Source organism: Pseudomyrmex gracilis, unplaced genomic scaffold (genome assembly GCF_002006095.1).
Source record: "Pseudomyrmex gracilis isolate BER0280 unplaced genomic scaffold, ASM200609v1 scaffold_109, whole genome shotgun sequence".
NCBI classification, from domain to species: Eukaryota; Metazoa; Arthropoda; class Insecta; order Hymenoptera; family Formicidae; genus Pseudomyrmex; species Pseudomyrmex gracilis.
In genome coordinates, this window is record NW_018020693.1 from 365,877 (window position 1) to 431,604 (window position 65,728).

The following is a 65,728-nucleotide window of genomic DNA, read 5'->3' on the forward strand; positions in this document are numbered from 1 at the left end:
GCCCAGCAGGCAGTCTCAGCTACCAAGGCATCCAAGGATCTATGGTCGTGACGAGAATCCACGGACCATTACAAGCCCGGACGATGGACGTGTGTATACGTATTACATGTATACGCTTCGGGATTCATTTTTGCCGACTCTCCTTCAGCGGGAATATAAAATATTTTTGGCTGAATTCGAAAATACCGCGCGTCTCTCGGTTCTCCCTCGTTCGGCACACGCCGGTGTTCTCGAAAACGCGCGCGCGCGCATGTATCGGGTGTACTTTATGTTTAATGTAAGAGATTCAGTTCCTCCTCGCGCGCGGTGTGAAACAAAACGATTATATACGGAGCGCAGTGTCCGTCGTCAGGCGCGCACCGTGAGAACGGATCACCCCGTTGCTTTACGAGCGCGCATAAATTTGACGGGATTAAAGCGGGGGCGATATTTAGTCGGCACATAACGTCGAGAAGTCTCGACAGCCACCCTCGGTCATTCTTATCTGCGCGGCCGCATCTGGCCACGAGAAGCGACGAGAGAAAAATGGTCCCCGGCTCGATAATCAAAAAGACGGTAGCCGCACGGTGTGTACATATTATAGCGCGCGCAAGGAAAGAGGGATGATCGGTGACCGAGTTTTGCGGAGGAAGAAGAAACGACGCCATCGCGTCACTTCCACGTGCGTATCAAAATATTATGTCCGCCGTGGCGCTATCCTAATCCGATTCTTCGGGAAAACGGATAACCGAAAAAACGTAGTCGGATATAACTCGTTGTTGAGAGAAGGAAAAGACGAGATGGAAGAAGAGTCCGCGCGGCCGGTCGGTGTGACGAGACCGCGCGAGATATTCAGCCCACGTATCTGAGAATGGATACGCCCCATAAAGCAGCGTGTGTTATCGCATCGTCATTGTATGTCCCGCGGGCTGCTTCCTCGTTTCGTTCCAGATGCTTTTGCGCGCGCGCCAATGCGAGAGAGAAAAAAACCGAAGCATACAGCCCGCGCGCCGTTTAAGGAAACGCGAAATTTGTATGCCGTTGGGCCGTGCGTTTCCACGAGACGGTCCGCTAATTTCGCAACGCGAGAGCCGCGTACGTGTGCGCATGCGGATTATTATCAGGGATATAATATTGTTACAGAAAGCGTTTGTTAAATTTTATAACGCGCGTCATAAATTCTCTCTCGCACAGCGCAGCGCGCGTATAACAACGTTGTGCGGCGATCGCGACGTTGTTACGTAACACATACACACTCACACATACACATACACACCACCGTGTAATTTATTAACATCGCGCAAAATTAAAATGTACCCCGTGGAAGCCATTAGCACTATCTAGTTTTAATGACACTCGTCGGCACTTGTTGATGCTTAAATTACTTATGATATATCGGTCAAGATATAAACCAAAAACAAACACAGATATACGCGCAAGTGTAACATACACCGCTAATAAGATAAGCGCGGCTCGAGCGTCGAAATGATTGGCGCGACGCGTCGCGGGACCTCGAAAAATTATCGGTATCGCGAGAGGGTAATAGTATCCGCGGGGCCCCGATCGTCGGGGTTGGACACGATAAATCTAGAGGGGAATTAATTGCCGTTCGGTCCTGTCCGGTCTGGGTCCGGAGGCCCGAGTCCCATGCGCCTCTCTCCTGTCTCTTATTCTCCCTTCTTCCCGACTCTCTGTCTCTCTTTTTCGCCGAGTCCCGGTCTCACATTCTGCGGCCCCCCTTCCCGCGAGTCCGCCTCGCCCTGCGCGACTGGTTGACATCCTACAAATAAAATCAGCTCCAGGAATGCCCGCGACGACACGGGCCTGTGGGACCCTCTCGGAGGCTTACTCTCCCTCCACCGTCAACCTTCCCTGTTTATCTCGGGAGAGAGCGGGAGGATCCGATCGGGAGGCGCGCGAGTGGGACGAGGATCGGCGTCTGAGCCCCACGGCATGAGACGTAATATATGGTAGCCTTAAGACAACAGTTTGGTATATCTTCGGGTATACCTGGATGTCCCGTGCCCCGTACCCGCCTTCGCTGGCACCCACTCCACCCTCCAAGAGAGACACACTGCGCGATCGGCGTGTGTGCGCGCGCGCTGTTCTCGTATGTGAGAATCGTTTCCCTCGTGAGCGAGATGAGACGACCGAACTCGCTGCAATGTTGACTGCACCTGGGTCCGACCGTCGTTTGTGGTTTATTTAATTGTCGAATATATAAAAAAAAAAATATATATATATATATAAGAAAAGACGTCTCTCGACGAACGTAAGGTTCGAGCCGCTTGTAAGAATCTTCGAATGAGTTGCATAATCTCGCGTTGACTGTTCGTATCTCGTCCAATCGTATTCCGAGACTTGACGAGAGCGGGAGAACGCGAAAAAAATACATGAACGATTTTCGGCGGGAACATTTCGGAAAGAGAACAACCATGTCACCTCTTTTCCCGCCTTGATTTGGGATTCGAAAAGGAATATTCAGACACTGGAGGTGTAAATGTCGCGCGCTCATCGTACATATGTATATTTTATACCTGATATTCACTTAATTTCGTTCTCTCGTCGGAAAGAAAAAATTATCCCGACATAATTGAAGAAGGAGGCAAGGGAGTAGGAACAAGACACGGAGGAGGCGCGGGAAACAAAAGGAGGCGCCCTTCGTCGCGCCGGCGGACAACGCGAAAAAAAAGAAGAGGCAGGAATGTTGTTTCGCTCGCGGAGTTTGTCACCGTGGAACGCTACATTATACTATTAAGGACGCCTGAAATAGAAGCGGCGGCCAGCTCGATTTTACGTGTCACATTTGCCACAAGACCCGCGGGGTGATTTACTGCGTTGGCTTGAGATTGCCGCGAGCCGACCATGAACGAGCCATCGGCGTAACTTTGGGATAATTTAATCAATGAATTATTATATATATATATATATATATATGTTACATTAAAAGAGAGGGAGATACGTTTCTAAAATTAATAACAGCGACATCAAAGCTCTTCACAAAGAAAACTAAAAAAAAAAAAACGCGACTTTGTCAGGTCTCGCGAACAGAAACCTCGCGCAAAAGCGTTCGACATTTGCGCAGGTTTCTTCCACCGAAAGATTCCCTCTGTTTTCGCGGGACGCGGCAAAAAGTGCATCATATACGGACGGCGAGAGACCTTCCCCCCCCCTCCCGACATGCCACACATCCAATTATCATAAAACGCTCCAGATGCTGGATACTCGCGGATTATAAGCGACGCGCACGGCGGCGGCGATTCTTCGTCGACGAGGCCGGCGGGACTATAAATTCTGCGCGCGTCCGAACGATACGTCCCTGTCGGAGCCGCGGACCCGACTTTATTCCTGATTCCCTCGGTGGAAGAACACGGGTTTTAAGGTGATCGAGCCGGGGCAGATTCGATCGAGCTTTCTGATGGATTGACTCGGTGCGCCGTGTTAACGAACACGGTGGTCCCCGCGCGCGTCCGCGGGAAAAAATTATCGACGTCTTAGAAAAACTCTCGTCGAGGACATTAATGTAATTTGTAATTCCCTCTCTCTCTCTCTCTCTCTCTCTCTCTCTCTTTAACGAAATTTTATTTCAACTTGATCGATCCCCCGACACGTTACATACACACGGACATATCGATCGATCACCGGCACAATTACACAACCTATATCTCTCCTTTTTCCTATCTCTTTCTTCTGACACTTTTATATTTGAAAATATTTCAATACTTTAAATGAACCGTAAATTTTACTGCACCTCGCCGTTGAATCACGTCCAAAGATAAAAGCGCCCGCTATCAACTTTCCAATTAATCAAGTGCACCGATATCGTAGGCGAAATTGTTATAGATAACAATATTGCAGAGAATATAACGATTCAAAAAAATAAACATTGTCACCCACAGTGGAGCGGTCGATAATTTGCATAAAAGGGAAGGAGATTTTTCGAAGTCACTAAAGCGCGCTTTTATTTCAAAGGAGGAGAGACATCGGTGTCGATTCAACCGGGCCGTTGCTGCCTGCTGATCCTGCGCAAGCGGGCACGTACGGAGCGCCCGAGTCCTAAAGACCGCTGTGAAGCCGATACTTAAATCACTCCGGTCACTCAGCCTCGCGGCTCAGATTGATGTAAGGCCGTGTTTTACATTCAATTCAATTGGGCAAAAAACTGCTATCCGCTGGCGGGACGCGGCGTTGAGAATACCGTCCTTCTCCGATGCCGGCGCATTGTACCGACGACGATCCCAGAGCCCCGTCGTCTCTCCTCGATCCCTTTGGGAATCGGCGCGACCGCGGCGACTTGCCTTCTTTTCCATTCGTGCGGACCTCCGACTCGGTGCAAGAGGTAAAGGCCGCTTGTTAGAACTGTCCGCGAGTTCGCTGACACAAAATTGTCATTATCTATCACGCGCGCTGAACAGCGCGCCTTTCTCTCCTTCCTCTCCCGTTTTCTTTCTCACAAAAAGAAGCGATCTGCCTTCCCATTGTGCATTCTTGAAAATGCACGTACTCGCGTTATTTTAGACACGACAGACGCGCGCGATTTTACGCGCATCTCGCACAATTTCAAAATTAAAAAAGATATTTTCTGATTTTGACATTAGAAATTTTTCAAATCTCTCCGAATAGACGACAATCAGTGAAAATTATTAGATAGCTTTTTTTGTGCGATTTCGAGAAGATGGAATCGTCATCCCGGGCGTCAATCCGTCTCGGATAAAGTAGGGGCCCCGTGAAGGGGACTAATGTCGCGGCGACGACGTGAACACCGATTTTCAGGCAGGGGACGAGCGGCATGGGAATAAAACAAGGAGGACACTAATTAGCGATTCCAGGAACCGAGAACACGAACCGCAGAGGTACAGCACCGGATCTCTCTCTTCCCTCTCGTCGTCGGGGAAGCCATAACATCGCCGTGTTGGATCTAGCTGGAGGAATGGAAGAGGATCGGAATACATTGAGAACGCGGGAGGAGACGGGAGGTTCGAAGAAGAAGGGGGAGAGAAAACCATCCGAAACATTCGGGTTAGCCAGGAGTGTCAACTCACGGAATGCATTACCCTTGACCCTCATCCTCCTTGCACGTCCCTCCCACCTCTTTGATCCCATCGTTTCATCCGATCGTCTCTCACGAACTCACTCTGTCATCGCGGGAATTTTCATTGGAATTCTCAATGTGTACGTATGTCGAATTTAATTCCTTTGACGAGTGTCCGTAATATATTCGATTCTAAATTTACACACATACACACGGTGCAAAACAATATAAAAAATGTTTTCTAAACTCGCACAAGTTTGAAAAAAAGCGATAACGATAATTCAATAACGTGAGAGCACAACGTTCGTGCAATTAGATGCGAAGGGGGTAATCGAAAGAATTATCACAACTCTGACAGCAAGCGAATTGAAATCTTTTTGTACGCCCGTCAATTTAACGATCGTCCGCGTGATGTATCGTCGCGCGTTTCTACCGTATCGCGTTGCTACAAGACCTCAGAAATCTAAATGTTTTTGTTTTCCTAAGCAAAACTACGATATATACGTACGATATATACGGATATTGCGCCTTAATTCATTAATCAATTTTATTATTTAATTCAATTAGTCATATTGCTGCTTTTTAACGACGTGTAAATTGAACCTAGTACAGACAAACGCGGGTCTGTTAAACCTTCATCGTTCACGTTGAGAAGAAAAAGAGATCGTATTAGATATTTCTTCTTCCTTTTTTATTGGCGATAAAAATCTTTGTAAATCTTCTCGCGACATTGATGTTACACCGATAAGTGACGAAGTGCGCTATAAGATACGCGCGTATAGATACGCGACGAAAGAATTCGTCTCGATTCGCGTCGTGATGAAGCAATAAATTCCCGATCTCGTTATCTGTGCCGCGTTAAGAAATTCCTGATACAGGTCAGTTCGTGAAGCGACTCAAGAGAGGTTAGAGGAGAAGTCCGTGTGAATCGTTTCGGATAATAGTGTTATCAGACGCGGCTCGTGTAGGACACGATGTGTTTCTGATACCAGAACTTAAGCTACCTGAGTCCGGGACACGTCGAGAGAGACCGTCGTCTTCGAACGACGCACCCATTTCGAACGAACACACGAGATAAAGCGCATTTATACGTAATCTCTTCCTTTGCCGTTAACAGCGTGTCCGAATTACTTCTCGCGCTACATACGATACATTATCTGATATTATCCGAGGCAGAGGGACGAAACGACTCCGCGCATATTTAATAACATGCGATAGCACATCTTATTCATAATTCAGATTTGCACTTTCATTCACAGTTCGCGGATTTCTCTACTTACTACTTGTACGATTATAGACTCCAAGCTTTCTCTCTCTCTCTCTTTCTCTCTCTCTCTCTTTCTCTCCTCTCTTTTTCTCCTCCGTTTTTCTCGTCGTGTAGGCAAATCTACTAAATTCGAAATCCTGAACAGATGAGGTTGAAACTATCGGACCAAGAGCGGACCGGCGCGCGGCGACCATTTCGTTTAATTAAGACTTGTTTTTATTTCTATGGTAAACTCTCTCGCGTGGGTATTTTAGAAAGCTTATCTTCGCCACGGACTCGCGTTGAGAATTAAATTTATTAACTTGCCCCTAACGTCGGATAAAATGTCGCCTACAAAGCGGTCATCAATTCGACAGTGAAAATCGCGAAGAAGGAAACGGAAAAGTATCACCGCGTTATCGTAACGCGGGAAATTCACAACTTCGGCTATTTGCTACGCCCGTTTATTATTGAAAAATCACTCGGTAGTGTTTTTGTTATTTTTGCGCCAACTGTAGTCGTTAAAAAACAGACAGACGTAAAATCCTGTCAATTTTCGCGTTACGTGCGAATATCTCGAAGAAACATCACTGTGATAACGTCGCTTTTATTTGACGTTCATTGAACGCGCTGGATGAAACGCGGAACATTCCGTTATTTCTTCTCGATAATAATTCCCGAGTTATGCCGGCAAAACAGGTTACACGGCAATTACGGTAATACACAAAAGAGAACTACATTAATAATCATCGGTGTATGCCTGCTGCTAGGGAGCAGCTTTGCCGTTCTATATCTCACAACTAGATAATTGTCAAACGTAATTTGCATATGGATGTGTAAGAAATAGTCTGTCTCTTTCTCTCTCTCTCTCTCTCTCTCTTTCGTCGAGATTTAATTTTCTTTCGAAATAACGAAACAAAAATTGTCAGAAATAAATAAATAAACAAATAAATTTATGCAAAATTCTATTTTGATGCTAAAGCACGCGTGTATTTTCTAAAATTCTCATCTGAATCCGCCAACGCGACTTGCAGTCAACACGCTCATTGATTGACTGTCAGGTTGGTCAATGGTCGGTGCGAAAACCGGCGATAATGCAGCGCGAGAACTCTGTTCGAGAAAACTTTTCTGGCGGAGGTAAAACTCGCTGTTGACGACCGCGTTAAAAACCGCAGAATTCAACTCGGCGGTGAAACGGAAAGAAAAAAACACGGATCAACGTGCGCGTGCAAATCACAATATCCATTCGCGAAGACACGTAAGATATAATATCGCGATCGGATTATTATCGCGACAGAAAGAACACTGAAAATAACAGAAAAAGAAACACAACAAAAAAAAAGAAAGCGTCGAAAACAAAATATCAAGAACAGAGACAAAGAGAACGACGCGACGGTGAGAGGACGACGCGAGAAGGTGGAGGACGCGACGGCGGAGAAGGGACGGAAGACGGATTCACAGAGGGTTGCTCGTGGAGGTATCCGGAGCTCAGGTACCCCCGATTCTGGGAAACGTGTTCTGCCAGCTTGTTAGGTGTCCCTAACAGTTCTCTAATATATGACTGGCACTCTCTACCCTTTTTCGGGGGAGGAGGACGAAAGTGGGAGAGAGAGAGAGAGAGAGAAAGAGAAAGAGAAAGGGCGTCCAGTTAGAATGCCATCGAGCTTACCTGCGCTCACGACCGCGACGACGTTCCTCGCTCCGGTCCCCGTTGTTTTACGGCGACAAAAAAAGCGCACTCTCCTCCCATCCCCTTCTTCTCCTCCTCCTTCTCTTCCACCGAGCATTGCGCGATAATTAATGGACCCGCGCGCAGCGAGAGAATCCGTTCTCCGTCGATTTGATTGATGGTGGCTGCTGGCGATCCTTTAAAACGGTCACGTGGGTCGTGACCGTGATACCGCTCCGGCATTTGTACTTGCACGTCACTGGAAAATCACAAGCAATCGTTTGTTATTGTTACTATCCAAAGTAGACGTGCGCTGTTAGATTAATAATCCGTCGGTTGCACCCTCGTCACCCGGACACGCCCGGTACTTACACGATAAATTTAAATAATCTTGACTTGACGTAACAAGAGAGAGAAAGAGAGAGAGAGAGAGAGAGAGATACAACATAAAGAGAGAAAGAAAAAGAAAGAGAAAAGCTGCAAATTCTACCTTCTTAAAATGTGTGAGAGAAGAACCGTCGATATATCAATTCAATTTTTAAATAGTTACGTAATCGAATCTCAAGTGTGAGAACAGCTGATATAGGAAGCGTTTTCAGGATTCGCCCCGCGCGTACGGTCTATCGATCATCGCTCAAAATCAATCGGCTACTCAAAAAGCGCGCGCGCGCGCTTTTCGATGAGGTCGATGATTTCTAGTCATAACACCATTGTTTCAATGACCCGCTGCCCCGCCCAGTAGGTGGCACCACTCTTCACATACTAATGAGCTAACCAGTTCCGAATATCATCAACGCGCGAGCTGGCCAAATGAGGTGTTGAGAACGCCGGACTTTCTCTTGTAATTCCACACTTATTTCAACGCGTGACAAGCCACGTATATTTGTCCGACAGATAATTTTACATTCCAATCGTAATCTGCGAATTTTGATGTTGGCTCTTCAAAGAAATATAGAAATAACATTCGAAACGTTTTCTATGCCTAACAAGTAACCAAAAGTACCGCGACGATAAAGCGGGAAGAAAGGAGCTCTCTATTCGAAGCGGGGAGGAAGAGGGAGGACCCGACGTAAACCGATCGATCGTTCATATCGAGGTATCGATATCGGCTGGAAATGAGGCAGCTCCGTGACGTCCGTAACATCGAGCGTGAATGAGGCGCTAACGACCAGTGATTACCGCGCTCGCGCGAGTAATGCACGCACGCACTCACTCACGCATGCACGCACGCACGCACGTATGCACGCACGCGGTCCGACGAATAATCACGCGAGTAGGTGAGGATGTCCATCAATCCTGCCGTTAAGCGCGGGACCTCCCGCGATGTTTCTCATCTTCTCACCGTAGCCCGACACGGGGCGTCGTCTCTCTCGCTACCCCGTCCCCAGCCGACTCTTTCCTTACCTCGGCGTGAAGAAGAAGCGCGTCCGTCGGACTTCTGACAGGACGGACGTGCGAAATCAATGAGCCACCAGCGGCTACCAACATCGTGCGAAGGACGCGTGCGAAAAATATGAGGTGTGCGCGCGAGGTTGAGAAAGGGATTTACAACATCTTCTCGTAACGAATCGATTTGGGAGAGCGGAAGGAAGGAAGGGGGATCGGTAAAATAAATGGTAAATAACCGAAAAAATGAAAATAAGCGGAGGAACAAAGCTCGGTTCTCTTCGAACAATATCTATATAATTCGCGACAGAATCCGACGTGATGCTGTAAAAGTGAAATTACACCGAGGGATCGGTGAGTCGAAGGGAGGTATCGGTAAGCACGGGTATATGCGAGCCTGAAAGTAGACAATGGACACTTACGGGGCCGAGAATGCGATAACTCTATACGCGATCGAGCGGCGGTGAAGAGGTGGAGAAGGAGAAGGAAGAGGTAGGAAGAGAGAGAAAGAGAGGAGGCGTGGAGGATCACGATTTACCCATACAAAATCGCACCGAGCGCGCGCGCGCGCGCGCGTATCGTACACGACGGTAATCAAACCCATAAATCCGAGGCATAACCAACCTCTGACACAGATTCCCTCCGTCTTTTTATCTCCCGCGGTCTGGGCCTCCCGCTCTCGGTAGTGGCATCGCCGATTCCGTCCGATAACTCGCTCGCTTCGCACTCGTCGGACCGTTTCCTTTATAATTATCGCTTCTCTCAAATATCTTGTCCAGCTCTTCTGTCGATATACAAGCGGTAGCGAAATATGCCGGACGCGGATCTCAATTTATAATGTTGCGGATTGCAATCAGGGAGGGATGGCGCATTTAAATCTTCTCGTAGCACGATGTATACAGGTATGTATACAAGCACCTTTATATCAACTCCCTTCTTTATTCGATGCATACGTAATACTTTCAACACAGAGCCTTTTTAACTCGTTTAAAAATTCACAGAATTTTTCCTCGCTCTCGAGGGAGAAGCGTCGTCCGGCGGGTTCTCTCGGAGTGTACTTTGTGCCTGGCGAGAAATTGCAGAAGCTTCGAAGGCTTGCTCGCACATCGTCGCCCCGAGGCTGAGGAGAGGAATCTTCCCGACGTGGCGGGCGCGGTGCTCGATCGAGCGAGGCATAACATTATAAAGAGCGCGAGCAAGGGTCCCTCTCTCGATGGAGGGTTAAACCGTTGCGTTCGAGAGAGCCCGTTGTGGGGCCCCCGACACACACCGCGCATCGTTGGTGCATCGGCGGTTCATCGAGGAGAGAGAACACACTGCGTGCGCCTCGTCGCCGTGTGTACGGGATGGGCGTGGTGGTGCACGGAGCGCAGCTATCGAACTGCTCTATCGCTAATAAATCTGCTGCTCAACTAGAATCTGCCTCGAGTTATACGAAGCAGCGGATAACGACGGATCGACGCGGTCGATCCGTCAAAAAACTCCGCGCCGCCATTTTTACGATACTCCGAGACCGACGATGATGCTCGATGAGAGACTCCCTCCCAACCACCCTCTGGGAGTTTCCCTTCATTATTTCGCGGGCTCTTTCTGTGGCGAGCCTTCGACGCTGTTTGATCATCGAGACAGGATTTATATTGAAAGAGAGAGAGAGAGAGAGATGTGTATTTGTAGTTTTAACCATATACCTAGATAATATAAATACTAAACATCATAAGATATGTCATTTCTTGAACTCTATTAACGCATACGCTCTGATAATGCATAATAGTTTTATCAAATATTTAATCAACACTTAAAATTCTCAACTTCTTTTTCTACTCTTCTTCTAATAACACTTCTCACAATATACAAACAACAAAATTATCTTGACAATTACATTGACAGCTAGTATCTGTATAAAATAAATTACTATATACGATATATGTAGAGTAATATGAGTATATAAGAGAGTCACAAGATGACAACGCGTCAAAAAATATACATCTGGAGCCATCTGTTGAGGAAGTCTGGAAACTGCAGAAGCGCGACCAGACATTAACATATAAAATTCATCGTTGCCTCAACTCAAACACATATTTACATATATGTATATACAGTTTCCAGAGATAATTAAATACAGATGTTAATTAAATTTCCGTCATCTATGGTCATCGATATAGTAAACATGAAATAAAGCGATGAGCAAATACGTCTCGCCCGATAAACTTTAACAAACGCAAGGTAACCACCGTGACTATTAACTTTATTACGATGTACGTCGAGGAGTAGAATTTTCCTTTTTTTTTGTTTTGTTCAAACGGTCAATCTGCGCACTTATCGACTTGAATAAATTAAAAGCGGCGCGCACGGAGCTCGTTGGATTTGTCATTGATTCCTGGCAGGCTGCGGGTCAGGGTAGCACAACGCCTAGGAAGTGGCTGAAACGGTTTCGTGCCAGGACATCAATACTTCTCCACTCCAACAACCACGGCCGCGGGACCCGCACATTATATCCGATAATAACGGCTATACCCGCGACGCGAATTGCGCCCCACGATCGTTATTACCCCTCGCGGCTCCCCCAGGAAAACTGCATCTCTCTCGCCTTTGATCCTGGACGAAAGCGTCCAGGCTGTCAAGGAATTCAGAAACGTGTATCTGACATTATCTCTCATCATCAGACTTTCTACCGTCAAACGCTTCAAGTGACGCGCTATTGATTCTCGTGGCTGGTGTTGCAAAATTCTATACGCAATCCGTCTCGCTTCCTCGCAAAGAGAAATTTGTTCGCATCGGCAATAATATCGCATTTAAATGAAGATTATTCGGCTTTAAGACGAATCAATCCGATCCGATCTTAAATTTGATGAAAAATATTTTTGTTTTATGTTTAATATTTTGAGTGCGTTTCATTAAAATTTATACAATCTCAAACAGACACGGAAGAAAAGAAATTGCACAATTTTCATCGTTTTTCACCGAAGAGAAAGATAAAAACGAAATCTCGACGATGATGACGACATATTTTCAGGATGGAAACGTCTTCCGGTAGCGGCGAAGAGTTTCCGCTACGATATCGTCTCTGTTGAGTGCCAAGAGGCGTTTGTGTCGCGGCAATTTGCGGAACAGTTCGTAAGAAACTTGAGGACGATTGTCCCGCGGGCATTAATTGACTGTATTACGTCCGTGTTGTGTGCAACGCGAAGAAAATCGAGCGTGACGATCACCCGAGACGATCTGCATCATCGGATGATATTGCGCTGCGAAGCGGATATCTTTCGCAAAGAACTGACAGAGATCTCAAGGCACACACGTGCGCGTAAAAAATGTCTTCTCATTAATCGAAGTAATAAAGAATCAGAGTTTTGGATCACATTGCTGTCAATATACAACGTATTTTTGAAAAGATTCCCGAGAGCACAAAAGAAGATACATTTTTCTTTTTATATATTATTATGTTTCGCAGAGCGCGAGCGGAGAAACAAAGAAGGGATGAACGTGAAATAACAGAAAAAGAGGGCAGCAAGGGAGCGGGGGACGGGGAAAAATGAGGCAAAACTGTATCGGAAGATAATAACGGGGTAGGAGCCGTATGCGGTGATCGGGTCCGTTCACCGAAGAAATGGAAGAGCACGATGCAACCGAGACACACCAGGCTAGATGCAGTTTGATGATGCTCCGTAAAAAAATCTCTAGGCAATAAGTTATTTTGTACTTTTCTTTTTCACTACGCGCACCTGTGTATCCCATGTTAACCAGGAACCTCTTTCCCTAGAGACGATAATTACCCTGCGGCGGTCGCGATGTAATTAAGCAACATTTGATGAATAGAACAGCAGATTCAACCACTTAATATTTAGTCGAGACTTTATGAGCGTTAATCGAGATATTGAGCTTGTAGAAACGACGGTGAAAAGCGACGAAAGTGAGATTTCAGCGTTTTTGCAAATTCGATCGCGATGAGAAAATTGCGAGAGTAGCATTGTGACGCGTTTTGTTTTCTTTCAAGTTTTTCTCGGCAACAAAAATATTTCGGGGAAGGAATGTAAAAATCTTCGCAATATTAAAATTTGACGAAATCACTCGCATTCCGAAGGGGAAATACACGTTCGAGAGCTCTCGGAGAGCCAATAAATTTTTTACATAACCTGTACCAATAAAATGAGATAGCGGGAGTGGAGGAGGCATCGACGCGATCCTGAAACAACTATACTTATCGAGGATCGTGCCTCGCAGGGTCTGATGGAGCCCCGCGTTTTCTCAGTCCCGCTTCTGTAATTACTATCTTCCTCTCACGTATATAAGGATCGTTGCGCCTCTTTTACTTCGGTTCGTACCAAAAAACTGTAGAGCTTTCGGTTCGCATCGCATGAAAATATATATATATATATACACACACACATGCGCGCGCGCGGTTATTTCCTTTCTACATGCAGATTTATCGCTTCTCTTCTCTGCGTCGCAAGTCTATATGTCTTTGTCTATAACTGCAAATATATTTTTCACAATCGCGAGCAAAAAATAATAGGACGTATATTTTGTCACAAATCTGACACATTTGCCCGTCTCACATCACCCCGAAGTCGGTGAAGGAATCGTTATTCCAGTTTCCTCCTTCCGTCTCCCTGCCCTTCTCTCTCTCTCTCTCTCTCTTCCTCACTCTCTGCGTGCATATCCGGTTTCCCTATACCGACGATCGTGATAAAACCATCGGACAATAATAAACAATGCGTGAAACGACAAGTACAGTCCGGGGCCGACCGGGAGCATTTCGCGAGATGCTATCGTGTCCCGCGCGCGCGCGCGCGTGACTCCCAGCCCCCGCCGGTAGCGGAGCGCAATCAATCATTCGAACCGGATAAAATATAAAATACGGTACCGAGGCAGGCCGCGATGTGTGTTTGCCGTTTTATTTATTTGCACAGTCATGCAAGCTACGCGGAATTAACGTATTTTTTGCACGCGACTTCCTCGCCCGGATGACGGCGCGGGTCGATGCCGAGCGCCGACCTGAGCTTTCGTTATCGCCGGCGCGATTAAACCAGCCGTGATGAATTTAACAATCACTTTTTTTTTGCTCGCGCGTACATACACAGCGGACAATTTTAGCGTGACGCGGTGACATTCGAGAAGCAATTCGCTGTTGAGGAAAACAAACACGAGGAAGAAGAGTAATGTTGTCTTCTCGCGAATTAAGAGCATTTGGACGCGCGCTTTCGGAGCGAAACGGAAGCTCACATAAACGATCGAATGTCTCGACAGGCCGAAACTCCTCTTCGGAGAGGAGCGCGTAATGGCGATTCCGCGTCGCGTGATGGATGGTACTCGCGGTATCTTGTATCGCGGGTATATCGCTACTACCTCTTTCTCTCTCTCTCTCTTGCTTATTAAACTGTTCGGTATTTCTTGTGGACGGGTAACAAGGCAGTGTCGCGCTCCTACGAGAAGAAAGATGCGGACGAGGAAGATCGATGCCTTGTGCATACACATCTATGTAGCGTAGCCGAAACTTTTAATAAGCGTCGTCCGCGCTACCGAGGTAGTCGACGGTCATTTATAAATTGCTACCGTTCGTTCTTTTAGGCGCGTCTCTGAAAAAGTTATCTTGATTTATTTAAACGACCGACGCTACATCCGAGCTGAGGCTAGAAATGAGCGTTTTAATTTATATAAATTTTTCCCTCTGAAGCGACAAATGTCAACTGTACTATAACTCAGCTTTGCATTTCACACGCATCTCGCATTTTATTTATATTTATATATAGCAGTTATGTGTGTGTGTGTGTGTGTGTATGGATTATTACGCTGGTACAACAAAATGCTTATTCTCTCGTGAAAGAAGCACCTTCGGTCTTGTAATTCTCCGCGGACACCCGGTACGAAACGGATGATTGCGCGCCGCGAACGCAACAGATCGCTACGTTATTATTTTCGCCAGTTATCGAATTAGATGTTGGCTTAACAGGTACGTATAGCGCAGGTCCCCGCATACCCGTTTTCATAGGCGTACATACACCTCCGCGCGCTTATCGTCCGCGCCGCCCGATGAATTGTCTTGCGAAATGTCGCGTCTCTCTTTCTGTGCTTGTTTTGCGAGCAAACAAAGAGGAAGACGGAAACTACAACATTTAATGATAATCCGAGTATTTCAGTGAGCGAGTGGGCAATAGGAAGCGAGACGCTTCTTCCGCCGGAAGGAAAAGCGGCACGACTGAGGTGGCTCCGGTTTCTGCTCCGGGACCGTCGTCGGTCACGTCGATCGTGCTTTACGTCGTCCCTTTTGCATAAACGCGCTCAATTTGCTCGAACGGGGCTGTAAATTATGCCGATTCAGGAACGTATAGCGCGGATGACGCCCATGGGCTCTCCTCTCCCAACGCCCCTCTTTCCCTCTTCTCGACGTTACAGCTCCGCAACTCGATTCCTCTTTCTCTCTCTCTCTCTTTCTCTCTCACTCTTTCTCTCCTCTTTCGCTTTTGCCGCGAACGTAGGGGCATCCCCCGGAGATTACAGCTCCACACTCGTTACTACCTACAACGTACTTACGTTACTTTTAGAACTGCTTATTACTGTGATTACCGGCGCATAATGCGGCGACCGCGAGCCGTTCTACAATTTATTATTGAATTGCTATAATACGGACCAGCCGGCATCGCTTCGACACGCCGACGTCGTTATATACACGCTGTTGTGGAAAACGCATAACGGACGGCTTTTCCCTTCGTTGTTTACTGCGCGCGCGAAAAAAAGACGCGACATATGCACGAATTCTGCTCATGCTAGTACTACTAGCGTATAAATTTCCCTTTCTTCAACTAAACGCCATGTAATTTGTCGGATACACAACACACATACTTTTGTTCTCAAGAAAATTATAATAAATACATTACATGTATATTTTTCTGTCCTTGTGTGAATAATAACATTATACGTAATCTTGGATCTTTTCAACCCCATGTAGCTATAGTCCCATTATAGTAGATATTACAGTTTTGCGCAATTCCATGTATACTATAACTGTTAGATTGTTTGGCGGAATTTTTCCGACAACGTGAAATGCGGAAGAGAACGTTCAAGGCGTAGACGCGATGACGCGCGCGCGTGTGTGTGCGCGCACAGAGACACATACACACGCACATGTGTGTACGAGTGCACAGGTACTCGAACGCATTGAACAAAATCGCCGGTCTTTTCTTTTATTCTCTCTCACCCTTCATCTCTATATACAATATGTAATTGTTTACTTCAATACTATTTTTTTACTTTCATGCGTGATTGACTGCAATCAGAGCAATCGATCAGAGCAATCGATCAGAGCAAAATCGATCATAAGATTTTAAAGCTTAGAAAAGTATATTCATATTCTGACTGTTATTTTCAATTTTACGTGGATCGGCAGATCGACAGCCAATTTTTAATGTCATTTAGTGTATAAGAAATAACACAAATATCAACACAATATCATACCATTTGCTCGTACGCGTTTGTATATCGTATAAACGTGAATCGTATAAACTCGAACTCTTCTCTTTCAACCTCTCAAAACCTCGCTATTAGCTTTGCTAATATTATTTTAGACTCTTTATAGGTTTTACCGTTCAGTTATAACTTTGAAGGCAAAAGAGCAAATATTTGTAGCGTATGTTGCATCTGGATCTTAGATATAGCGGATCTAGAGGTCGCAAAACTTTGAGCTCGCAAAAAAGTTCTTCCTGTACGCGTGTACTCGCGCAAGCGCAAACTCGAGTATCGCACGTGCTAACGAGTTTCGTGTAAAAGGAGAGCTCTCGTGAAATCGCAACAAATAAGACACGCTTTGAAATTCGGCTCGGTGGAAATGTACAATTGTGAACGAGATACGCAAGAGAGCGTAGCACAAACGTTTGTGTTTTAATATATATATTTTCTGTATATACGTATATGAATATATTTGTGTCACATATATTTATTTGCACGTCGTATTTAATTAGCTCTGTGAAACGTGATACAAGTGTATCTCTTCATTGCTCGACAACGCCATATTGGTCGCAATAAATCTTACCTGACAGTAAACAAATCCGATCGTATATTTCCGCGTAGTTTTCACGATACAGCAGCCACGAGGCTGTGGCCAGTTACAAGAAACCTTTATTGAGTAACTTGTGTAACCGAAAAATTCTGAAACCGAGCACCAAACGCACACACTTTGTTGCACAAGTCCGTTCTATATACAACATATCCGAATAATAAAAGATACGATGACAAGAGACGATATAAGGATGGTGGAAAATACGATAGGTGTTTTCACAAATCAATTTACAAACAAAGTGATGCGGGAAATAAATAATAGTTTCAACAATGAAGCACCTAACTCTACAGACTCAGTAAAAATTTCTGGCACTTCGATTTCAATCGACAAGTCTCAATTTTATAATTATCTGTGCCTTCTAAATCAGGTGATTTTCATATATACATCAGAAAAACCGACACAGAACTACTTACACTACTTTTGCTGCACTACTTACACAGAGCAAAATCCTCATTAGATATTCATCAGACGTTCAGACAGCTCTATGCGATATCTAATGGACATCTGATGTGAGGGTTCTGTGCGTGGATTTTTGTTCTGTGTAAGTATAACATGTAAACAACTTTTTGTTGATATATTTACTTTTGACAAACGGAATCTCAAAAACTTATGTTGCAGATACAACTAAATACTATTATCATATACACAATTTTATTACATTCCATTGTTTTTATTATACTTGTGTTTAAGTCTAAAATAATCCTAGTCAGTTTGTTTTAATGTTGTTTGAAACAAAAAAGACATAATGTTTTCAGATTCATCAAAACCGCAAACTTAATCATAATGATATTAAGTCCATTCGTCGCTTCCATTGTTATGTTCAAGATTGCCAAGTCAAAAAGTTTTTCTGTGAACATAACTTCTTAAAAATAGCAAAGTTTCTGTTGAAAGATTGTTCATCGCTATTATGTAAAGTATGATGTATTTGTCTGTATTATTACTACTATATTACGCACACACACACACATTGTTTTAAAATCTAAATCTATATGAAAAAATTTTTAGAACATAACTATAAGTATCATTGTTGAACTTGCCAAGGAAGATGAATATACAGCTAAAACAGATATAATTAACAGTATAGGCGAAGACTTGGACATTGTGAATTTCATCATAAATTATTTTCGAAATAGATACATTGCAAGCGAGACTTTCTTAACGCACAATCTTCTCAGATTGTTTCATTTAATAATATTTACGATTGAAAACTGTCCCGCATCGCCTTGGGTTACTCATTTGAAGAATACAAGAGGATTTTTCGGGATATTTATAACCAACGTATTATGGTGTATATCTCTTCCTGGTATGTGTAAACGTACATGTGTGTACAGGTAATCCTCGTATAACGCGATACTTGAACAACGCGGTTTCGATATAACGCGATTTACAAATTGTAATAAAATGGAGTCTAATCTCGTTTTTTTTCAATATGCGCGCTTATGAGAATGTCGTATAACGCGATTTATATAACGCGGTATTTTTGGTGGAACGGAATATCCGCGTTATACAAGAATTATCTGTACTATGTGTATATTGTATCTGTATTACTGTTAATAATCTTTTAATTTTATTGTAGGTAATATATTAAAAGATATATTCTGTATGATTTGGAAGCTATCAGAAATAAGATTTCCAAATTCTTTGGAACCGCTTTTGAGTGATCTATTCAATATACAAGAACTGATTGACTGTGGATTAGTGGAACTCATATATTTTAGATTTCTGTGCACAGATGACGACATTTCCATAACAGACTGGACAAGCATAGAAATGTGGTTAGACTTAGTAACCAAGTTAAGACAACCTAATTTATTTCCATCTCAAAATCTTAATTTTGATTCTATATTTAAACCTTTATGGGTAATCATAAATAAATACTTCGCCGAATTGACAAGAGCTAACGCAGAGACAGAACTTGAGAACAAATGTAAAATCCTTTTAAGAGTCTTACGTCTTCGCGTGATAGAGAAATGCGTAATACTGCTAAACACTTATAAAGACGATACGATTAAGTCTGTAACGACTCAGAGGCAAATGAACCAAATGAACACCTTTTTATATAATTTTCATTCTTATATAAATCAATTATATTCGACATTCTATTATCGAAAAGATTCGTCAAAAAAACCCGACGGTAATATATTCAAATACATAGCTCTTATGTTGTGCAAATAATTAACGCAGATAATATTTCTTATCTAATCTTTGATCTTTTTTTTTGTGTACAAACTTTAGAATGTACAAAAGTACGTGTCAAATCGCTTATATCAAATCTACGGACGCCTATAGAAACCATGAAAACTATGTTGGATCGATATTTCAATTGTAGGTACAATCTCCGAATAAAGATATGATGACATCAATTAAAAAGTTTGGCTATATACATAAAGTTTGGCTGCTTTATATGCATACGTGCACATGAGGAAAACCTCTTATTCAAGAATATGTTCCTATTCAAGAATATATTCCTACAGATATAAACGTTTGTATCTCTATACATGAGAAGTGCATTTTTCTTAGTTAAATTATCTTTTCAAATTGCACTTTTTGTAGTTAGTATTCTTGAGACATCGTTACAAATTCATGTATATAGACATTAACATACTTGCTTGTACATAAGACACAACATTTTATATTAGAGAACAGTAATTAATAACAAATACAATTGTTACATAATTATGTATTTTCATAACGACAATTGTAATACATCTTTGCCTTGTATGTGATCTTTTTTTCTCACAATTAACAATTAAATGCAAAATATGCACTAAATGATTCTATTTCAATTATAATTGTCAATCGTTACCTAAGCATGCGACGCGGAATGATTATTCTTTGTGTTAAATTGCATGCGAGCACCAGAAGTCAAATTCAATTGATTTGGAAATCAAAGAATTGTTAAAAAATTCGTCGCACGCAATTCAGCGCGAAGAAAGGCATTGTGTGAGTGCCGGGGAGAGAGGGTCCGTAAAATTACATAAAGTTTTGCGTCGATCAAAGCGAGAGAATTACGCGAAATTTATTCACTGACTCCTGGTCTAGCAACACACAGTTAGGCAAAAACAAGTGATAATAAAAATTTTATCAGTCACCTATTACGTCAATCTGGTTATTTGGATGTGTGTGAAGTACATCGATCTAATGTTCTCGTCAGAAATTCGATTGCCGTCGTTCTCAACGAGTACAGAAAAATCGGATTATGCCGAAAATTATATCTCTCGGTTCTGAAAAAAATCACGTCAATGACGACATATCTCGCTCGCTCAAGTTATAAAAAGAGATTGTGAGAATTAATTTTTGTCTTATATCAATATCTCACGTACATAGTCGCGCGGCCGCTTTATTTTCACATGGCGCTCGAACATCTCAGCGCAGGCTTAGTTTTTTCGCATTATTTTTCACGATTTTTTATTACTTTTCGCAACGCGCGAGAGAATCTTTTGCGAGATATCGCGAACGTGCGAACCAAGACAGAGAGCGTCGAAGAAAGTTGAAGTTGGTCCCGCGTGAAGTTGACTACTTTTGAAGTATCGCGCGCACGGCAGCGTCGACGCATGCCTCCGAGCGCGCCTGAGCGGTTGTATACAGCAGTTGTTTTAAAAACATAAAAAGGTCATAAGGTCGTGAATTAATAAATGATTCGCGTAATTCTATCGTTTCGCGATAAAGTTGACGAAACGACGGTGGTGACGCAAGCGAGATTCTCCCGTTAGGACATATATATCGCATTATTCTTTCGCGTTTGTCAGCGCGATGGAGAGCGGTGATTCAACGTCGTCGCGCTGCATCAGGTACGAACGCTCGCTGCCCGCGAAATCCGAGAGTGTGCGGCGGCGGCGCAGCGCGCGCGTTCAGCAGGCGACCCAGCGGCGGAAGGACGCTATGGATATGTTCGGATCATCCAAGTCGCGTGCCCAAAAGAGTGACGGTGAGCATTGGTTTTTGTCGCGATCGCATCGATGATATCGTGTCCGGGTTTTGGTGATGTTGCTTGCGGTGAATCGCATGATTTTGCGCGCACTCGTAGAGAAATCCCGTAGTTTTTTTCTCCCTTGCGAGCGGTTACAGTTTTGGCGTTGTTATACACATGTGGGCGCTAGCGCCTCGGCGTGTTGCGACGGATAATCGCTGCACTAACCAGCGCCGTGCCCGGAATCCATTTTCGCGTGGTTAGAATTTGTCAAGTTTTTTTTTTCTCACGCAAAAAATTCCACCTCGGATCTCTCGATTCTGTGCCAAACCACATACACTATCGACGTAATCTCTCTCTTGAAGTAATTAACATGTAAATAGTTCTCCGTATGCCTCGCTTAAACTCCCCTCGCAGTTTGTTACATCTCACATGCGATGTTTTGACAAGATTGAGTAGATCAAAAACAAGTGTGGAAACACATTTGGAGCTTTATTGTTTTCCAATTTACTCCACACGGTTATTGTTCTTCACATGTACAGAATGCTTGATTACTTGACAATTTGTCTTTCATGAGAATATGATAGAAAGTATTTGTGTAAAACAAAAAATGAAATAGAATTTGAACATTGCACTGCTAAGCTGGCTGCACATCTTTGCTAACTGATGTAGTCTGTATATTTAGTAATATTTGCTGCGCTCCGTAGTGCATCTGTTCCTGATTCTAGTAGTTAGCTATTTGCAGAGTATATTAGACCCTTTCTTTTTTTTGGCAAGGTGCAGTCTGCTTTATCTTTCAGATCTAGAGGTCACTGGTATTTCCCGCAGTGGTCGTGTGAGGAAAAAATCTTCCAAGCTTGTTGACTTTGAGTCACCTGATAATATTACAGACAATAAACTTAAGAGGCAGAAGGCTCAAACTCAACATTTGCAAACTCAGCCATTCTTGGAAAGTCACTATGAAATACAGCAGCATCATCAACAGATACTGCCTATTCCATCCAGTCAAGCGAATAATGACGGGCGACAAAGGAAAAGTTTGAGCTCTCATCATGAACAATCTAGAATCAAAGTGGAACTTAAGGATGAACTCTTGTCTGATAATGAAGGACAGTTGTCAGGCTCAGAATCTGATGATCCTGGATTAAATGAGGAAGAGAACTATAGCCTAGAGTCTGGGAGCGAGAATGAGATAGATCCTCTTATGATCGATGAGAGAGAAACGGGATTCAGAAAACTAGAGCCTCCATCAGGTCAGGAAACGCCATCGCAAGCGAATAGTTTGTATATGCTTGAAAAATGTAAAAAAAAGCTAATTATTAAGGATGGAAAAATTATAGGCAAGTCGAAGACCCAGCGGAAGGACAAAGGGGTACGTACTAAAACGAAAAGCAATAGAGAGAAGAATGGCCTTAATCTTTTGATATTTTTAGAAAACGAGGTTTACTGCTTATATGCTATGGGCAAAGAAAGTTAGGCCAGAACTGTTAGAGCAAAATCGTTATATGGGTATCTAAAGCTGCATTTATATCGACTATCGGCTACGAAACGGCATGCAATGTTCATGTTTATATTGATCGTTGCTTTTATACAAACTTTTTGTAGATTTTGCGACAATTTCTAAGCGATTAGGAGAACTGTGGGCTACAGTGCCACAACTGGAAAAATATAATTGGCGCAGGCGTGCAAAGCGCCTAGCGGCAAAATCGCATTCTTTGCCGGCAAGTAAAAATGAACCAAATTGGAAAATGCCACAACCTGTCTCTCCAAAAAAGTTCATTAATAAAATTGGTGGGTTTGATCTTTGTATAGTACAAAATGTATGATTTGTATATGTTGCGTAGTATAATCTTTGCTTTTTTTCTCTTCATGTATGCATGTGCACTGGATAAAAATATTTATTGAAACGAATATTCTTTTGATCTTTTTGTTTGTAGTCTTTTTTATACTTGAGTCTCTTGTTACATGTGTGCGCATATGGAGATTATCATTTAACACGTCGATGATAAATTTATTCTCGTGTGCTCTATATTTCAGGTAATAACGCAAAGGAAGTAAAATCCGCTTCAATAAAAAAACCTGCCTCTATTCAACTTGGTATGCCGTCTGTAGTCGGGAACATCCCGGTCTCGCCGTCAAATCGCACCGGCAAGGATCTGGTCAATGAGCCGGTAATAGGCACGGGAATGTATAAAGTCGTGGGAATGCAGCCGATCGATGTCGCTGCTCATCTCAAACTTCTCGGCGAGAGTTTGACCATAATTGGAGAACGTTTGAAGGAACATGATGGTCAGATCGCCATTTCCGGCACTTTTTCGGTTCTGTTGGACTCGCTGCTCTGTGCCTTAGGTCCGTTGATGTGTTTAACGCAACAGTTGCCAGAAACGAATGGCGCTAGACCTGAGACTCTGTCACAAATGCTTGATAATATCGCATATCTTATGCCGGGTTTATAATATAAATAAATATAAATATATATATATATATGTACATATACATGCATATACAAAGTATGTATAAAGTATATCAAAAAAATTGTATGTAAATATATGAGATTAAATAAAAATATATGAAAGTTATAAGTAAATGACCAGGTCAATCTTTTTCAGTCGTAACCTTCTACATAATTTGTATGTTTTATTTCTTATATTTTACCTGCTCATTAGAGAACGAGCTTCAAAAACTTTGCATATAAATATATTTGTATAAAAAAGTTGCAATAAATATTTACATATATGTATATAATTCTATAGCTGTACATGATATGTGTAAGTCACATCGTAGTTATTGTTCTTATAAAACGGGCGGGCACGTGCAAAATAGATTTTTATCGCCGTATATGTCGTCTATTCTTCCGACACTTGGCCAAATCTTATTTCTTCCTCTCACGAATGGCTAGAGTGACAAATACAATTAATATATAAAATTAATTAATACGAATACCAATTAATTAATATCGATATATTAATATACTTACAGCTGGAAAAGCCGCTAATTCTCGCGAGTACGGCCGATTCCATTCGGTGGTTATCACTTGTTCTTGAGTATGAGGTGCCATTTTCAAAGGATTCTGCGCAATATCCATTTTCCCTTCCTCAATATCTGCAATCTCCTTTCTTATAGCTATAAAAGAAATTTATAATTTCGAATAAGCAATATTTTGCTAAAATATTGAGAGATTATTTGTATGTTAGTTTTTCTCAAGCTCACAGATTAGGGAATCGCAAAACCTATCCAACTCGATCTTGTCTTCTGATTCAGTCGGCTCGATCATTAAGGTTCCGGCCACGGGCCAACTCATGGTCGGCGCGTGAAAACCATAGTCCATTAATCTCTTCGCGATGTCGACGGCCTCAATATTAGCAGTCTTCTTAAAGTCCCTTATATCCAAAATGAACTCGTGCGCGATCAGTCCGCTTTCACCTTTGTACAGCGTTTTGTAATGTTTCTCTAATCTCTTGCTCATGTAATTGGCGTTGAGAATAGCCACTTGCGTGGCTTTGCGCAAACCCTTCGGGCCCATCATTTTGATGTAAGCCCACGAGATCGGTAAAATGGCGGACGAACCGAAAGGCGCGGCTGAGACAGCGCCGAGATTTTTTATGTCGTCGTTACCGTAACTCGAGCAATTTATCACCGGGTGATTTGGAAGGAAGGGTATAAGATGTCGCTTTCTGAAAATTTGAATTTTTATATTTGTATTTTACAAATTCAACAAAATATAGAGCTATGAAAAAAAACGATTACACTTACACTCCAATTGGACCCATGCCGGGCCCGCCGCCTCCGTGAGGAATGCAGAACGTTTTGTGCAAATTGAGATGCGACACGTCGCTGCCGTAATCGCCTGGTCGACATAGACCGACTTGAGCGTTCATATTGGCGCCGTCCAAGTACACTTGCCCACCGGCGTCGTGTACCATGTCGCATATATCGCCGATCGTCTCCTCGAACACTCCGTTTGTAGACGGATACGTGATCATCAAACAGGACAGCGTCTTTCGATGCTTGTCTATCATCTCCGTAAGATGTGTCGTGTCGACGGAGCCGTCTTTCCGCACAAGAATCGGCTCCACCCGCATGCCCGCCATTTGCGCGGACGCGGGATTCGTGCCGTGCGCGGATATCGGAATCAGACAGACTTGCCGATGCTTATCGGCGTTGAACTCGTGATAGCACTGTATAGCCCTCAAACCCGCGTACTCACCCTGCGCCCCGCTGTTCGGTTGAAAACTGATACCGTCGTAACCGGTGATCGCGCACAGATCTCGTTCTAACTCGGCGAATAGTTCTCGATATCCCTCGGCCTGTTCGAGCGGAGCGAAGGGATGTATGTCCGTGAAGCCTTTCAAACTGCAAGGCATCATCTCTGTGGTCGAGTTTAGTTTCATCGTGCAAGAACCCTAAATAAACGTTGATGTTAGAAACAAACAAACGGTGAAAACTGCTGTTTGTAAACAATCGCTCACCAGCGGAATCATGCTGTGCACGAGAGATACATCCTTGTTTTCGAGAGATTTCATGTACCGAACTATCCTAGTTTCAGAGTGGTAGCTGTTGAAGACGGGATGTTGTAAGTACGGAATAGTGCGGTAGAAGTTCGATCTGTCTAAATTCCTCGCGAGATAACTGTCGTCCTGGACAACATCCTCGACCGTAATGTTGGCCGAAAATATCTTGTAAAGATCATTCACGTCTTCCACCGTTGTCGTCTCATCTAGAGATATTCCGATCGTATCGTCGTTGTAATATCTGCGATTGTTCCACAACAATTATTCAATAACAAAATCACAAAACGGTTAAACTGTGCTTAGAAGAATACAAATCTATCTACCTCAAATTTATCTTAGCTCTGTTCGCATTGGCTTTGACCTCTTGCACAGAGATCTTCGGGGTCACTCTGATGGTGTCAAAAAAATATATATTGTTTATCGCGTTTTCGGCCGCTTCTAAACCCCACGCGAGAGCCAACGTTAAATTGTGCACTCTGTTCGCGATGTCCCGTATCCCTTGAGGTCCGTGATAAACCGCGTACATCGCGGACATATTCGCCAGCAACGCTTGCGCGGTGCAAATATTGCTGGTGGCCTTGTCTCTTCTGATATGCTGCTCGCGCGTCTGAAGTGCCAGCCGATAAGCATCTTGCCCGCTAGAGTCTCTCGTAACGCCTATCATCCTGCCGGGCATCAGTCGCACCAGCTTCTGACGGCAAGCAAAGAATCCCGCGTGGGGTCCGCCGTATCCGAGCGGCACTCCGAAACGTTGACTCGTGCCCACGCATATATCGACACCAAACTCACTCGGTGGTTGAAGTATAGCCAGAGCCAGTAAATCGGTAGCTGCGCAAACGAGTGTCTGAAACAAGAAGAAGATACGTGGTTTAGTTTTAATTAAAATAAAATAATAGTAAAAATATATATACATTCTTTGTTTCCGTGTGTATATTTTATAATTCTCGAAAGTAAATACCCCGTTTTCGTGTGCTTTGATGACGATGTTCTCGAAATCGTGTACGCAGCCAGTTGTATCGGGATACTGGACGAGAATACCGGCGATATCCTTGGCGCAGGTGTTCGCCTTGAACACATCACCAATTTCCAGCGTCAAACCCAGGGAAGCGGCGCGCGTTGCAATAACGCCGATAGTCTGAGGATGCACTTGATCGGATAGAAACAATTTCGTTCTCTTGGTGTGTCTATACGCGAGAGCCAAAGCCTCCGCCGCTGCAGTTCCTTCGTCCAAGAGGGAGGCGTTAGCCACCTCCATCCCCGTCAAGTCGCATATCATTGTTTGGTAATTCAACAAGCCTTCCAGTCGTCCTTGCGAAATCTCCGGCTGATAAGGAGTGTACTGCGTCGTCCTAAAAAATGCAATAATGCTGTTTATACAAATTTCTTCTTCAACATAATCATGTTTATTGACTGTTATATTTCTTTTTGTGCGCCTCACCATCCCGGGTTTTCGAAAATATTGCGCATAATCGTGTGCGGCACGCAACAGTTGTGATACCCCATGCCTATGTAAGACCGCCACACATCATTCTTCTCCGAAATTCTGGTGATCCGCTTTATCAGCTCGTACTCAGCTGTGACAATTGGTTTTTTCTTTAATCGTTATTATTTTATTGCATTGCTCGATGTACGGCTGTGTGTGACGACAATATATGTGATTACAATTTCGTTTGAAATCACGTGCGGAGCGGACGCACGAGATCGAACTATGACCTCAGATAACGATGTATATGAAAGAGATTATCAACTTTTTTATCCACACACACATACACACACACATATAGGCTTCTCGACAAAAATTATACAAAAGTCTCGTGACTCCAGTCACGTTTTTACGAAGTGACCTATCATGCTGCTATCATGCTGTCTTATAAAGAAAAAAAAGCTAAAAATCTCGCTGTTTCTTATCTCGGAAGAAAAAATTCACGCCGGTTTTAGGGAACGGCGGAATAAAAATTGACGATTCACGCCCAAATTAATATGATTTATTGTTAAATTTCAACTTAGATATTGTACAGTGATGAAGATCATACTGATTGCGGAGAGAACGAACTTATTACTCACTAATGGGATCGTCAAGATTCAAATCGCCCTTGTAAAGAATCTTAGCTGGTACTGCTGTTTCCGTTAGCTCATCGAGACTCTATTGATGTCAAAAATTACGGATAAAATTAATTTATGTGTGTTCTCTTGTAAAAATATTTTACAATACTACGTTTGCGTTATATCAAAAGAAAACGCGCGAATTTCACAATTACTTTACCTTGAATCCAAGTAGTCTCAACATTTTCACTTGTTCTCTTTCCCTCGGCCCGATGTGTCTCGTCTGGAATTCATCTTGTGGCAAGAGCAATCTTTCGAGATTCTCTTTCTGCGAACAACTCAATTGCAATCCAATTGCACGTCGAGTCACGAAATTGCGTTTATTTAAAAGCCCAGCGTATCTCGTCGTCTTTAAAATGCACTGCATTGTAACTTTCAAAAATCTAAATATGTATGTAAAAATTTCCTAGACGCGTCTTAACATCACAGCCATTTGCGAGAAACTTATCAAAACTAAACGGACGCTAAACGTGACGGAGATTTTTATACGCCGAGTGCTCGATATCGTGCGCGCGGTGTGATGTCACAACTTTTGTGATTACAGCTTGAACTCTTCAGCAGTTTTTTAATCTGAGTTGTTGTAGACAACATTGAGAAATTATTTTGTATCTTATGACGCGTTAAAAAGTAGAACGTCCTACCCCCAGCGTAGAATTGTCGTAAACAAACTTTGTTTTCATTGCTATTGTGCAACTATTCCGTAAGACGTGAAAGATTATCTAAATACGTGAAAACAAAACAAAACAGACACATTTTTACTGTCTGTTTATTGCTTTTTTTTAATACTTTATTGATACAAAGTTCCTATGTATATAAAAATTACATATACAATATATAAGAAATATACAATAATATATCAGGTTTTTTCTTTCATCAATAATATGTAATTTGCTTACACGCTATATATTATATACAATGTCAGAATTATTTACCTAACCTAACTAAAACATAAATAAGTCAAATTAAACAATCAGAACTACATATTTTAAGAAATATGTAAAAATACTTGATAAGGTAATTAAATTAGGGAAACAAAGCAACAATCGTAAGATCTAATTTTTTTATTTCATAAACTTATCTTGATTTTGCGTAAGTATCTTGGCAGATGATTTGGCGTCTAAGAAGAGTGTGTTTGCTTCTTCAATATCTTCTTTTTTTATGCTGGTTCTTTCGTTGATCTTTGCCGTCAAAGCTGCAGGTGTCAGAAGTTGCACCACATATCGCAGAGTTGTTTTTGTACCAAGGTCCCCGAGAACAGAGAGAGCCTCGTCTTCGATTTGCAATCCTTCCGTGACTGCTCTTAGTTTCACTATCTGTTCGATTTCCTGTCTGGAATATGGAAGCGTCCTTATGATCAGCAGACGGTCCAACAAATCGAGAGGTATTCCGTGTGGAGATACAATGTCTTCTGTTCCTCTGATCACACACCGACCGCGATTTGTGGCGAAGATAACAATCGGAGCTATTGCGCTCTCCAGCGCACGATGCAGATAGGTAAATGTCTCAATGTCTAACATGTGAACTTCATCTATAAATAATACTCCAGGTACTAATTCGGCTATACCTTGATCAATGTATTTGTTTACTGCTTTATTTATCTCTTTTCGTAGTTTATCTGAAATAAAATAATTTATGTACAATTAAATGTCTTCTTAACTTAAAACTTTTTTATTAAATAAAAATTAAATTATATATATCTATAGAATTTACAAAAGAAAATCACAAATATATAAATAATATTCAAGAAGGATGGAAGATAGCTCAGTGGATTGATGCTAGCATAGTAATGCTAAAGCGACCGCGATACTAAATTCAAATCTTGCTACCTTATTTTTCTCGATGATTTGGAATTGACTTTATCAAAACTTGTCTTTCACAGTAAACAGTATATATATAAGAGGTGAATCGGTAAGAATAGTGTGAGAAATAGTAACCAATAAAAAAAAGTAAACAAAAGACGAAAAGTAACGTCGAGATTAGCGATGTTTGACTGTATTCAAATAAATCTCTTACCTGTTATTTCCGTCTTTTTAGGTTTCATTAATTGTCCCATCATGGACATTATGTCTTGGCCACCTTGTGGTTTGGCATTAGCAACATCTAAATCGTGCAGAGTCACGTCTTGAATGACTTCTTTCTTCTTGTGTACATCGCCCTTCGGTAAAGGAACATATTCCTCGGCCTCCAAATCAAATTCCGTAGCGAAATTATCGCTTCTACCTTGTCGCTTTACCGCTCCACTGTTGGCTTCGATATAAATAACATCGCCAGTTTCCACCTTTTCTTTTTGCAAAGACTCGTATATAGAAGGATCCAATTTTAACTGTTTTGTGCCTTTGGAGGTCTTCAATCCAAGAACCACGTGTGACACTGTTTTGCCATAACCGCCCATAGGATTTTCTGTTTCCACAGGTGTTAATTCTGTGACTTCACCCTCGTAAACTTCCTTAGTTTCTTTGATTCTTAAACCGATGGCTCTTCTGAAATTCTCCATAAGAACCTCTGTCTTCTTTATTTCTGAACTATAAACCTCTGAACCCACCATAGGACAAAAAGGTACTTTATTACCAAGTTCTTGAGCGATAGCGAGAGCTATCGCAGTTTTGCCTGTGCCTGGTGGACCAGCCAGCAACACAGCTCGACCTGCCATTCTTTTTGATTTTACCATATCAACTACAATACCTGCAGCCTGTAAAAAAATACCAATAAATGCTAATTATATATATTTCATAATTTGATATATAATACATAAATCTTATATAACTTTTATATACAACTCTTATTTTTATCTCAATCAAGAAAACAACTAAACATATGTAATAAGTTATATATTAGTATAGTAAATATTAATTCTTTGTGCATATCTCTCTCTCTCTCTCTCTCTCTCTCTCTCTCTCTGGTAGGGTTTAAATAAGTTTAATAAACAAATTTTTTTTTAAATTAGAATAAATATATAAATTTATTTTTATTATAAATACATTCTTTTAATATTAATTTTTTGCTAAAAACACTGTTTTAATCATAATTAAGTGGTTTTATTTGTTAAAAATCTTGACTATTCTTTTTAAGATCTTGTGTTGAATTCAAATCGAGAAGAGAATTTTTTTGCGCATAAGAGAAAAAACCGATTAAAATAGGGGACAGCGTTGCGTGTGGGATTGGCGGGACACCTGCTGACAGCCAATAGCTATGGAGTGGGAGAACATTCAGTTAGGCGAGATGCGCAAAACGGACGAGTTTTCTCGTCCATTTGGTCTCTCTTCTTCACTTGAACTATGGATAGACCCCACCAGGGGTCATACGTAACTGTTCGTCATCAGCGAAAAAGAAACGCATGCGCACGAGTGTCGGTAATAGAATAGCCGAATGAGGGAGAATGTGAAAAGGAAGCAAATCACCAACCACAAAGAGTACGAGTTATATGAGGAAAGCGGAACTTTGCTGTAAATGTAACGACGGAAGTGTTGTTTTGCAGAAATATGGCTGCCACAGGCAAGACGCGGCAATGTGGTTACCAATCAACATCTCGCTTTTTCGGAATGTAAATCCATTATTTTTGATTGTAAAGCGAACTCTAAAGAAAAAGAACTCTGGTATATTCAGAAACTTTTGTCATCGTTAACTGGAAAAAATAAAATTAAGAAATTATCTGGAAACGGGTTCCGAAAGAGCGAGACGTTGCTGAACGGCGTTACCGCATTCCATGTATGGGAATCATAAGAGCAGCTTCATTTCCCATCAATGAAAATTTTATTTCACAGCTACTTCGTGACACATTTTGTTTGCACAAAAATTCCACGAACAGGCACGCAATAGATCAAGCATATGATGAACATGCTTGTTACTGTGAACAAAAACGCTGAAACTTGAGTAAATTGCCGGTATAAAGTTCACAGTCACAGTCTTTCATAAACCAATATTAAACATGCAAACAAGAACTGATTTTTTTTCCGGCTAAATGCCGGCAACTAGCCTGCTACGCTATTCCGCGAGCACGCAATTATCTCTGCAACTAACCTCACGCGCAAGTTCCTGACCAACGAGACCGGCCGCGTTTTGTATCGCCGTGCCGTTTTCATCGAGGCCTAATCCTTTGATGTGTGTATGCGCGGAAATTCTTTGAGTTTTAGCGGTGCTCTTCACTTCCTCGATCTTCATGGCTACGATTGTTAAATCAATGCGAGGAGAAGTCGGAACACGTTGCTATATCCTGCGTTTGGTTTCCAAGCGACTACTCGGACTGCTCGGACAGCGGGCTGATGGGCTGATAGACACCAAATGGGCAATCCGTTGCTAACCCGCGCCTGTTGATGAACGCGTTGTTCTGCGGTGCTACGACGTTCGCTATTGGCAGAAATCAAACACGTGCGTGTCACGCGAAGTTCAAACTCATTTCCTAGGCTGCGCGGTTGAAGACGACATGCGGCTGCTACGTGCGCAATCCGGAAAAGTAAATCGTTGATTGGTGGAGGCCCAAAAGATAGAATAATGCGAAGCATTTATAGCGCTATGTTGGCCGCAGTTCTAATTTATTGATCTATTTGTTGAAGACGATATCTTTCTTGTGTATAAAAATATATTTCACTATCTGTAAAATACGAAAAAATAAGCTTAAAAATCAAAATGCTCGGTAATTTTAGATGCTTATGAAAATTATATTGCCACAGAATAAAAATAAAAGATTAAATACTGTTTGTTACTGTTAAAAAGTGCCGCGTTTAGTAGCTGATACACTTTTCGATAACTAGATGTCTCATGACCAAAAACTAGTTTCTCGATAGTGCTGCGGGTAGCTAGCTTTCCTATATAAGAGCACTTTGAGAAGGTTTCCTCGGGTCCGATACACCTGGGAAAAAGCTGTCGAATGAATCACTTAATTTGAAGTTGTCGCTGATTTCAATCCCTCGTTCACTTACCGCAGCCCAAGGTGTGACGTTGACCCATTTTGCTGGTCACCACGACTTTTATTCTTATAATTTGCATCTATACAATTTTCTCTTGTAGTTTTACTTTTGAGGTTTGAGAGAAATTTCGTTTAATCTAATTTTTTTTTTTTTAAAGATTGTTTTTTAGAAAGAAATTTGGAGCAACTTTAGAAATAATAAATAAAAGTTTATTCTGTACAATATTGTATATTTACAAAACATGCTTATGTGCGTTTTAAGTACCATAATTGCTCTTTTTCAATGCGATCGACTATTTTCTTTGATTTTGGAATGAAATCATACTTTATGCAATGGTTTCGTTTCTCTAGCTGTTGCCACAATCTGACTGTCTTTCATCTGGAAAAAAAGAAGAAGAAATACATTAAATTATAGATTATCGAGATAAAGGACGTTAGAGTACAAAGTCCGAACTCACTTTAACATGAGCGTATAATAGAATCCCCACTAATGTCAGAGCTATACCAATGACTTGATTGATCTGTAATGTTTCGTGGAAAAGCAACGTGCCTCCCAACCATATTAGACAGAACTTGGAATGTCCAACCATATTATATCTATATTGCATCTTGTTAAAGTACATATATATTTATTTACTTATTAAAAAATAACAGATAAGTCTAAGAAAACGTGATACAAAAAAATTAAAAAAAAAAACAAAAAATGCCAACTAACAATTACATATGCTAATTTCATTAATAACTTAATATAACATGCCAATTTGTAACTTTCTTTTAGTACTTTTACACAAGGATACGTCAAAGGTGAAGTCTTTCCTATTATCCAGTAAGATGTCAAATTCACAAAGAATGCAACTATTCCCGATACTACAACCATGATCTGTAAATAATATAAAATATATCAAATTCAAGCTTATCTTGATCCAGTGTGGCTACAGTTTATTTTAATTTAATTCCATTATTAAAGGCTTACTCTAGAAATAAATAAATAAACTACATATTTGTTTAGCTACAGCTTGAATATAATGACTTTTTATCAGGAACATACTACGTCCAACAGTGACCAATCATGGGTAAAAGTTTGTCCTACTGGCTCTAAAATTGGAACAATAACTAAGAGCATAATGGCAGACAATGGCGCTTGGTAAAATAACAATTGCATTGGATCCATTTGAAACTGCTTTTGTTTTCTATTTACCAACTGTAAGAAACACATAATTTTTAGTGGTAAAATTTTTAGCTTTCTACAATTATTCTAGAATCTATGTTAATTTTTAAAGAAAGCAAGAAAAATTGACGTACAACTTGATACAACGATGTTACAAACACTCCCAATGCTGCGTAAATGGTTCCTACAACATTAAATTGTATATCATAGTAAAAGCTGATTATAACTCCAAGTATAATCGGTATCAGTGTCAGCTTGACCAGCAAACTAAAACGCTTCCTGTAAAATATCATTTGCATCAGTATTACACAGGGCGTTGTTAACATTTTTGCCACTTGATAAGTTCCAACGGTATTATGAGCTAAACTCAGATTCGTCAAAACGACAAATCCACAGAATGTCATAGCGATTAGTATCATCTCCTTGATGTCGATGTCTTTGACGCAGAAGACATCCAATTTCTCGCAGACAATCAAACCGACAAACGTCATAACAAAGTGTATCATGGACAACGTGATGTTTGGAAACCTGGTGTGAATGTAAAGCCATTTATTCAGCAGTACAATAGCGATCGAGAAGGCAATGTTCAGCATGAGATAAAACGTGGTGACCACTTTCTTGTTCATCCTTGAAACCTAATGTTGACTCCTTGTCAGTATTAATAATCTCGTCAATAAAATAACATCAACACCGTGTGACCCTTCAATATCTCGTGTTGTGCCTCGCACGTTCAAGATACATTTTATTAAATTCCAGCTCATAAATTTCAGCCAATGAATTGTTAATGATAAAGCTACCGTTCCATTTGACCTCATTCATCGCTTCGCTTGTACTCGCTAATTCATATACATCACACAACGATACATGTCTATATTTCGTTGCGTCTCGAACGTTTATTAGAATCGACGCTCTCTTTATCAAAGTCGTCAAACTAGCCCTTGAAAGGAGGGAAGACACTTTTGCGCGCAGCGCCTCTACCGCCCGTTACATTTTTTCTCTCATCCCCCCCCCCCAAAAAAACACGTACAGGAAATCGTTTTGAAATCTCGAAGAAAGGTTACTAGGAAACTCAACCAATCGCGTTGATCGATTTTGCGTGGAGACGTGAAAAGGCGCCAGAAAAAGCATATTCGCGCGCGATGATTAGTCGATTTCGAACGTTTATTATCGATATCTCGACGTTGAGAACCGTAACTGTTGATCTTTTTGCTGGGCCCGAAAAAAGAGCACACGAGGCAAGCGCCGAGAACCGTTCGATATATACCCGCTCAAATTTTCCGGCGGTTTTTTGTAATGTAAAAGTGACAGTCAGGTTGTTGCAGTAGCTTCGCATAAACTTAGAATATGATCGAGTTCCCGTTAGGATATCGCGAGGTAGTGCCGGATCAAACTCTGCCAGAAAAATGGAAAGAGATCATTCTGAATACAGGTGAGCGTGTTCTAACCTCGAGCGATGGCCCGGCAAATTAAATTTCGCTTAAAGTAGTATCACATAAAAACACTTTAGAAAGTCAGTTTTGATCACGCACGAGATTGTCGCGTATGTGTGGGATAAAATGTAGCATTTATTGTTTGTTTCGAAGAGCAGTTGTTTAACTGTAAGTTATTTTTGCAAGAACCGAAAAGAAATTTTAGAACTTGACTGTTTTACAGGCGGAAGCCAAAGTACATTGCAGGACATAAAAGTACCAGAAAGAGCAGGTGGCTACTCGTACAAAGACTCTTCCAAATATTTTACTCGTAATCGTTTTATTTATTGGCGTATCTGCCACGATGTACTTGAACTGGTTGAACACAGTCTGGACATTAATCTCGCGAATTGCCGAGTGAGATACAAGTTTACGGACACGCCGATCTTGGACGGAATTTCCATTCACGAAACAGTCAACTCTGTTGTCATTTTAATTGTCACTGTTTCAAGTGTCCACAAACTTTCCTTTTCTCATCCTGATAAAATTCACAAACAGGTAAGTGAGAGAATTGTCAGTCTGTACACTTTTTTTTTTAACATACAGTGTGTTCTACTTCGTTTGTATCAATAAAATGACAATTGTTTCTCTCAAGGAAAATTTATTGGGAACATATACAGATCTTAGTATACAGTCCATATTTAGCGAGGCTTCCGCACAAAGTGCCAGAGACCCTCATACATTTCACATTATCTCCAATGCTGGAACCACAAGTGAGTTAACAGAATATCTGTAGAATTTAACTTATTATCGTTTCTATTATTGATATATGAAATAATCTACTTGGCAATGTTTTATTCTACACAGATTCACCGGTACCTCATGCGGCAGCATCATGGCTCACATTGCCGCAAGAAGAGGCGTTATTCGCTCTTGCCTATAATTCAGCTACTATATTACTCCTGAGACTCGATACCCTTACAGGTTACGTGCACACTAGCGAACTGAAACAAGACTCGATAATGCCCAAGTTTCTGAGCGGTATTGCTACCGCTTTTAGAGGACGCAATACCGAGACTCACGTGGCCATGTCTCTCGCTATACACAATTACGGTAGCGACACGTATCTATTCGCGTTATGTCGGGAGGGCAATTTACGCATATGGTCTTGTAATAAATCGCAGTGCGTGGCTGTGGCGGACACGGCGATCGAGAATCGCGTCGCATTTTTAAGCGCGCAAGGACACATTCTGAGGAAAGCGATCGGCGACAATAACGAATTGTATCTCGGCACGTTCTTGAAATTCGGCGTCGGGTGCGAATTCAGCATTCTGAAGCCTGTACAAGAGAACGGCATATTCAAGTTCGTTAGATTGTGTACATTGTACGCGCCAGACGTGAGTATTAGACTAATACTACGCTTTTTTGTTCCATGCGTCACTGTATGTAACGTAACTATTATTATTTGCACAGCAACACTTAGTAGATTTCGCGTTCACACCTACCAGACTATGGGCGGTATGGAGAACCGCCGACATGGACACTGTTGCGGTGACGCACGCACAATTGCCGTTGGCCGGCGCGCAACGCGTCAATTCCGAATGGGAAACCACGATTCTGGAACAGGCGCGTGATCGGGATTACATTGTCATAGATCCCGGAATGGATCCGAGACAAGCGTATATCAATTACATTTTTCATCCCGGACAATTCTCACTGGCGGACATCACAAAAGCGCTCAGCATCTACAGAAGATCGAACGTGTTGGCAGAAATGACCTTTTCGCCCGCTGTTCTGAAGGAGAGAGTTTGCATGGCAGTAGAGGCCGAGATGCAGGCGGAAGTGATGGATTACGTGATCATGGACGAGGATTATCTCGAGATCGCTAATCGATGCTGGTCGAAATTTTACTCCTGCGTCGTCCAATATCACGCCAACGGCACTCGTCCCGTAGGTTTGCTGCTATTGCCGAACGTTTACGGTGTCGTTCTACTGAAGAAGTCATCGTTCTCGTTTCTAAGACCTATGGAAGCTCTGGAACATCTAGTGCTTTGCAACGATAAGTCATACGTCTCCCGTTTCAAGACCACTCCCGTTTTATCGCAAGACGAAGACATCTGTCAGGATCTTATCACTCTAATGTCGGCGTTGATTATGGTGGGGGAACAGTTGTCTGAAGAAACTAAAACTGAAATCGAAAGAGAACTGTATCATCTGAAGAGTCCGGACATCATAATCGACGAACTGCTGTCCAAGCTGATGTTGGAACCTGATGACCCAGTGAGTATTCTAATCACTTTTTTTCTTTGTAATCTTAACGCTAATAATTTTAAATGCGTCAACAGATGTCGGATTACGACTTCCAGTCTGATCTCTATCACAAACTGAGCAACGTTAAAGACATATCGGGCGCCATGGCCATGCTGTTGGAGGTTTTGACGTACAATCTCGGAGAGTCGAATAAGTCGCAGTTCGAAGACGATCACGACGCGTCGAAAGCTTTATTAAATGTCAGTCATTTATTTGGCAGCCAGCTGGGTATTTCCACGGTGGCAGAAACCGTGACACAAATAGCGGTCTTGAGATTTGCTATTTGCAGAGATTTGTTGATCCTACAACAGATCATACTGCTGCGTCCTGAGCTATTTGACTCGAGATCTTTGCACACTATAAAATCGTCGTTGGCACCCAGAACCGTCGTGCTTACTCAAGCTTACTACGTTGTCACTTGGATATGCGAGTCCATGGCGGCGCATACTCCTTCGCAGTCATTACTCGAATCCAGCTCTCAGCGTCTCTCGTCGACCCTGAAACTCACCGATTCACGAGTTAGTGTCGGACAGAGACAGCATCGATCTATGTCGCTCTTGGAACTGTTTATTCACAGCAGCGGCTCGAAAAATACTCATCTTCTGATGGCTCAAACAAACATGGATCCGACGGCTTTAATACCTTGGCACTACAGCATGCTGACGCATGTGACTCTTATCGCACAACTCATATGGCCAATATCGGGAAGTTTTATCTTTCCCGAGTGGTTGCTCTCCAGTTGTCAGTTCTTACTCGTGCAAGAATACGTGAGACTTCTGAATACGTGGTGCGAGTGGAACAGTTCGTCAAGAAAATTTATACTGGCGGTCGCGCTGCTGGAAATGGGAGAGATAGAAAAGGCGTGCGATCATTTCCTTCGCGCTTCCAACGGGATTCTAACCGACGTGTTTTTGGCAAACGCCTTGCTCAGTTCCAACGTTACGTCGGGAAACAACGCTCTGATTCATTATTATCTGAAAGTCATTAAATTGTTCGAGGAGCACAACGCGTCCGACTGCATTATCGAGATCGCCGAAACGGCGATAGCGACCGCGGACGCTGACGATCCGAATTTGCCGACGCTCCATTCCATAATATTCGCGCAACACTTGAATCTGGGTCACCACATGGAGGCTTATCACTGCTTGAACGCGAATCCGGACGCCGCGCGTAGAGTGGACTGTTTACGGCAGTTGGTCGTCACGCTGTTCGAGAAGAAAATGCTGATAGATTTGATTTCCTTCCCTTACGTCGATATGTACGAGGATCTCGAGAGAATAGTAGAAGGCAGAGCCAGAAGCGTTGATCTTATGGAAAACAATTATTACAACTTCTTGTACAGTTTCCATGTCAACAAGCAGAACATGCGGAAAGGTATAGGAAAAGTTTTTACAACTATAAATTATTTACACAGGTTTTTGTTGTGCACAATTCTAATGTATTTTTACAGCCGCGTCCGTAATGTACGAACAAGCAATGCGTTTGAGTCAAGAGCCTCATTCCGCGCCTATTATAGCTAAGCAAGCTCAGTGTTTGCTGGCGTGTATCAACGCCTTGTACCATGTGAGCGAGAAGTATAGGTGGATCGTGAGGCCTGTAATCGATCAAAGCGTGTCCGACGAGCCAAATTCGCCGAATCCGTCAAAAAAGAGAAGTGTAGACGGGAAAGAAGTGTTGCATTATAAAATCAAGAAACAGGTCGAGGTTCTCGAGTTGGATGATATCAAGAAGGAGTATTACATAGTGGACGCGCGGTTGAAAATATCGAAGGCAAACTCGGACATACATATAATCGCACACAGTGGTAAGGTTTTTATTCAGTTGCGTAATTAATTTTGGAGAAACAATGCTGCGACAACCTGTTAATGTGTGCACACTGTCGTATTTTTTTTTTAGAACCGTCGGAGCTCGTTGTCACTTTGTGCAGCATCGGCATGTATACAACGGCGCTACATTTGTGCGACAAGTTTAAAATCAGTAAAGCTTCCGTACTCGAAAGTCTGACTTCTCAATGCATAAAACTGAGTCAACGCGAGGATCCAAACGCGTGGGATTGGTTGTTGCAAAATGATATTTTTGGTATATAGACATTTTTTACACAAAACCGTTAGACTGTCGTAAGATGATTTTTCGAAGAATTGTTCAATTTTCTCTTCCAGATATTGGCATATCTAACACCACCGTCACGAATACTGCTTGGAGACTGTTGGAATATTTCACGTTGAACCACGAGAAAGATAATAATAGTGAATTACACAAAGCTGTCGCTAGAAAGTTACTGCAAGATGGAGCCTTTCTGCCGCAATGGTTATTAATGTCTTACAAAGTAGGCTTCAGTCTTGATCAAATTTTATATAAATTTTTTTTCTTTCTCTGTATAAAATATATTGGAGAAAATATTAATTTGTAAATACAGAAACGAAACGCCTCGGAGCTTCTTCGTCTTATGTTAAATACCGGTCGACTGTTGGAAGCCAGCGACTTGGCAGTGGACTATATTAAAGCGGTGTTAGGCAGCGGAAAAGAATATTTTGGTCTTGAAACAATATTGGTGGCTACCACCAACGCACCGCCAACTTGGTTGCCGCTTAACACCATCGAAGTATTGCTAAGCGAACTCGAGCATTTAAAAACAGATTCCACTCACAAAGAGGTACGATATGTTTCTGAAATTAAAATATAATGGGATGCCATATATATATTTAGTCAATTTGTTACGTATCGCAATTTACATTTTAGAACTACGAGAGGTTGCAAGCAACATTGGAGAAATATCTAGAAACAGTAAAACGTGTTTCGGAAGACATCGTTGAAATGAAAATGAAGGGTGAACATTCCTAGTAGTGAGTAACATTTATTTATTCAGTGTATATAATTATTATTGCAAATGTTATGTACATACATATATGCATAAAAAAAAATGTATCAAAAGTTTTTTATTCAATATAACATACATATAATCATATTATACGCAGTCCAGTTCATTATTAAGTATAAATTGGCTCATGATTATTAAGTGCAATCACAGTTGTTAATGCGATAATAATGGTAAGGATTACGGCAACAATTGCAGCCACCGTATGTGGACATCGTTTGAACAATACCTATAATCGTTGTTTAAAGTTCCAAGGTTTAATTAAAATAAAAGATCAATAAAAGAAATTTTCTTGATCACAAGTGTATAATAAAATTTTAGAATTACCATTAACAAAACAACCACTCCGAGAATAAAAATAGATCCAACAGGTAAAAATAAAGACTCCCACCGTCTCGACATTTCAGGATCTATAAAATAAAAAATAGAAAAACTAAAATTAATATTTAAAAAATATTCAACTAAAACACATAATTTTAGTGTAACGAATAAAACGTTCAGTTTATTTGCGCGGCATAGTAGGGAAAGCTCACCTATGCGCCAATATTGGATAAACTTATTGTACATGGGAATTGGAAGTCTCGTTATAATAGTTTTGTTTTTTGCAATTACAGAATCAAGCAAACTCTGTGTATCCACTGTTCGCGTCTCGTCTCTCAACTGGTCTTCTATGATGTACATATTCCTATCAATTTACCTGTACAATTAACTGAAACAGTATTGAATTGTTCAAGATTTTTGAAAATTGAGTTTAATTTTATATCTCTATTAAAAATGACTTTTCTATGTAATAGTGGAATGATTGTGTGAAGATTGAAAAGAATGTGGATTGTAAAGCTGGGTATACACCTAGCGAACGAACGCCGAATGAACAGCGAGCGCAAACGTTTGTTATTATCATTCGTCAGATGTATACGCCAAAACAAATGCCTCATGAGGGAACCAAACCAAATGCGAATCAAATGTTCTGTTCGCATTTGTTTTGGCGTATAAATCTGACAAATGATAATAACAAACGTTTGCGCTCGCTGTTCGTTTGGCGTTCGTTCGCTAGGTGTATACCCAGCTTAAGACACACCATTAAGTGAACACATCTTGTTAGAGTACAGTTTATGGTAAAGACATTTGTATCAAATGATTGTATCAGATGTTTGTTAATCTTTATTACTGTTGTCTTCATTATTTATTATTACTTTTCTTTTTTACATTTAATAGACTTACAAGTATTGCATTAAGAGTTTTCATATCTAATGTTGTAACTTGTTCCTTTGCAGTCTTGCCTCTTCTGTAATCTAACATAATGTTTATCAACATTTTCATATATACATATATATGTGTGTATATATGTATATATGTATGTATATGCTAAAGATTTATTAATATTATACATGAGTTCTTGAACTTTTATATTAAAAAGATTCTAATTAACAATCTCTGATTGTTAATATTAAAAATGATGTACCTAGACTTTTATAAAAAAAAAAAAAAAAGTTCTTGAAAGACTTACTGATTTATCCTATCATTTGTTATGCAAATTATATAATACTGAAACACAAAATACAATTGTGCATGTAATTTTCACAATTATTGTAATCTTAAAAAATTATATATATATATATATATATTCACAATATTATTTATAATAGCTATAATAAGCAACAAAACACTTGCTTTAGTTTTTCAAAAAATATTTTTTAAATACTCCTTTCACTTTTAATAATTTGTAATTTACGCTATAATTGTTTTACAAAACAATTTCTTGTTAATTCTCGGATTGTGCGTCACATGATTATAAATATGTGCCGGTAAGTCACGATTGCGTCGAAGAATGAAAGTTATTGCGTACACTCACCTTATTCCAATATACAAACATCTTTACGCACCAATGCGACGTGATTACTTGCACATCACAAGTAGAATATCACCGCCGAAACATGTGCGTACATATCTAGCTCGCGCGAAACAATGAAAATTGAATTACGAGTCAACTCCGCACAGCTGGCATGTTGCATTCGTTTTTGTACACAGTAACATTTCCCTTCGTATTGCTTCTCGTGTATGTATAACGAGCGACGGGGAGATAAGCAAGTTAAAAGTTCAATCTTTTCGAAGAACCGCACCGAGAGATAGTCTCAGTTTCAAGCTCGGTTTCAAGATAAATTCGAAAGTTTGTTCTCGGCTCAGTTACGTGTTACGTGCTTCAAGCATATGATTTCACACAGGAATCTCTGCCTGAACTATCGTTTTTTTAAAGAAGCAAAACAGATATTGTGATCCGGAAGAATAGACCAGTGTGGGAAACACGAAATGCCGAAGGGTGTTGCATCGAAACAAGAGGACCTCTAATTATAGGTATTTTTTGTTGCATTTAATCTTATCTATATATTTGATTATCTGCGATAGATACTGGATTTTGACGAAATTATCTAGATCGGGATGCGTGTGTGGTTCATTGGCATGGCGGCGTGATGGAAAAACCGGCTGATTTGTTGATGTTTGTATGTATGTAGGTGTTGATACCGCGTGCGAAAACTCGGCAGGATGATTAAAATATCAGCTCTCAATGAGGAATCGACCGAGGAAAGCGAAGAGGAAGATGTGCCTACGATTACGAAGGAGGCGCAGGTACGTAAGCATAAGGAATTATCGGCCTTCTGTTTACATACTCGTATAACCTCGTACGTTAATGTTAAGTATTCGCAAAAGATTATTTTGCAACATTTCTCCTTGTTTTTTACTTCGACATCGTTGCTAATAAAATCAATTTGCAATTTATCGTATATATTATTGTTGTACTATTTATTTAGCTGCCATTTAGTACATACAATATGTAGTTGTATATATGCACATGTATGGATGACTTACTGTATTAGTGTTTTTTATTTATTAGGTAAATGTTCACGTGGTATTTTTATCTAATTATATTTTATGTCTATTGTTACATGTATGTGTGTATATTATGTACATATGTATATATACATATGTATATAAATGTCACACATTAAAGACGTAATGTAAACATTGAGGACGCTGTACGATGATTTCTTTCAGGAACAAATAGCATTGACTGAATACAATAAAGCCTTAGAATTGACGAAGGAGAATAAGCAAGAAGAAGCACTAGTTATTTTTAAGGATCTCTTAGAAACTGAACTGTTGGACGAAGTGGAAAAGCCTCAGGTGCCAGATGGCAGATCAAGACCGATGTTATCCCTGAAATATTCCTGTTTCAAGAACATCGGCGCTATTCAGGCAGCGTCTGGCAATTACGAAGATGCAATAGATAATTACTGGGAGGCTGCAAATCTGGATGAGTCCGATGTAACCTTATGGTATAGGATTGGCACATTAGCCATGAAAATTTCTAACTTAGAATTAGCTTGCTCGTCTTTTAAGCAAGGTCTGAAGTGCAATTCCAATCACTGGCCATGTTTGGACAACTTAATAACTGCCTTATACGCCGTTCCTGATTATATGAACTGTCTGTTATATATTTCTATAGCATTGGAAAAGGATCCTACCTATGTAAAGGGTCTGGCTTTTCGCGATAAAATATTTAAAGACATTCCGTATATGAAAGAATGTTATAAGTGGTACAATAGTGATTGGGAATTAGATCCGCCATTGTATACTGAATATGATCACATGTTGGGTGAAAAATTATTAGCAGAGGCGAACGTAGTTTCTCAAAAATGGGCGGAAGCTTGTAAAGAAGAGTTTACACCAAAACCGTTGCCTATTTTGACTTTAAGAATGCCTTTGACAACTTATACGTGGTTGGCTCTCGGAGAAAGTCTAGTGGACATGCACATGTATATCACTGAAAACAATTTCAACTTTGTTAGTAGAATTATATTGTTGGTTGAAAATCCAACTGACAAGAATACAGCAGCGAATAACGAGTGTGAGATTGAAGAGAGTAATGGTATGGAAATAGATCAGCAGGATGATTTCATTCCGAATGATGAAAGTGACATCAAACCTGTTAAAATCGAGACGGAAGATTGCGAAATGTCAGATGACAATCAGGTCTTCAACACGGCTTCGGACACGGCGATGGAGGCTGAAACTGAAGATGATAAAAAGTCTTCTTGCTCAACTGATGTGCAAATAATCGAGGATGACGATCAGTTAAGAATGTCTGACACGGATGGTTTGCAATGTGAAGAACAAAGTGAGACGAAGAATATAGATTTGGACGAACATATGCACTCTGTTGAAGTTGACGCAAATACCGACAAATTGGAAAGTGATAAAGTTACCGATGATGTCTATAGCACGGATAACGGAGCTCCTAATGAAAAATCCAGCGACAAGGAAAGCGACAAATCAAGCGATAAAGTTTCCGAGAAAGACACCGAAAAGTTAAATGAAGCAACAAACAAAACGGATGATAAAACTCATTCTGAAAAAGTGGAACGAAAAGAGGAAGGACAAAAGGTGAAGAAGAGGCGCAGAAGCGCGTTGTGTTTTTTGCAACAGTGGGCCTGGAGTTGCAGCAGCATGAGACGCTCCGCGAGGGTTAGAGGTTCAAACAGAAGAGAAGCGGAAAGGGACGATGTCCTGTTGGAGGAAACACTTCGAAGATTGTTTCCCAGTACTTTGCTGTATGTATGTCGCACGCAGTTTCACACTTGTGTTAAATGTATAAAATATAAATTGTATCGAATTTTTTTGTGCAGACCTGATACAGTAAGATTGACTAAAGACGACGTTGCTAAGAATCTCGAAGACTCTATGGACACTATGGATATGTATCAGTTATTTTCGAAACAAGAGAATAAAAGTAATAACACGGAAACCCTCAAAAGCTCGGAAAGTTCGAAATCACCAAGTCCGGATGCTAGGTATTTAATCGATTGATAGTTTAGCTTCTGTCTCAAAAAAATAAAGAAAATGTTTTTATTTGCACACAGTCGGACGCAGAAGTACTTTGGGACAGAGGCAGAAACTGCTGACGTGAACGCATTTATAGATGAGTACAGTAGTAAAAGTAATCTAATGATAATCATCAAAAAATTTACGGAATTTTTATGTACCAAGTGGAACCAAGAATGGCCAAAAGGAATGTCAGAAGTTTATTTGCAAGCGTATATTTTCATGAGGTATGTGTGTGTGTGTGTGTAAGGATTGCTTACTGTAGTGTTACAAGCAAAGAATTTCAATTACATCTTTTTCAGACAACATATTCCGCATTTGTCGCCATTTAGTGAAGACGATAGTCTCGAAGATCTGAAGTTAGATACTGAAATGACACTGTTATTCGGCGAGCTGCATACAGACAGATGGCTGGATACTAAACCGGACGCTTTGGCAAATTCAACGTAAGTTTCTGTAATGTAATTCAATCTTAACTTCACGTTATTTGTAATATATTTTAAGTATATTGAAACGTTCTTCTGAAGCAGATTAGATAAACTTGGCACTGGCTTGCCTGCGGAAGAATTGGGACATATAATATTCACAAGCGTTCGGCAGGATCTTGTAAACGAGGAACATTTGAATATTTTACTGAGAATTTTATGGCTTAAAGCTAATATCTTCTTATGCCAAGGTGATATAGACGTAGTTATTGAAACGCTAGAATTGGTAAGAATGTTGTATTTTAATGAAATTTTAATGAAACTGTAGTGGCTTTATTATATAAACTATAAATATAAATTTCAAGTTATTGAGTCGCCTGCGAGAAATGGAAAGTCAGAGTTTGAATCCATCTATCACTCTTCCGAACTGTAAAAACAACTCTCATATCAATGTCAGACTTGTACAGAGGAAGCTAACATCAATTCAAAGGTTTTTATATTCTTAGTACGATTATACGCGATAGTATATTGAAATCGATTGTTATAATTTAATTTATCATCGCACAGAGGTCAGAAGTTGGGTGAGATTCAACGTTTGTATGACGAGAAAAAATATGCTGAACTATCTTATATACTGCAGGACACTTTCAAATTTGCCAAACAAAGACACAAATTGTTGATAAACAATGAAAACATCATTGACAGAGTTAGACAGTTGACCATATTACTCGACAGTCTGTGGCAACTTCAGCAATATGAGGTAATATTTACTGGTATTGACAACTTTAACGTATATGTTTATATGTATGTGTAAGTAAATATTAGATTTTTAACACAATATCGAATATCTTTTAGGAATGTTACGTCTGGGCTGAAGCATGTCTCAATGAGTCATGGCAAAATTACTTGAATTCTTCCGATGAAGCCGAACAGAAGAAATGGACGAATTCCGTTGTAATGGCACTCGAAAAATTAGAGGCCTGTACGATCGAAGTTAGTGTGTTCGTCGGTATGAGAAATTACGTCTATAATATTATGTGAGACTTGCGGCACAACGCATTATCGCACATCTTATACTTTTTGTACAATTTTAGTGAAATACTTGCCGGAACCTCGTTTGTCAAGATTGGTGCAGAATTTAGTGCACATCGTTTGCCATCAATTGGACATACCGGAAAGTACGTCATATGTGGAGATGCCGTTGGAAACCGTTCTGCCTTGGATTTTGTTACACTACATTCTGGAGTAGTAAGTTATTACCAGAAAAAAAAAACGTGTATAGACATGTGTTATTGTCACATATAATTTAAAATCGATCTGTTAATAGCGAGGAAGACAAAGAAAGGGCAAAGACTGAGTCGTATAAAAACAAATCGCACAGCTCTCATCAGTCCGAGTCGGATGATGAGGATGACGTAATTCCGCCGTCCATTATGATTTTGTTCACCGCTCATGACTTTCTCGGCAGACACTCGTGGTGTTGCTTCAACGAGGCCAAACTTCTGTTTTTCACTATGAATCTTATCATACCGCAGCTGGAGACTCCTCAATACGCTTCCATCAAGAATCGACTCACGAAATATTTGGAACAGATATTCTTTTGTCTCTACGGCCATCCGAACAGAATGAACAAAGCACGGCAACCGAAACATCTTATAGAACACGGAGTACCCCAGATGGAATTAACGTGGGAGGGAGCGCAGTTGCTGTTCGATTTTTACAAACCGAAACAGCTGCCCAGCTTCCAGTGTCCCAGAATACTCTCTATCAGCATGGACACAGAGATGCTGTTCAAGAGAATAATCAAGTTGGTTCCGCAAGAGAGCGACCCAAGTCAAATAGTGGACGATATGACAGCGTACATAATCGGCACGAGGGAAAAGATGCCCAGTGTGGCAAAACCCTTACCGCACGCGATATCCACCATTTATTATTTGCTGGGTGATTTTTATTTTAAGAACAGTAAATGGGAACACGCGTGCCGATATTACCTCTTGGATCTGTGTCTCTATCCAAGAGGAATAAATTCGTGGGCGGGTTTGGCCATGGCAACAGGCAGCATAATTGAAAATTGGTTGAACAATTACAGACCTGTGTGAGTGCTGCTTAAATTTTTTTTCTAGAATAATTTAAAAAATTAAAATTATATATAAAGATGTTTTCTAGATTTTTCAATAAATAACTTAATAACAATAATATTTTCTTGTCAATGTGTTTAGAGGAAAGGACAAGTTCCTAAATAAAGCAAAAATAGCACAGTCGAGTTATCAACACGCCATCGAGCTGGCGCCTGGACATTCAGTGATTTGGACGGAGTACGGAAATTTCGTTTATATGGTGCATTCGTTTTGTTCGCGACTGCTCAAACAGGAAACCGATACGTTGAGCATGGAGAGATTCGAAATTTTGGAAACCAGGAAAGAAGAGATGCTAAAAATCGCGGATCAGTGCTTCGAGTCTGCCAATCGAATATGTCAAACTATCGAGGAACCGTCGGTACAGCACGATGAGAGATGGCTTTATCAATATATGCTTGGTAAAGTTGCGGAGAAGAAGAATCAAGATCCTTTCGTGTTCTTAGAACATTACGCAAAGGTTAATTGTTTTGTTTTGTTACGCTGTACAATTTTTGTTTTAGCCAATATTTTCTTCAAATTCTTTTCTAGTTTGATCAACATTACGATCTTAATTTCAGGCTAGTGAATTGCTTTATGAGAATAACGCTCAATATCCACGTAGAATAAGCCATAAGAGTCCCCAGAATTTGTCTATAGAAGCGCTAGAGGTTCATTATCGTATTCACGCTAGTATACTGAAGTATTTGGAGCAACACGAGGGAAAACCCCTGAAGAAATCGTTAGGTCAGTTGTTTCACTGGCATCTCAAAAATTGTTCCGAGGGTCCCTTTATGAAATATCAGTCCAAACTTAACGAGAAGAAGAAGGAAGAAAACGCCGAAGCTGAGAGGAGTGTCTCGAAGGAATTCGACGTCGCAGCGGATGCGGATAAAGGCGCAGCCGCGGTGTGTCAACAACGCTCAAGTAGTATTGAAGAAATAGAAATTGTAGATAGATCGAACAAAATCTCTGATATTAAATCCACCGAGACAGCGAAACAGTTCGAGAGTCGTAAAAGACTTCCCGATGAACAGTTGCACGACAATACGAAGAGAATAAAATTAAGTAATATTTCCCACTTACAACTGATGCAAGATGTTGTAGCCTTAATAGACGATTTAATTTCGAAAGTTTGTGATATGGTAACGCAAAAGGAAAAAGTAAGCGACGAAGTGATGATCGTGGTATCCAGTGACGAAAGCAACGAAGCGAGATTGCAGAAGAAGAAACTAGAGAGCAAAAGCTCCGAAAAACCGAGGTCGCAGACAAAATCAGATGAGAATAAGAAAAGTTCGATAAATATATTGGCAATCGATGCCGAACGTAAGACTGACAATGTACAAGATTTAATGGACGCTCTCATGAAACAAGCGATGGAAAACAGTCAGGAGACTCAGCAGTCTTCGGCGGATGACGAAGAATCAAGAAAATCCGAAGGCAAATGGTTACAGAACGAAGACTTGCAACCAACCGTACGTTCGTTCGATTTTTGTTATTTTTTTTTATGGTTTTGCACTTTGTTTCTTAACATAAATCCTTTTTATAAGCAATAAATTAATACAAATATCTTTGATATAATTTATTACAGGAGAAAGATAAAGAGAAAATGGATGAGAAGAGAAAATTGCAAGCTAACGCGAATGAAGAAGTAACTTTAAGTAGAAGGGGTTCTCAGGAAAGCACCACGACTCAAACTACAACTACGACTACGGAAACAAATAATTCTAGTTCTAGTAGTAGCGAAGAATCTAGCAGTAGCGACGATAGTTCCGACAGTGATAGTTCCAGCGACAGTGACAGCGAATCTGTCGAAAGCGATGCGGAGAAAAAGAAAAAAGATTCTGATAACATGGAAAACGGTAAGTTACAAAATTTCTTTCATTTTGCTTAATTGATAAAACATCAAATTAATTAAATGTTGACGTAAACAACATGTTAGTGAGACGTACATAAAAATTATTGCTTTGTGTTTTCTATTATAGAAGAACAGATGCCGGAAGACGAAGTGGCGACATTGATCGCGTATTGCTTGGCTGGTTTGGAACAGTGTGTATTAAGATTCACGGAACATCACAAATCTTTTTACAGACTCTCGCACTTTTTCTTTAACAACAAAAAGGCAAAGGACACTACGAAATGCAAGGATCTCTTATTGGGAACGTACAACTGTCAATTCTATCCTGGGCAAACTTTTCAAGGACTTTTCGCCGAAAGAAGAAGTACTAATTTTTTCAACGTAAGTGAAACTGTATATTATATATCTTTAAGTACATATATTTGTAGAGATACAAAAACGATACAAAATCAAAGTAACTTAACAGAGAGACAATAATGATAATTTTCAAATTTAACTCAAATCACGTTTTCAATGAAGATATTGTAATATGAAATTTTTGAACGCAGTTATATTAATAGTTTTTATAACATTCGCATTGTGCATTTTGTTATCGTTATCTAGTGCGACTGAACCTCTATTGTCACCTACGAGTATCGGAATCAATTTAGTTTCGAAAGATTCTGTTATTATCTCCGGTTGTAGCACAGCTGCCATAGTTATGCCGTCAGCTGGTAGCCATGTCTCTGATTTCTCCAAAGAGATTCTTTCCGCTTGTTGTAGAAAATTTGCGATGGAATGATCTAACTTACTGTAAAGATCTCGATATTCTTCCTGTTTCAATAATAAATCTATTACTTAGAGATTAATTCTGATGTGTGCGCTTGCATACATATAATGACATTATTACCTTTAAAATAGAAGCAACTGTCTCTATCGGAAGTACAGTGATGGGTTTATTGGTGTTATTAAATGTAATCCAGTTGCTTTCTGGATCTTGACTGAAATTATATTCGATTATGTTTTTGTAGATATTTGATCCCATTACGACATGGTGTTTTACTAAGTGCAAGAAATTAGGTTCTAAAGCAATTGCTGTTGCAATTGTCGTTAGGGGTCCAAGTGTGACTATAGTTATTTCGTCTGCAAATAAAAGAGACACTAAATGTTTATCGTAACAAATACGTACAAATATGAACAAATATACATTTCACACATGCTATGAATAGATTTTAAAACAACGCGGAAATACCTGGATATTGCTTTATCAATTCTACAAGTACTACGGAAGCGTGCTTTGATTTGTCAATTTTTGCAATAATTTCACGAGTAAAATTAAAATCTCCAAATCCATCTTTACCGAAATAATCGCTAAACTGGTACGGGTATAGTAATGGTTTCTGGGATCCACCATACACGGGTATCTGTAAGAATTAAAAAATGAAAAGACACTATATAAACGATGTAAAACAATTAAAAATAAAAAGTAAAAAGATTAATATAATTTCTAATATATGTGAAAACACTCACATCACTTCTGTTAGCAACTGTTAATATTTTTAATACGTTTTCTTCGGCATTTTTCAAATATGTGTTTCCATATGTGGCGGTTATAGCTAAAATTTCAATATCGTGAGTTTTGACCTCGTACATAAGAGCCAACATTATTGCTAAAGCGTCATCTCCACCAGGATCAGTATCTATCACCAATTTTTTTGGTTGCGATTTGCAGTACCTTTGATTATTTTACATGCAAATTATATATATATAAATGTTATGTGCGGTTATATTTATTATATACTGTTACTTTATTATTTAAAGTTAAATATTTTACAATTATTACGTAAAAATGGCAGATTTTTATAATAACATTTTTTATAAGTTACGATTTGTAATATTTAAATAATATACAAATATTGATTTAATCACATTACCTTGTGCTAAGACAAAGTAGATTCAAAAATATTATTATTGTGGACATAATACTACAAATGTTAATCATTTTTTTGTCTTGTAATTATCTGATAAAATCTGTAATTAAAGATTACAAAAATTAACATATATTGCAAAACTATACACACACATATACGTACAGTTGTTCCAATTGATTATACTGCAGAGTGTAAGACTTACTGCAGTAAACGAGTCAGTTGGAACGACTGTACATGTGTGTAATAAAAACAATTTGTACTGATGATAACAAATTTATTATTTGATTTGACCTTGCTCTGTTATATAGCAATTCTCTTTGAATTTGCCATATAGTGCTTTGAGTTTGTATTGGCATGCAATAAATTATTATTTATAGGGAGTATGGCATATACCTGTTAATGAGATTGACAGGCCTGGAAGTTTTGCCTCGCATATGTCGAAATGTGTGACATTGCTGATGCAAGTGTTAAAGGAAAGCAATGACAGCCGTATGTTAATGCAGTTATGCATGCAGTTGGGAAAAATTCCGGATTCGGACAAGTAAGGCTTATAACAATACTTTGTAACATTGTATTTTGTCATAACAAGAAAAAAATAGCAAAGAAACATTATCAGTAAAAAAGAATGAATAATGAAAAGAAAATGATATTTTCTTTTGTTTAGAAAATACTTACGTGATTCTGAGAGAGAACAGTTATCTCGGCAAGCTCTAACACTTTGTCAACAATCGCTTAGAAGTAGAGTGCAAACGATGGGTTCGGCAAGCAGTATTGAGAGCGTTCATCTCATTAGAACGGATGCCAGAACGCAAGTACTGCTTGATGTATACGAAATATATCAACTTGTTCAAAAGCACTTTCAGGGGAAAGAATCAACTATACAAACATTCGCAACATTGTTGATAGACACTTACAAAATGTATATAGGAAGCAAAGTAAGTATATTAAATTTTTCAGAAATTTTACATCTTTCTCTTACTATTAATCTTTGTCAATAAAAGAAATCAAATCTGTGTTGAAACGTCTGCTTATGTAACTAACTTGTTTTTCATACTTTTAAACTTATCTTATCTCTACGAACATCGTATGTATATTTCTCTGTAGATCGTACTTATCTCTGTTTACATTTATACTTATCTATGTTTATATACTGTATGTTTTTTATCGTTTATTACGTAACAATAATATTGATTAATAGTAATCTAATAGTTAATATTAACAATAATAATAGTTAAAAATATAAATATAAAATAAAACTATTTTTTATGTTAGAGTAAATTGTTGCAATAGAATGTCATCTGTATAAGAGAGTTATTAATTGCAAGTAATAGCAATTACTTTTTCGATACGTTACAGAATTTGGAAGGAAATGCTTTGGAGATTGCTATTAAATGTTGTCAACGCCAGATACAGGCGAACAAAATCGCGTCGATTAACAGCAGCAACAACAGCTCTCACATGCAGTCTCAGCCTGCATCTGTTATTTCGGTAAATAAACGCCATCGATTTTTTGTTATCTCGCATTTGACAATATTTTTAATGAAAAAAAAATATATATATATTTTATTGCAGCAGGCACCTGCGCCGCAAGCGCCGGTGAATTCGACAACCTCGCAAGTTTTGCAAAATCGCAAACCGCATAATCGAAATCTAACATCCACTGGACGTCCACGGGGTCGACCGCCCAACATGAACAAATATCTGCAGCAAGCCATGCAGAATAGCAATATGATGAATCAATTTTCCAAAAATAGCTTTGCAAATTATTTAGGCGCGTCCGGACCGAATCGTTCCCTGATGAATCCTTATTTTATGAATCCGTTGGTCGATCCAAATATGTTATCAGCTTTTCTGGCCAGTGGATTGGGGGGCAATATGATGGATCCTCTGTCAGCAATGAGCTATTTGAATCAAGTAGGGAGCTACCAAGACGTGTTTCGGCAGTATCAAAGCAATTTGTCGTCGTTGACCAATCTCGCCAGCGGTTTAAACAACCCTGGCACCACGTTAACCGGTATCAGCAATGTCTCAACAATAAGCACGTCTACTTCCAATATCAATACTTCAAGTAATATCGGTAACTTGAGTAACATAAAGGGATCTTTGGATTCTCTGGCTATGCAGCAGTTATTAAGCAATACTACAGCATCAACATCATCACGACCGACGCCTGTGTATCCTCAAACGGCCAAAATCAGCACATCCATATCGTTGACGAAAGATCGACCCAGCATCTCGATAACACCGGTGAGCGCGTCGATGAGTAGCCAACAGCAGTCTCATCACAAGCCGAAGCCCAGCAAACAGCCGAGCTCGTCGCAAACCGATTCGGCGGCATTACCCGTTCACATTCCCAAATCGCTTCAGATATCACCCACGAAATCAGTATTGCATCCGCCGAGCACGGCGGCGCAAGTGTCACTGCTCAAGCCGTCTGTTATTCAGCAAGTGAAGAGCAGTCCTCCGAAACAGATGGGCGTTCCGCAAATACGTGTTTCGAAGTCGCTTACCGAACCGCAACCTGCGCACAATTCCTCGCTGTCGTATTCTCCTTTGAAGAGTAACAGTAATACTGTAACGACAAATCCTACCATACCGCAGGTTGCTCATACGTCCATGGGCACGTCAGTGATCATGAAACAGCAGCAGACGTTGCCCATGAACCTGCCCAACGTGTCGCGTACTGGTACGTCGTTGCAGCATAAGTTATTATCAAAAAAGAATTTGCAGCGACCATATTCAGCGCAGACAAGTATGCAGAATCATCCTGTGAGAAAAGTAAAATCAACGATGAAGACGACAGGATTGATGCCCGCACCGATAACCAGTAGTTTTCCAAATCTATTGAATACAATATCATCCGGAAATTCCGCAACGATGTCGCAATCGCCTTTTATACCGCCTGAACTGAGCGGCATCTCGGTAAGTCCCGTTACAGGTCCGCAGCAGTCCAGCAGCATCAAGGCCGCAAGCGCCAAATATCACGGCTACAAGAAAACCACGAGCAAGCCGAAACCGGCCGCGCCAGCGACGATCGATGTGCCACCGAGCTCGTTGCCGGCTTCGTTTTCCCAGAACAGCTCGGTAGAAGCGTTCTCAATGCTGTCGCAATTGCAGCAGCACTCGCATTTGGAGATAATACCGCAGCAAAAGACGGTGAAAGGCAACATAGATTATTCCAAGAATCTCCCATCCTCTATTATGCAGAAAATCCCAGATAACTTGAGGCCGCCTACGTCCGCGGAATGTTTGCCTATGTACGATGTATCGAGAGGAAAACCTGCTAACGTTTCGAGCAAGAAGCCACAAGATAAAGTTGTCAACGACAGTGTTGAGATTATAACATTGGACGATTAAAACTCGTAACGAATATTTATGTATTCTTTTTTTTGTTTATGAAAGTAAAAAAGAGTTATACGTTATTATTATCAATGTTTTACTTTGGAATAATGAATTACACAGAAAATTTATAACGCTTGTTATTAGATTATATAAAAATTTAAGTCTTTTTTTCTTTTTATTTATTTATAGCTACCTACACACTAAGCGAAAGAGAAATACAGACGTGGAACTTTGAATTTAAATTATACATCCATTACGATAAATGCATTTCTATTTATAAAAACTAGCTTTAAAAAAAATGCATATCAATTGCGCTAGAATACAAAAAACTTCGATATTTTGATTTTGCTAATTTAACCTTAGATACATATGCACTGTGATGTGTGAGATTTCAGCAATCACAGTAAAGTGACGTTTTTTTTTTAGATTGAAAAGAAATTCATATTTTTTAGCGTATTATTTTTGGTACTTATCACGATTTTAAACTAATTCTGAGTGTATATTGTTTACTTCGTTTATGATATCGTTATAAAAACTTAATCACACGTAATTTTCTCGAGCAAAATCATGAAAAGCAAACTGGTTGACGTATTCTAGAGTGTGGTATCTACGTATATAAAAAATAAATGTGCATACACCTAAGGTTAAATGTAATTATTAGAAATAATTATATTTATGTATATATGTTACTTTTTTCTTTTTTGTAAAAAAAAGTTTAGGTATAATTAATTATAATTTGAAGTTTTATAATACTTTTCGCGTTTTTTTTATGCGAGATTCGCTACTCTTTCATTTTTATATATGAAGAGATATAATTATTAACCCTTTTGATGTAGACACACGCAACACGTCACAAATTTTTTGAACTTTCAAAATAACAAATTACATTGTTCCATTACTAATTCCCGCGATTTATAGACACATCTAAAATCAGTTGAAAAACACTTCGATTACTTTGTTCTCTGTCGTGCTCACATAGACATAACTGAAACATCATGTTGCTTTTTCAAGGATTCTATCAAGACGTTTTTGTATGAAAAGACGTTATTTTTATACCATATTGCATACNAAGAACAATAGGACTTCCTTCTACGTGTACAGTGAACCGAATGTAACTAGTTTCTCAGTAAACGATNTTCTAAGAAAGATTTGTAACTCGTCTTGGCACAGTAAAAGAATATCTGAAATCAAGAACTACTTCTCTTGTGTGTTCCTTCTGGTTTCAAGAATCCTTTCCTGGCGATTTTCTCTATTCTCAAGTGATTGTTATCGAGGTATGTCAAATGTGCGAACGCAGCTAAAATTCGTACGCACAAATTTCTCATGTAAAAATAATGCGAGACGTGATATAGTTTGTTCAATGTTTTTATTTAAAGTTTTTATATCAAATTAATAGTGCACATACATATTTATTTATTCTCTCATAAGGAGAGAAGATGCATCTCTTGATTTGTATTTCAAATATCTGTCGTTTGATTAATCTGCTTTATTTTTACTTTTGTTTCAAATCACTTATCTTGAACGAGTTTGCAATGAGTCCGTGAACACCCAAGCCTTCTATCGCGAATACGGAGCCAGCGTAAGGTGTCTCTTTTCGCTGTTCCGCGGTTAAACCATGACCCGATGTAGTCACGTACAAAATATCGAGAAGCGGACCACCAAATGCAGCACTGGTCACATTTTCAGCTGGGAGCTTAATTTTGCGCAGCAGTTGTTTCGTTTTGGGATTTACATTGATAATCTGGACAAAAGTGTTTTGTGTTTTTACGTGTAAATCTTCACAAGGATAAACATTTTTTCATGCCACGTAAATCCATCCTCTTGTATACTCACATGATGTCCACCGAACAGCGCTATCCAGAGATTGCCATCTGTATCTATGGTCATTCCATCAGGTACTCCGCTGAGGTCAGTGTCGTTCAAATCAAATACAACTCTTCTGTTACCTATATAAAATATAAAAATTATACAAGAGTGAACATATGGATCTAATTTTCTCCCACAATTTTATAAATGTGTCATTTTAATTTGCCTCACTGTTACATGTAATTATAATTGTAGATTTTTAGATTAGGAGAACGCAACAAGACTTCTTACTGATTTTCCCGTTAATCGGATCGTAGTCATACGCCGCGATTACACGCGTGGGCGAATCAATGTAATAGAAAGTGTCGTCCTGGATATTCCACGCCAATCCATTACTAATGGAAACAGGACTTATCTCTACCACGTGTTTCATCTCATCGTCAATGCGGGATAATAATCCTAGGTTTGGCGGCGACGGTTGTCCATCAATTTCGTCACCCATAGTGCCTGTTAAAAAAACATATATTTGTATATGCAGGACCGCAACGAGCGCAGGTAATTTAAACACACGCCGCATTTGACCCATTTGATCATGTATATTTTACCGATCCAAAGTCTTCCGGACGAATCGGCCTTTCCATCATTGGTTCTTGTATTGGTGTGGGTAAGATCCACAGTAGTTAACACCTTGGGTTTTGTATTTGACAGATTTTCCGTTCCGTTCCAAGTAACAAGAATAACATCTCTTCCGGAACCAGCTACAAATTCGTCTGTTGAATCATCCACAGGCACTACAACTGAAACGGGGCCATGATCTGGAGAGAAAGAAAATTCATTAAGTAAATATTTGTGAAACAATACATTAAAATAACAAGAAATATATGTGTATTCTTACTTATGTATGTACTTGTCACAACACCTGTCGCAACGTCTAGTCTACGTATGTACTGGTTGTAGATATCGACGAAGTACAACTTTTGAGTACGATGATCCCAGTGAGGCCCTTCGGAGAGACCGTAAGGCTCCGTCACTCTCTTCACTTGCACGTTTCTGCAAATAAACAACAACACGCGTTCTGCACTCCCTGCACTCGAAACAAGAAACAGCTGTTTGGTCCGCGAGGGGAGAGGAGAGTAAACAACGCGGTGAAAAAATGCGCGTTCTCGTTTATCACATACTTGCGAAAGAAGGTAAGAAATGAATGCGCCAAATGGAGAACAGAAACAATTTCTTTCCCGAAACACAAAACGAATCGCAATTGTTATATCAAATGTGTTAATATTTACGTCGTCATTCTAAATCGCCAATATCCGTGCTACAATTCGAAGATGGAAAGAATGGGGAGATTCAAAACTCCGGAGAAAACTCGAAGAGACAAAAAGTCGAGTCGAGTCGTGCGGAACGAATGGGATAAGAGACGGCAATTGAGGAAACGCTTGTCGAGGGGAACCGAGCGCGAGCGAATGAAATATTAACTCGCGCTATAGACGAGACGTATAATCGCTTCTGATTGCTTGAACAAATATAGCAATCGGTCTCTGACGACGATGGTCCTGCCCTGACAAACATCGCGATGCCTTTTTAATTAACGATAAAGACATTACGCTGTAATGATAACGATAAACATCACTTCGCTGAGCGAAAGGTTATCGCCGAACAATTCGTATTTTGCAAAATCTCGGAAAAATAAAATTTATGCAACAGCTTCTTGCATGTGCAACAAGCATTTGCATAAATAGTTTGGATTAGCATCAGATGAGCAATTCGCAGGAAATTCGCGCGTAATTTTTGTTTTTAAATAATTTGCCCGGAAAAAATGAAGACAATAAATCGACAAAAACAATTAGTAATTGATTGGAATTGTTTTTCCGGAATCAGTAGTTTATATTTGAGTTTTTTGAACGTAATATAAATAGCAACGTCGATGTTGAAAGAAAATTGACGAGACGACGTCAGATATTATTTTCCACTTGTATCAAGTAAACACATAGATTAGAGAGATTACTCTATTCTAACTAATAAACGGAAATTACAAGCACTCGTGAGTTTTTTTTCTCTGATAAATGAAGTATATTATCTCTTCCCTTCTTTTCTCTTAAGTCAATTTAAATGTGTTCGATGTGAACTGGATTCGTCTGAGATGCGCTAATAATCGCTCACGCATTCGCGAACACTACCACACGCTGTGTAACGTATCTCCAGCCCTTCAATTGCAAACTTTTGCAAAATCAATTCTTTAATTGTTCCCGACACTTCGTTTTCACGCTAAAAAAATGTTACATAACGCGCGATGAGTGTCAAATAACGAGTCGACTTGTTTTTTTTGCAACCGTGCGTGGCATCTCGTTAATTTATGGAATATGTAAATCCTTTCACTTACTCAGCGTGTGCGACGGCAAGAATCACGCAAGCCAGCGACACGTACACGCAAATTGTACGTCCCATAATGAGTTTTTATCCTCGCGTATTGTCTATATGGTTGTCCGAAAGAACTCTGTTCTAGCAGGGTTGAAAGAATCAAGTAAACCCAAATCGCATCGGCTTAGTTCTTATATACGCGTATCCGCGCTCCTTACCTTCACCGACAACGGTGCGTCGATTCGGTGACCAAGTTTCAGTGAGTGTTTTGTATGATAAATGATATTAACATTAGTTACTAATGGCTGACGTATAAATTTGTTTCTTCGACGACAAGTCGTCAAAATGTTATCGGACACATCGCTTATTAATGACATGATGTAAAAAACTAGAACTTTTTAATATAACGATCGATATATCATATGCTTTTACTTCGATAACAATCTGTAATCGATTGGCGCAGAAGAACCGCTTATGCGTGAAAATTTATTGTGATAATGTCACACACCATATTTTTAATCATAAATCAAAATGATTTAAAGAACTTTTATACGAAATTAACGAAAAAAAAGAACAAAATTACACTTTTTGCACTGCAAAAAAAAACTGCATGAAATTGTATGAGAAAAGATTGTAAAGTTCGAAAAGAAAAACGATTAGATAGAAGTCAAGAAAATATTTTAATATATTCAGTAGAAGTTTGTAAAGCCACGTGTTTTTAGTTGTTCAACCAAAACAAAATTAGTTAACAAATAGATTCGTGTGCAGAGATAATACACGCGCGCACTGTGTATCATACACCTGGTTTATGTGACAAATGAGAAGTCACGTAAAAAAAATATAATAACAAATAAATCGCACGTGTCATTTGTTATATGGGCCGAACGTTTCTCTATGTAAAATTGTGCAAACCTTGACCGATATGCGGATGTATACGACGGATATTCAATCATGCGAAGTAGAGACTAGGAAACGGAGATCGATAGCAGATTGTTAAAATGAAAAAAATAAAACTTCGTAGTGTTAGGTGCTTCACTCGACGCAGCTTAAAATATGATTTTTTTTGTGATCTCTTCGCGATCTTAGAAGAGAACAGTATACAATATGTATATACTTAATACGGTTAATTAAACTTTTTATATAAATATACTTGCAAACGAACGATAAAACAATTTACCGGTTAAATTTAATTGTTAAATTCGCTGGTTGTGTACGTGGTCTTACAGCTGCAGCTCTGGAAACTTCATCGTATCTCCAATCTGTAATGGTTTCGATATTGAAATTAGAACATCCTTGACGTCTATTATTCACGTCAAAACAGACTTCAAGAGGATTTTCTCGACGACTAAATTTTTACAACATTGTAACGTTTTTTAAAAAATGACATACTTATTGAAGAACTCTTCTCTCAGAAGTGATTGTTCAATTTAGGTTTTAGTACAAATAAATAGCATCTCTCTCTTTCTTTCTTTCTTTCTTTCTCTGGTATCGCTTTATTTACAGATTTTTGTTTACTAAAATCTATAAATATTGTTTTGGGCTTATGTATGTACATATTAATTGTTTCTATACAAACAGGTGAATACATAGCACGGACTCAATCCAAATGACAACGAGATTATCCTTCCGGGGTTTCTTTTTGTGCGCGAGCAATTATTCCACCCACTCGTCAGATAACAGCACGTGTCTTCAACCTGCTCGTCGCGCGATCTAACGTCGGCGAGGGAAACGCGAGCGACAAACGGAAACGTGCCGGCCAACATCATCAGGTCACGTGACATTGACATATTGATACGTGTCTGCGAGGCCGAGCCACGACTCGCACAGTCCGTGACCAGTTGAGCATACGCGGCCAACTTTCCGTCTTTATGAGAGGTGTATCCGTGACGGTGTTGATTCACCGGGTTTTGTGAGACAGAATCGCTTGATCTGCAGTTCGAAGAACAGTCTCGTCGACGCAGACAAGATGGGATGTGAGTAAATTCATCTTAATTGCGGATATTAGAATCGCAAATTGGTCCTCACCCGGGAGAACGTTTTGCACGCATTAACCTCTCGGCGTGCGTGTGCATGCAACATATTGCATTTCGCGACGCGAATTTATTTTGCGCACAAATGTTTACCGCGTGCCCACGTTGCTGACAGATGCGCTAAGCCGTCTCTTTCTTTTTTCTGCTTTCAGTCAAGTTTCTCGAAGTGATAAAACCGTTTTGCAGTATACTGCCGGAAATAGCGAAGCCGCAGCGAAAGGTAAGCCGCACACGTCGTTCTATTTCTGCCATTGTCTCTTATATTTACAGTTTCATATACCGTTTTTCCTACATTCCTTCGATTACTCCGAAACGAGTGCGTAAATCCGAAGGAACAGACGGTCAAATGACTTCTTGTCATTTATATCTGTGATATGCAAAATGTGTTTTTTTTTTTGTTTTAAGATAAACAGTATTTTCTCTGCATGAGTATACTCAATATTAATTTATTGCAATTGTTTTCTTTTTTTTTTTCACAGATCCAGTTCAGGGAAAAGGTATTATGGACAGCAATCACATTATTTATCTTCTTAGTATGTTGCCAGGTAAGAATAGACATAATTGTTCAAAATAAAAAAAAAAAATAATTTCTATGCTCACAGGAAAATTTAAGTTGAATTTAAATATGTTTTTGCTTTTTACAGATCCCATTGTTTGGTATCATGTCTTCGGACAGTGCGGATCCTTTTTACTGGATCCGTGTGATACTTGCGTCAAATAGAGGAACACTGATGGAATTGGGTATCTCGCCAATTGTCACTTCTGGTCTCATTATGCAGCTGTTACATGGTGCAAAAATTATAGAAGTTGGTGACACGCCAAAAGACAGAGCGTTATTCAATGGAGCGCAGAAATGTAAGTGCATCAAATTTATATAACAGAAACGAATGCTGCAATGTAATTTTGCTAAAATGATATAAATAACACATGTGTTTTCTCTGTTAAACAGTATTTGGCATGGTCATAACTGTTGGACAAGCTATTGTTTACGTAATGACGGGAATGTATGGAGATCCGACTGAAATTGGAGCTGGTGTTTGTCTTCTGATCATCATTCAGTTGTTTGTTGCTGGGCTTATTGTATTGCTATTGGACGAGCTGCTTCAGAAAGGATATGGATTGGGAAGCGGAATATCTCTCTTCATCGCTACCAACATTTGCGAGACCATTGTCTGGAAGGCATTTTCTCCAGCTACAGTCAACACTGGTATGGTCTTTTCATTGTCGCAAGAAAATTCAGAAATATTTTTCTTGATATATTCAAACTTTTACATTATACATTATAACATTAAATAAATGTGTATTTTCTATGCTCTCTTAATAGGTCGTGGCACAGAATTTGAAGGAGCCGTAATCGCTCTATTTCATTTATTGGCTACTAGACAGGACAAAGTCAGAGCTCTCCGAGAAGCATTTTACAGACAGAATCTTCCAAATCTGATGAATCTTCTCGCTACCATTCTCGTGTTTGCTATCGTTATTTACTTCCAGGTAAATTATAAGCGTTTTTTGCGTAATGCAGATCTTTGAATAGAAAAAGTCGAATAGATGATCGAAGTGAATGCCAGGAGCTAATTTAGAATCTTACTCTTATCTTCCATTTATTTATACGTTTTGACGTTGTTTTCACTAAAAAACATTTTTATTTTAAGGGCTTCCGTGTGGATCTTCCAATCAAGTCCGCCAGATATCGTGGCCAGTACAGCAGCTATCCGATTAAATTGTTTTACACCAGCAATATTCCGATTATCCTCCAGTCGGCTTTGGTATCGAACTTGTACGTCATCTCCCAGATGTTGGCCGTTAAATTCCAAGGAAATCTCATAGTGAATCTGCTGGGCGTTTGGTCAGACGTCGGCGGCGGCGGTCCTGCCAGATCGTATCCGGTTGGTGGACTGTGTTATTATTTATCACCTCCAGAATCGGTCGGCCACATCGTTCAAGACCCTGTCCATGCTGTGCTTTACATTCTCTTCATGCTCGGCTCATGCGCTTTCTTCTCCAAGACGTGGATCGAGGTTTCCGGAAGCTCTGCAAAGGATGTTAGTGGTTTATCCAGATGATAGTATTTAATATCATTGGAATGTAAAACTTCATGATATATGAACTTGTTGCAGGTTGCTAAACAACTGAGGGAACAGCAGATGGTGATGCGAGGCCACAGAGACAATTCCATGATTCGCGAACTGAATCGATACATTCCGACCGCTGCGGCGTTCGGCGGGTTGTGCATCGGAGCGTTGTCCGTGCTGGCGGACTTTTTGGGCGCGATCGGTTCCGGAACCGGTATCTTACTTGCTGTCACAATCATATATCAGTACTTCGAGATCTTCGTCAAGGAGCAAAGTGAAATGGGTGGCATGAGCACGTTACTTTTCTAAACCTAATCAATCTATAGACTTGAAAAGTGAACTTTTTTAATTATAAAGAACTGAGTAATAATTTATTAAAAAATATATGTAAAATAGGTTGGATTGGTAGCTGCGTGTGTCTGAAGCTCGCAGAACAATAAGAAAACACACGACCAGCGCCAATTGAAAGTTTCCTGTTTATTACATACATAAAAAATCGCATATTTAACTTACTGGATATGTTGTCAAATTCTCTGCTCAAGAAACGTTGTTGGTGAGACTTTCCAAAATAGTTTATGTAAAGCTTTGTATGTATTATTTCTCTCTCTTTTTTTTTAAATACAAAGAAACTACATTAACGTATGTAATCATTGACGCGACGCACTTTCATACTCGGAAACTATATTTTTTTTTACGTCAACTTTTGAAATTCTTGTTCTTATGTTGCGGAAGAGAGGAGAGAGATAGGAATGTATACTCTTTACTTTTACATCAAACAAATGATTCTACGCTACGTCAGTGTATGTATATTATACCACTGTAAAACAAAGACATGATACATTGACTTGGCGTGAAGAGAGAACTCGGACATAATATACAAAATGCTCGCGATTGAAGACGCCGCGCTCGCATGAGATGTAATATCTCGTACAACGAGAGCGTACACGTGTACATAGTAAGAAAGTAAACTAAATATTTTCAGCATTTTGTACTAGCGTTACGGAGCTCTAGCGGCATGTTAAAGAAACAGAGCCGCGCGAGAACTCAAAAAAAATATATATATACACACACACATTTATATATATAGCGTGCGAGTGAAGCCGTGACGTTTACATTAAAATTACAACTAATGTTGCATACAATAGTCATTTCAGTCAGGACGAGACACCCACCTAGGGTATAATTCCTGCAACAAATCCGAATAGAGTTCGTTCATCTTAGGTATCGCGTTCATTCCTATATTGATAATATAATATATACGAAAAAAAATTAATTAATTAATTTGTTTCTTACGTATGTATTTAGGAAAGAGAATTTGCTTTTATATATAAAAAAAAAACGTGTCCTTTTTTTCGTCTTCCTGGTTTCACTTCTTCCCCGATTTCATTTGTGTTTCTCACGCGTAATCTCATCTCGATTCGACTTGAGCGATAAATCTGTCCAAGAGGGAGTTCGGAGTTTTGCGATAAATGGGAGGGAGAAAAAAAGTTGCTTTCATTCCGAGACGATCGGATTATATCACACATTTGAAAGAATTCATGCGTTATATATATACATATATATACATATATAATATATATATATATATATCTTGCATAAAACAAAACATAATTGTACAAGAACGGAGAAAAACTCTAGTAAAAGATTACTTCCTATTTTATACACCGTGTGATTGTCATTTTCTACTTTATATGTAGGGGATTGTTATAAGATTAATATATATGAAGTATAACTATTGTTATATAGAGTATCGATGTAACAAAAAAAAAAAAACCATTAAATGTGTCCAAATGTGTACTTACTGTTAATGGTGTTCAATACATGAGATCTGTGGAAATATTTTATAAATTTTAATATATCACATATAATATCTCTCTCTCCCGAGAAACACATGTAAAATCTTTAAGCGTTTTTTTTTTTTTTAATGATTGTTCCGAATGATTTTTGTTTCGAGATGTTGATCGATGTACTCTCGAAAACAAATTTTTTCTCAGCTTGTTACGCGCAAAGAGAGATCGGGATTAATGAGGTACTCGATCTCCATCTCACGGTTGGATATTATTCGGGAATGCCCGAATATTATCTCGATCGTTTGTAATCTCTAAGAATCCAATTGCGATAACGCACATTGTAACGCAACATTTCTCTCTTCGGTTCTCCGAGAATTTGTCGATTTGTGGAATTCTAATAAAATACGATACGAGTATCCGAAATTCGATAATATCCGAATCCATTGGAAAAACACATTACACGAGTCGAATATTACTTGTGAGATAGAGATCGGGGTCAGCTCCAACACGGACATTATAAAAATTGTTCGGACGACGAGAGCGAGAGGCTAAACGCGTTTCAAGCAGCGAAGTGAAAGACGATCGCTCCCTTGT

At 39.9% G+C, this 65,728-nt stretch overlaps 11 protein-coding genes and 1 long non-coding RNA gene across 28 annotated transcripts; 6 read left to right on the plus strand and 6 right to left on the minus strand.

The window, feature by feature from the left end:
- Nucleotides 1-17,081: 17,081 nt before the first annotated feature.
- LOC109856164 lies at nucleotides 17,082-20,692 on the plus strand. Of its 3 annotated transcripts, XM_020431141.1 has the most exons (6): nucleotides 17,082-17,175; nucleotides 17,265-17,729; nucleotides 18,118-18,276; nucleotides 18,368-18,665; nucleotides 18,939-19,496; nucleotides 19,598-20,692. In XM_020431141.1, exons 2-6 carry the CDS (start codon nucleotides 17,532-17,534, stop codon nucleotides 19,714-19,716), a joined length of 1,332 nt encoding a protein of 443 aa, XP_020286730.1. In that variant the 5' UTR covers nucleotides 17,082-17,175; nucleotides 17,265-17,531; the 3' UTR covers nucleotides 19,717-20,692. The 3 variants fall into 3 exon arrangements, 2 of the variants coding, with proteins under 2 accessions (XP_020286730.1, XP_020286729.1); XR_002250357.1 differs by having other exon boundaries at nucleotides 17,082-17,729; nucleotides 18,118-18,271; XM_020431140.1 differs by having other exon boundaries at nucleotides 17,082-17,729.
- Nucleotides 20,693-21,205: 513 nt separating this feature from the next.
- LOC109856150 (HMG domain-containing protein 4) lies at nucleotides 21,206-23,798 on the plus strand. 2 transcript variants are annotated; one of them, XM_020431110.1, is made up of 6 exons: nucleotides 21,206-21,290; nucleotides 22,073-22,525; nucleotides 22,613-22,644; nucleotides 22,706-22,781; nucleotides 22,878-23,063; nucleotides 23,310-23,798. In XM_020431110.1, exons 1-6 carry the CDS (start codon nucleotides 21,245-21,247, stop codon nucleotides 23,726-23,728), a joined length of 1,212 nt encoding a protein of 403 aa, XP_020286699.1. In that variant the 5' UTR covers nucleotides 21,206-21,244; the 3' UTR covers nucleotides 23,729-23,798. The 2 variants fall into 2 exon arrangements, with proteins under 2 accessions (XP_020286699.1, XP_020286698.1); XM_020431109.1 differs by having other exon boundaries at nucleotides 22,079-22,644.
- On the minus strand, nucleotides 23,589-28,352 carry LOC109856149 (glycine dehydrogenase (decarboxylating), mitochondrial). 2 transcript variants are annotated; one of them, XR_002250354.1, is made up of 11 exons: nucleotides 28,047-28,352; nucleotides 27,848-27,926; nucleotides 27,222-27,357; nucleotides 26,742-27,132; nucleotides 26,107-26,627; nucleotides 25,742-26,024; nucleotides 25,026-25,675; nucleotides 24,483-24,946; nucleotides 24,250-24,395; nucleotides 24,004-24,167; nucleotides 23,589-23,680 (listed from the first exon to the last, which is right to left on the minus strand). XR_002250354.1 is itself a non-coding variant. In XM_020431107.1 (10 exons), exons 1-10 carry the CDS (start codon nucleotides 28,251-28,253, stop codon nucleotides 24,066-24,068), a joined length of 2,979 nt encoding a protein of 992 aa, XP_020286696.1. In that variant the 5' UTR covers nucleotides 28,254-28,352; the 3' UTR covers nucleotides 23,890-24,065. The 2 variants fall into 2 exon arrangements, 1 of the variants encoding a protein (XP_020286696.1); XM_020431107.1 differs by lacking the exon at nucleotides 23,589-23,680 and having other exon boundaries at nucleotides 23,890-24,167.
- A 397-nt stretch (nucleotides 28,353-28,749) lies between these two features.
- Nucleotides 28,750-32,330, minus strand: LOC109856156 (ruvB-like 1). Its single transcript, XM_020431130.1, has 3 exons — nucleotides 31,904-32,330; nucleotides 29,900-30,575; nucleotides 28,750-29,501 (listed from the first exon to the last, which is right to left on the minus strand). Exons 1-3 carry the CDS (start codon nucleotides 32,042-32,044, stop codon nucleotides 28,948-28,950), a joined length of 1,371 nt encoding a protein of 456 aa, XP_020286719.1. The 5' UTR covers nucleotides 32,045-32,330; the 3' UTR covers nucleotides 28,750-28,947.
- Nucleotides 32,331-32,871: 541 nt separating this feature from the next.
- Nucleotides 32,872-34,920, minus strand: LOC109856157 (solute carrier family 35 member E3-like). The gene is made up of 5 exons (XM_020431131.1): nucleotides 34,092-34,920; nucleotides 33,838-33,990; nucleotides 33,587-33,669; nucleotides 33,248-33,386; nucleotides 32,872-33,168 (listed from the first exon to the last, which is right to left on the minus strand). Exons 1-5 carry the CDS (start codon nucleotides 34,581-34,583, stop codon nucleotides 33,109-33,111), a joined length of 927 nt encoding a protein of 308 aa, XP_020286720.1. The 5' UTR covers nucleotides 34,584-34,920; the 3' UTR covers nucleotides 32,872-33,108.
- Nucleotides 33,318-33,705, plus strand: LOC109856158. Its single transcript, XR_002250355.1, has 2 exons — nucleotides 33,318-33,406; nucleotides 33,568-33,705. It is a non-coding gene; the product is annotated as an uncharacterized LOC109856158 (long non-coding RNA).
- A 185-nt stretch (nucleotides 34,921-35,105) lies between the features above and the next one.
- On the plus strand, nucleotides 35,106-41,254 carry LOC109856167 (nuclear pore complex protein Nup160 homolog). The gene is made up of 12 exons (XM_020431145.1): nucleotides 35,106-35,386; nucleotides 35,611-35,924; nucleotides 36,022-36,139; nucleotides 36,234-36,763; nucleotides 36,840-37,646; nucleotides 37,712-39,050; nucleotides 39,127-39,480; nucleotides 39,573-39,755; nucleotides 39,836-40,002; nucleotides 40,093-40,329; nucleotides 40,416-40,519; nucleotides 41,166-41,254. Exons 1-11 carry the CDS (start codon nucleotides 35,302-35,304, stop codon nucleotides 40,515-40,517), a joined length of 4,236 nt encoding a protein of 1,411 aa, XP_020286734.1. The 5' UTR covers nucleotides 35,106-35,301; the 3' UTR covers nucleotides 40,518-40,519; nucleotides 41,166-41,254.
- LOC109856169 lies at nucleotides 40,600-42,874 on the minus strand. 10 transcript variants are annotated; one of them, XR_002250360.1, is made up of 6 exons: nucleotides 42,404-42,874; nucleotides 42,059-42,096; nucleotides 41,773-41,843; nucleotides 41,085-41,260; nucleotides 40,879-40,961; nucleotides 40,600-40,780 (listed from the first exon to the last, which is right to left on the minus strand). XR_002250360.1 is itself a non-coding variant. In XM_020431149.1 (5 exons), exons 2-5 carry the CDS (start codon nucleotides 41,781-41,783, stop codon nucleotides 40,664-40,666), a joined length of 363 nt encoding a protein of 120 aa, XP_020286738.1. In that variant the 5' UTR covers nucleotides 41,784-41,836; nucleotides 42,404-42,874; the 3' UTR covers nucleotides 40,600-40,663. The 10 variants fall into 10 exon arrangements, 2 of the variants coding, with proteins under 2 accessions (XP_020286738.1, XP_020286737.1); XR_002250364.1 differs by lacking the exon at nucleotides 42,059-42,096 and having other exon boundaries at nucleotides 41,085-41,248; nucleotides 41,773-41,836; XR_002250361.1 differs by lacking the exon at nucleotides 42,059-42,096 and having other exon boundaries at nucleotides 41,085-41,248.
- Nucleotides 42,813-55,754, plus strand: LOC109856165 (calcineurin-binding protein cabin-1-like). Of its 3 annotated transcripts, none has more exons than XM_020431142.1 (20): nucleotides 42,813-42,903; nucleotides 43,062-43,176; nucleotides 43,603-45,158; nucleotides 45,234-45,398; nucleotides 45,468-45,656; nucleotides 45,732-45,875; nucleotides 45,957-46,140; nucleotides 46,220-46,344; nucleotides 46,422-46,614; nucleotides 46,710-46,863; nucleotides 46,949-47,102; nucleotides 47,182-47,949; nucleotides 48,074-48,449; nucleotides 48,550-49,443; nucleotides 49,560-49,830; nucleotides 49,954-50,207; nucleotides 52,114-52,277; nucleotides 52,401-52,671; nucleotides 53,093-53,224; nucleotides 53,309-55,754. In XM_020431142.1, the coding sequence occupies exons 2-20, from the start codon at nucleotides 43,093-43,095 to the stop codon at nucleotides 55,091-55,093; spliced, it is 7,863 nt and encodes a 2,620-aa protein (XP_020286731.1). In that variant the 5' UTR covers nucleotides 42,813-42,903; nucleotides 43,062-43,092; the 3' UTR covers nucleotides 55,094-55,754. The 3 variants fall into 3 exon arrangements, with proteins under 3 accessions (XP_020286731.1, XP_020286733.1, XP_020286732.1); XM_020431144.1 differs by having other exon boundaries at nucleotides 45,960-46,140; XM_020431143.1 differs by having other exon boundaries at nucleotides 42,825-42,903; nucleotides 42,982-43,176.
- LOC109856168 (probable uridine nucleosidase 2) lies at nucleotides 50,220-52,500 on the minus strand. The gene is made up of 6 exons (XM_020431146.1): nucleotides 52,412-52,500; nucleotides 51,740-51,836; nucleotides 51,336-51,540; nucleotides 51,058-51,229; nucleotides 50,716-50,948; nucleotides 50,220-50,639 (listed from the first exon to the last, which is right to left on the minus strand). Exons 2-6 carry the CDS (start codon nucleotides 51,805-51,807, stop codon nucleotides 50,337-50,339), a joined length of 981 nt encoding a protein of 326 aa, XP_020286735.1. The 5' UTR covers nucleotides 51,808-51,836; nucleotides 52,412-52,500; the 3' UTR covers nucleotides 50,220-50,336.
- Nucleotides 55,755-56,427: 673 nt separating the features above from the next.
- Nucleotides 56,428-59,411, minus strand: LOC109856142 (regucalcin-like). 2 transcript variants are annotated; one of them, XM_020431094.1, is made up of 6 exons: nucleotides 59,265-59,411; nucleotides 57,780-57,934; nucleotides 57,490-57,699; nucleotides 57,176-57,391; nucleotides 56,912-57,024; nucleotides 56,428-56,819 (listed from the first exon to the last, which is right to left on the minus strand). In XM_020431094.1, exons 1-6 carry the CDS (start codon nucleotides 59,327-59,329, stop codon nucleotides 56,571-56,573), a joined length of 1,008 nt encoding a protein of 335 aa, XP_020286683.1. In that variant the 5' UTR covers nucleotides 59,330-59,411; the 3' UTR covers nucleotides 56,428-56,570. The 2 variants fall into 2 exon arrangements, with proteins under 2 accessions (XP_020286683.1, XP_020286684.1); XM_020431095.1 differs by lacking the exon at nucleotides 59,265-59,411 and adding an exon at nucleotides 58,171-58,350.
- Nucleotides 59,412-61,041: 1,630 nt separating this feature from the next.
- LOC109856141 (protein transport protein Sec61 subunit alpha) lies at nucleotides 61,042-64,258 on the plus strand. The gene is made up of 8 exons (XM_020431093.1): nucleotides 61,042-61,215; nucleotides 61,425-61,492; nucleotides 61,752-61,817; nucleotides 61,917-62,127; nucleotides 62,222-62,479; nucleotides 62,597-62,763; nucleotides 62,925-63,314; nucleotides 63,390-64,258. Exons 1-8 carry the CDS (start codon nucleotides 61,209-61,211, stop codon nucleotides 63,651-63,653), a joined length of 1,431 nt encoding a protein of 476 aa, XP_020286682.1. The 5' UTR covers nucleotides 61,042-61,208; the 3' UTR covers nucleotides 63,654-64,258.
- Nucleotides 64,259-65,728: the final 1,470 nt, after the last annotated feature.

Excerpts from the sequence above, each read along its gene's own strand:
- LOC109856167 (XM_020431145.1), top strand. The coding sequence starts at position 35,302 with ATGATCGAGTTCCCGTTAGGATATCGCGAGGTAGTGCCGGATCAAACT. Across the intron at positions 36,140-36,233 it reads CTCCAATGCTGGAACCACAA|ATTCACCGGTACCTCATGCG; the intron begins GTGAGTTAACAG and ends TATTCTACACAG. Across the intron at positions 39,051-39,126 it reads CAAGCAGAACATGCGGAAAG|CCGCGTCCGTAATGTACGAA; the intron begins GTATAGGAAAAG and ends GTATTTTTACAG.
- LOC109856149 (XM_020431107.1), bottom strand. The coding sequence starts at position 28,253 with ATGCAGTGCATTTTAAAGACGACGAGATACGCTGGGCTTTTAAATAAA. Across the intron at positions 27,927-28,046 it reads TGAGACTACTTGGATTCAAG|AGTCTCGATGAGCTAACGGA; the intron begins GTAAAGTAATTG and ends TGACATCAATAG. Across the intron at positions 27,358-27,847 it reads GAATCTTGACGATCCCATTA|CTGAGTACGAGCTGATAAAG; the intron begins GTGAGTAATAAG and ends CAATTGTCACAG.
- LOC109856141 (XM_020431093.1), top strand. Across the intron at positions 61,818-61,916 it reads TCTTCTTAGTATGTTGCCAG|ATCCCATTGTTTGGTATCAT; the intron begins GTAAGAATAGAC and ends TGCTTTTTACAG. Across the intron at positions 62,764-62,924 it reads CTATCGTTATTTACTTCCAG|GGCTTCCGTGTGGATCTTCC; the intron begins GTAAATTATAAG and ends TTTTATTTTAAG.
- LOC109856150 (XM_020431109.1), top strand. The coding sequence starts at position 21,245 with ATGGATATGTTCGGATCATCCAAGTCGCGTGCCCAAAAGAGTGACG. Across the intron at positions 21,291-22,078 it reads GCGTGCCCAAAAGAGTGACG|AGGTCACTGGTATTTCCCGC; the intron begins GTGAGCATTGGT and ends TTTCAGATCTAG. Across the intron at positions 22,645-22,705 it reads CCCAGCGGAAGGACAAAGGG|AAAACGAGGTTTACTGCTTA; the intron begins GTACGTACTAAA and ends TGATATTTTTAG.
- LOC109856156 (XM_020431130.1), bottom strand. The coding sequence starts at position 32,044 with ATGAAGATCGAGGAAGTGAAGAGCACCGCTAAAACTCAAAGAATTTCC. Across the intron at positions 30,576-31,903 it reads GTCAGGAACTTGCGCGTGAG|GCTGCAGGTATTGTAGTTGA; the intron begins GTTAGTTGCAGA and ends ATTTTTTTACAG. Across the intron at positions 29,502-29,899 it reads TAAAAAGACGGAAATAACAG|ATAAACTACGAAAAGAGATA; the intron begins GTAAGAGATTTA and ends ATTTTATTTCAG.
- LOC109856168 (XM_020431146.1), bottom strand. The coding sequence starts at position 51,807 with ATGATTAACATTTGTAGTATTATGTCCACAATAATAATATTTTTGAAT. Across the intron at positions 50,949-51,057 it reads ATTGATAAAGCAATATCCAG|ACGAAATAACTATAGTCACA; the intron begins GTATTTCCGCGT and ends TTTTATTTGCAG. Across the intron at positions 50,640-50,715 it reads CAGTTGCTTCTATTTTAAAG|GAAGAATATCGAGATCTTTA; the intron begins GTAATAATGTCA and ends TTATTGAAACAG.
- LOC109856165 (XM_020431142.1), top strand. The coding sequence starts at position 43,093 with ATGATTAAAATATCAGCTCTCAATGAGGAATCGACCGAGGAAAGCGAA. Across the intron at positions 46,864-46,948 it reads CGAAGTTAGTGTGTTCGTCG|TGAAATACTTGCCGGAACCT; the intron begins GTATGAGAAATT and ends GTACAATTTTAG. Across the intron at positions 53,225-53,308 it reads AGCCTGCATCTGTTATTTCG|CAGGCACCTGCGCCGCAAGC; the intron begins GTAAATAAACGC and ends ATTTTATTGCAG.
- LOC109856164 (XM_020431140.1), top strand. The coding sequence starts at position 17,532 with ATGACAAGAGACGATATAAGGATGGTGGAAAATACGATAGGTGTTTTC. Across the intron at positions 18,277-18,367 it reads GTTCATCGCTATTATGTAAA|AACATAACTATAAGTATCAT; the intron begins GTATGATGTATT and ends AAAAATTTTTAG. Across the intron at positions 18,666-18,938 it reads ATGGTGTATATCTCTTCCTG|GTAATATATTAAAAGATATA; the intron begins GTATGTGTAAAC and ends ATTTTATTGTAG.
- LOC109856169 (XM_020431149.1), bottom strand. Across the intron at positions 40,962-41,084 it reads TATCCAATATTGGCGCATAG|ATCCTGAAATGTCGAGACGG; the intron begins GTGAGCTTTCCC and ends TTTATTTTATAG. Across the intron at positions 40,781-40,878 it reads GAGTGGTTGTTTTGTTAATG|GTATTGTTCAAACGATGTCC; the intron begins GTAATTCTAAAA and ends CAACGATTATAG.
- LOC109856157 (XM_020431131.1), bottom strand. The coding sequence starts at position 34,583 with ATGAACAAGAAAGTGGTCACCACGTTTTATCTCATGCTGAACATTGCC. Across the intron at positions 33,991-34,091 it reads TAACATCGTTGTATCAAGTT|TTGGTAAATAGAAAACAAAA; the intron begins GTACGTCAATTT and ends TGTTTCTTACAG. Across the intron at positions 33,670-33,837 it reads ATTGGTCACTGTTGGACGTA|ATCATGGTTGTAGTATCGGG; the intron begins GTATGTTCCTGA and ends TATTATTTACAG.
- LOC109856142 (XM_020431094.1), bottom strand. The coding sequence starts at position 59,329 with ATGGGACGTACAATTTGCGTGTACGTGTCGCTGGCTTGCGTGATTCTT. Across the intron at positions 57,025-57,175 it reads TCCGATTAACGGGAAAATCA|GTAACAGAAGAGTTGTATTT; the intron begins GTAAGAAGTCTT and ends TATTTTATATAG. Across the intron at positions 56,820-56,911 it reads CGCTGTTCGGTGGACATCAT|ATTATCAATGTAAATCCCAA; the intron begins GTGAGTATACAA and ends ACTTTTGTCCAG.